At 32.8% G+C, this 71,582-nt stretch overlaps 7 protein-coding genes across 12 annotated transcripts; 1 reads left to right on the top strand and 6 right to left on the bottom strand.

The window, feature by feature from the left end:
- Positions 1 to 7,522: 7,522 nt before the first annotated feature.
- Positions 7,523 to 9,596, bottom strand: LOC115954431 (adenine/guanine permease AZG1). The gene has a single exon (XM_031072284.1). The coding sequence runs from the start codon at positions 9,391 to 9,393 to the stop codon at positions 7,648 to 7,650; it is 1,746 nt and encodes a 581-aa protein (XP_030928144.1). The 5' UTR covers positions 9,394 to 9,596; the 3' UTR covers positions 7,523 to 7,647.
- Positions 9,597 to 24,258: 14,662 nt separating this feature from the next.
- LOC115955986 (uroporphyrinogen decarboxylase) lies at positions 24,259 to 30,865 on the bottom strand. Its single transcript, XM_031074425.1, has 6 exons — positions 30,538 to 30,865; positions 27,628 to 27,749; positions 26,854 to 26,964; positions 26,527 to 26,715; positions 25,818 to 25,943; positions 24,259 to 24,952 (listed from the first exon to the last, which is right to left on the bottom strand). Exons 1-6 carry the CDS (start codon positions 30,653 to 30,655, stop codon positions 24,437 to 24,439), a joined length of 1,182 nt encoding a protein of 393 aa, XP_030930285.1. The 5' UTR covers positions 30,656 to 30,865; the 3' UTR covers positions 24,259 to 24,436.
- Positions 30,866 to 31,953: 1,088 nt separating this feature from the next.
- LOC115954427 (5-amino-6-(5-phospho-D-ribitylamino)uracil phosphatase, chloroplastic) lies at positions 31,954 to 36,403 on the bottom strand. Of its 2 annotated transcripts, XM_031072277.1 has the most exons (11): positions 36,238 to 36,403; positions 36,041 to 36,160; positions 35,462 to 35,530; positions 35,209 to 35,313; positions 34,726 to 34,780; positions 34,137 to 34,210; positions 33,846 to 33,929; positions 33,599 to 33,739; positions 33,374 to 33,439; positions 32,674 to 32,783; positions 31,954 to 32,266 (listed from the first exon to the last, which is right to left on the bottom strand). In XM_031072277.1, the coding sequence occupies exons 1-11, from the start codon at positions 36,340 to 36,342 to the stop codon at positions 32,098 to 32,100; spliced, it is 1,098 nt and encodes a 365-aa protein (XP_030928137.1). In that variant the 5' UTR covers positions 36,343 to 36,403; the 3' UTR covers positions 31,954 to 32,097. The 2 variants fall into 2 exon arrangements, with proteins under 2 accessions (XP_030928137.1, XP_030928138.1); XM_031072278.1 differs by lacking the exon at positions 33,846 to 33,929.
- Positions 36,404 to 46,104: 9,701 nt separating this feature from the next.
- LOC115958401 lies at positions 46,105 to 47,639 on the top strand. The gene is made up of 2 exons (XM_031076822.1): positions 46,105 to 46,501; positions 46,868 to 47,639. Exons 1-2 carry the CDS (start codon positions 46,418 to 46,420, stop codon positions 47,318 to 47,320), a joined length of 537 nt encoding a protein of 178 aa, XP_030932682.1. The 5' UTR covers positions 46,105 to 46,417; the 3' UTR covers positions 47,321 to 47,639.
- Positions 47,640 to 48,043: 404 nt separating this feature from the next.
- Positions 48,044 to 50,737, bottom strand: LOC115958188 (high mobility group B protein 7). 5 transcript variants are annotated; one of them, XM_031076577.1, is made up of 7 exons: positions 50,624 to 50,737; positions 50,307 to 50,486; positions 49,661 to 49,748; positions 49,484 to 49,570; positions 48,685 to 48,758; positions 48,305 to 48,392; positions 48,044 to 48,217 (listed from the first exon to the last, which is right to left on the bottom strand). In XM_031076577.1, exons 1-6 carry the CDS (start codon positions 50,701 to 50,703, stop codon positions 48,317 to 48,319), a joined length of 585 nt encoding a protein of 194 aa, XP_030932437.1. In that variant the 5' UTR covers positions 50,704 to 50,737; the 3' UTR covers positions 48,044 to 48,217; positions 48,305 to 48,316. The 5 variants fall into 5 exon arrangements, with proteins under 5 accessions (XP_030932437.1, XP_030932440.1, XP_030932436.1 ...); XM_031076580.1 differs by having other exon boundaries at positions 48,703 to 48,758; XM_031076576.1 differs by having other exon boundaries at positions 48,685 to 48,747.
- A 3,840-nt stretch (positions 50,738 to 54,577) lies between these two features.
- Positions 54,578 to 58,117, bottom strand: LOC115954515 (WEB family protein At2g40480). Its single transcript, XM_031072382.1, has 2 exons — positions 57,777 to 58,117; positions 54,578 to 56,401 (listed from the first exon to the last, which is right to left on the bottom strand). The coding sequence occupies exons 1-2, from the start codon at positions 58,017 to 58,019 to the stop codon at positions 54,890 to 54,892; spliced, it is 1,755 nt and encodes a 584-aa protein (XP_030928242.1). The 5' UTR covers positions 58,020 to 58,117; the 3' UTR covers positions 54,578 to 54,889.
- A 1,693-nt stretch (positions 58,118 to 59,810) lies between these two features.
- LOC115958487 (protein Iojap, chloroplastic) lies at positions 59,811 to 66,175 on the bottom strand. The gene is made up of 5 exons (XM_031076898.1): positions 65,824 to 66,175; positions 62,439 to 62,565; positions 61,678 to 61,816; positions 61,469 to 61,557; positions 59,811 to 60,311 (listed from the first exon to the last, which is right to left on the bottom strand). The coding sequence occupies exons 1-5, from the start codon at positions 66,064 to 66,066 to the stop codon at positions 60,190 to 60,192; spliced, it is 720 nt and encodes a 239-aa protein (XP_030932758.1). The 5' UTR covers positions 66,067 to 66,175; the 3' UTR covers positions 59,811 to 60,189.
- Positions 66,176 to 71,582: the final 5,407 nt, after the last annotated feature.

The following is a 71,582-nucleotide window of genomic DNA, read 5'->3' as shown; positions in this document are numbered from 1 at the left end:
TTTTTTTTTTTGCAGAAGCTCCTCACTCTTTATATTTGTTTTGATTTTAGATTTGTTGTTTAAATTATATCAGTTTTATGAGAGCAAGAATTTTTTTTTCTTTTATTGTTGTGGTTTGATTAATTTTATTGCGTGAGTGAGCTCCAGGTGAGATGAATTTGCTAAGGCTGTGCGTGATCTGAAGAAGGCACCTTGCCCTTTATTGAAGGGCAATTTTGGTAATTGAAGTCACCCAACGGATATATATCAAACGCCCACACCAGCTTTTACAATTATGGACCGAAACATGTCCATTTTTCAAATGCGCGTTTCTTCACAAATGTAAAACGCAACTTTTTGCTAAAAAATGCGTTTTATACTCACCAAACACCAAACTTGGGCTGGCTTTTTTAAAAAGCCAACTTTTGGGCTCAAAACGCCCAAACAAACGGGCACTTATATTCAGTTGCCCCTTTAAAGCTTTCAAATATGAAATTCCTCAATTTCTTATAGCTGGAAAACATGAACAGAATTTACATTCTTTAATGTGTTATTGTGTCATTGTTTGAATGATCCACTTTCTACAGAAGATTGCATAAAGTTCATCTCCTGCACATGTAAACTCAGACCTTTTAATTCACCTTCTTGCACAAAGTACATTAAGAAACACATAAACTAACATGAGCTCTACTACATTGATGCTTAACTACATCCAAATAACACTCAAAATTGATTAAGAATGAAAACATTAATATCCAAATGTTTTATGGAATCAAAAGCATATCATTAATTAACAACAAAGATTGAACATTGACAAAGAGCAAGTTAAATTTAAAAGAGAAAGAAGACTAAATTAAAATGCACACAAAAGATGAAATTTGTTCTTTGTTGATATCTAGCAATAATATATAGTTAAACCAAAAATTCCCTATAGGGCCTTTGAGCACTGTAGCACCAATAGTTGAAATGAGATTTTAATCAAGGATAGTCATTATTCAGCCCCATATAGTTTCAGTTACGAGAATGGAAGTTGGAAAGTAAGAAAAGGATGTATACTAATAGTTATGATAAGATGCTCTAGATTTTAACAATATGATGATTATTGTCCCCGAAAAATAAAAATGAACCCAGCTGATTACTGAAATTAAAAATAACATCCCAAAGAAAATAACGGGAAAAATAAAATTGACCTCAAAGGGACATTCCAATTATGATGATATGTTTGTGGTATTTGCAAAGGTGTGGAGAGAGAGCAATTGGATACGATTGGATTCCTTGCCATTGCCCTTGTCATAGGATTTCATAAACCACTTCTTTTTATTTGTCTGTAAGAATTCCAACAAAACACCCAACACATCAAAATTGCAAACGCTAATATTGAATTGATAACAACACAATTAAAACCTAACCCTCTGTTGCAAACTCTAATATTAGATTGATAACAACAACAAAAATTAATTTAGTTTATATTAGTTAAAGCACAGTATTTGTGTTTCCTCTTACTTAGCCAAAAACACAATCACTTTTCTAGAATAAAATTTCAAACCCTTACTCACCATGTTTGAACTTTACATATTCTAAAATGCAAAACTGTGATTTTGCCATAGGATTTACTCATTTCAAGCACAATCTGTCCAACAATACATTAAGAATTTGACAATCACTTTTCTAGAAAAAAATTTCAAAAGAAGAAAAAGAATAAAATTTCAAAAGAAGAAAAAGAATAAAATTTCAAACCCCTACTCACCACGTTTGAACTTTACAAATTCCAAAATGCAAAACCGCGATTTTGCCACAGGATTTACTCATTTCAAACACAATCTATCCAACAATACATCAAGAATTTGAGTTATAAAAATGTGATTGCTAGAAGAGAAGTGATTGTAAAAGGAGACTCATGGCTAGAAGTAAGTGTACTAATTAACATATGACTTAGATAATTGAAAGAGGTGGGCAACTGAAGGGTTAGATGTAGAAGAGCTATATAACTTAGATAATTGCAAGAGGCGGGCAACTGAAGGGTTAGACGTAGAAGAGCTGAATTAATGATTTTTTTTTCTTTCTTTATTAAACAATTAATGGTATACTTGAAAGTTTAAAATTTATTTTAGTCAATTGAGACTTGTGAGAAGGAGTGATGAGGAGTAATAAGTAATAGATGAGGTGTGACTTGAACCAAAAAAAAAAATTAGATGGCTATCAAAGACGGCGCCACATGGCAGAACTTCATGCTTTCCCGCATGAGGTTTCTGCTTTTATATATATATTGATTGATGATTTAACAAATTGGACTAGGCTATTGGTGTTTCAATCTCAGTGTATCCTACTATTAAGTTGTCCACTCCCAGATAACAAGGTTGCTAATTCCCAAAAATTATAATACTGAACTTAAAAACATAAAAGTTGCTCAACAAACATTTCATTGTGTTCCAGGTAAACTTGTTATAGAAAAGATTCAAACAATTCAGAGTCACAGATATGCGATTTAGGTGCAATAATAGCCGGTCAGATGGCGAAATGTCACTAAATTGGAAAGCTTCCGCAACTGCTTAACCCCTAACGCCATCCTGGCAGAGCTCAGTTTTATTTGCTGCTTAGATATTTAAGTTGTACATACACAATTGAAGCTAAATTCTAGACTTCTAGTCCTTCCACAGAGAGAATGGTAAAGTATACTTGTAAAGCTCTAGCTTTGAGTACAACTATGAAATTTGCCCCTATACCTGCACTATGGTTTGTACTCTTGCTATTTATCGTTGTTAAGATGTTAAGAATTTCTATTGGCATGGAAACCAGCAAGCATAAACATTGTAATAAAAAATATCAATATGGTTGGAAACTTAAGCCAAGCGAATGACTAATTCAATTGAGTTAAGTAGAAAAACATTTCATCATCCACACAAAGAATACCATAGAGACGACACTGCATTCAGTGCATTGTGTATATATATATATATATATATAAGTTCTGAGGTACATGAGATTTATATTTCTATGATAAGATGTGATGTGATTAAATAAGTAGTTGTGAAATGAGTTGCTGAGAATTCTTTTGTACCACTAAAATGTTGTGATACTTTTATTAAACAAGCTTTAGACTGGTGAAGCAGAAGTTTTAGGCCTACAGAAAGAACCACTACAAGACTATTGGCCATTCGAGAAGCTTTGTCCGGTGCCAAAGCAACTGGTTTTGACAAGATCATTGTCCTGGTACCAGATAAAGCTGTGCACAGCATGCTCAAGAAGTTCTTAGTTTCCTCATTCTGGTTTTGACAAGAACAAACTCCCAACAGAATGAGGAAACTAAGAGCTAATTTGATAGAAGTCCAAAAAAAAGAAGCCAAAAAATTTAAAGCCAAAGAAGGATTTTGTAGAGCTTCACTGATGGATTTAGAATTGCCTTCAATTTGTAATCATATATATTTCTTGTTTGGTAGAAATCGGAGATTTTGCATGACTGACATCATATAATTTCTTTTTCATATTATAATATTTTAACGGCCCTCCTTTATATGTTAATTAGACTATTTATCCTAATTGTAGTCTTAATTATTTGGTATTTATCATCAATTTATTTAATAGTTAGCTTGTTTAATTGTCGAACTTAATTATAGTCATGAATTTGGCTCATTTACTATAAACAGTTGGCTTACAGTGGCACTTGCTGTTCAATATTCCAAGTTTCCAACCAATAACAAAAAATCATTGCTTTTTTTTTTTATCATCAATATTAATCATTGCTATTAATGTTACCCTGAAGTATATTTCATATTTTCAGTCATATAGTCTAGCACCGTGCAGTGCTTCTCTTGGCTTTTGATATTTTAGGGAGCAGTGCTTCTCATCCCTGCTGCCCATATAAAAGCGTGATTGGGCTAGTAAAGAAGTTGGGAATCTCAAATGCAGATTTTCATTCATCTTTTGTGAATAATGATGATGTATCTCAAACTTCATATCTAACAAGGTTGAAACCTTTTTTTTTTTTTTTTTTTTTGAGAAACAGGTTGAAACTTGAAATCACAATAAAAGTCAGAGTGCCAAGCTTGTTAAGGTTAAGTGTGCGTTTAGCTTTAGTTTAAAAAGTCAGTTTATTTTACTATTCAGTTTATTTTTGTTATTATTCATGGGTTCCATTGCATTTTTTGATACTATTCATAGGTCTTACTGTTCTATTTCAGCTAACTTTTACTTTTATCTATAATACTTTTAGTAAAAAGTTTTCAGTTTCAGCAAAATAAGTGGATCCCAAACAGACCATAAGGTTAAGGTTTTACACTTTGGGTGTGGTTTATCTCTTGTATTTTTTTAACTGGACATGTTCTTTTATTTTAAATATACAATGATGTGTGGTAGTGGGTTTTAATCTTCACATTTTGTTTAGTTAGTGGGTAATATAACAGTCTTTAATTAAAACAAATTAAGATTTTTTTTAAAAAAATACTAGAAGTAATCCGAGCCTTTACACTTTTACTTGTTCATTTTGACACGTGTACTTTTTTTTTTCTTTTTTCTTTTTTTTTTTTTGGGGTGAGGGTTAACTTGGGCCAACCCTCGTAATTGATAAGCACAGAACATTGAGTTTGAGCCCAATCTTGTATTTTCTTCTTCTTTAGGTTGAACCCATTTAAAAACCCATGATGCAAATCAACTATTGCCAAAAAAAGGTTCCTCTCCCTCTCACTTGCCAAAATTATGTCAACATCTAATCAAAGTTTATAAAATGTCAAACCACATTTACTTCTTCCTTTTTCTATTTCCCAGATGCTCTTCACACATTTTCTCCTTTTTACCAGTGCTCCTCCCTGTATTTGACTGACGCTAGAGACATCAAATAACACAGCTTTTATTGCAACTAGCTGACGTGAGTGGGCATTGGGAAATGTTATTCATTTCCTTTTTTTTTTTTTTGGTTGAGAAAACTTATTAATTTCCTTCCGAAACCTATTTTAGTTTGCTTAATGTAACAAAATATTTTGGCATTAATTGAAAATTTTTAAAAATATTATAATATATATAATTTTATATAATTATATATATACATATAATCTTATATCAAATAAATTTATCTCATTATAATCATAAGAATAGTTCTAAAATCACATATTATTTTATAATTTTTTTTGCCACAACTTTGAGGTATGAGTAATTAATTATTATTTACATATGAATCTGTTATTTTTTTCTTTATCAATCTCACTCTGTCATGTCATAATTATAGCAAAAAATTGTGAAATTGTGTGTTTCTAAACTTTTTCTAGTGAGATGAGAAATTTGTGTTAGGCAAATTTTTGTATGCACTTCTGCTGAAAAGAAAAAGGAATACTGGATTAGCAAAAAAAAAAAAAAAGGAATACTGGTAGAGTATCTTTGCGGATTAGCACAACTTTTGGACAGCAGGTCCCATACCCATAGTCCATCAAATTAGGACCTGAATGCGTGTTCTATTATCATTAACAGCTTAAATTCTATTCATCCAACAGTTTATAAATAATAATTAAAGAACAAAAAAAAGAGAGTTTCTTTTGTGTATGAAAAAGCTCCAAAATATGGGCTTTTAAGGTGACACATGTACTTTCTTGTGGCCCAAAGAAAAAAAAAATGACAAATGCTCCATGTTTTATGTCATATCATATCAACACTCAGGCAAGAATTTGTTCTATTTTTCACCTTAATTATGCTATCATCTAGCAAACAGAATAATAATCCATTATGTTTGCAAGCTGTTGCAAATATGAGCTTTTGGAATTCAATCTTCTTGCAAAGCTTCATTGCTACTAGAATCATTATGTGTACCTACGTTGGTACGTGATAAAATATTTCAATTTGTAGGCCAAAATTAAGGATTCTTTTTTTTTTTTCTTTTTTTTTTAAAGCGAGAATGACTCCTTGATTGACTTAGTTAATCCCATTTTCCCCCACTAATTAATGCCACGGATAAGTATTTTGATCTGTTTTGGCTAATCTTGAATTCTTAATTCCCCACTTAAACACTGCCCACTTTGATAATTGATATGATCTTTGAGCACAAATGAGTAGTGGCTGCCTCTAATGGGGGGCCAAATCAAGTTAAGGTCTTCTCAATCCACACTCATATTTTTCAGCCTTGAAAATCACTTCTCGTACCGAATCTTTAACTTGGTTCTGTCCCAGTTGTCTCAACAAAGTGGCAAGTATTGTTACCTAGTCAATTCAGTATAGTTTATAGCATATGATCTTATCTCATGGGAAAAGAAAGTATAGTTTATAGGTTTGTATTTTTAATTCTTATTACTAACATGCTTCTATTATAAAATAAGAGAAAGTACTTAAGGAGTAGATTAAACAACTTGTTAAATCCAAATCTGGGCAGACAAACACAAGTTGGACCAAAATTTACTCCCCAAGAAATAAAATAAATTAATTATATAGACCCAGACAGACCTTTTTTTTCTTTTCTTTTTTTGAGATATTCAATCTTCAATGTTCAAATGAATCATAACTCATAACTCACAGGCTGGACCATATTTCTCATGGACAGAGTCACAGAGTACCTAAAAAAGCAGGAAGCAATAAAATGCAATATTTGATTGATTCACTGCCTGCCGTACACTGCTTGCCATTATTTCGAGACCCCCATTTTTTTTGAGAGAGAAAGCGACTAGAGCACTGATAAAGATTCTAAGAAATTAATACTATCTTCCCGTTTTCATATACAAAGAAATTTTTTTTTTTTTTTTTTTGAAAAGATATACAAAGAATTTTATACTACCATGTCCAATGATGTAAAATACAGGACGTAATCATAGAACAAGTTTTCATACTTAAACATTATTGTATTACTTGAAAAATGAAAATCCACCACCGTCCATTTGACTCAATTTCATTGTCAAAAACTATAACGCGTTCACAAATTCCTTTTTTTTATAGACATGCCAACCAGAACCATTCTATTGATTATTGCTAATCAGATTTTAAACATGTTCGCTCTAAAAATAATAATTAAAACATGTTAATTGGATTGAAAACAATGCGGGAAGATAACCTTTTGGTGGTTGCAAAAGATGAGAAATAAGGCCAATGAACTTAGGTGAATTGGTATCTTCTAATCTTTCCAATTAAAAAGGTATCATTTTTTTAATAAAAAGTGATATGGGTGCAAAAGCCACAAAAAACATAGCTAGTTTATTCCTAGAAAATAAAAAAGAAAACATATTCACATTTGCTTCTGAAAAATAAGCTTGAATTCACCTTGGAAGTCTAATTAAATGTTCCATAAAATTTGATAGACAATAAAATATATTCTACCAAAATATATCCTAACTGATTCTTAACCATAATAGGACTCTAATTTGATTGTAAAAGCATTAAATGTATTTAAAAATGAAGAAATAATAACCCTAAACTTAAAATTATGAAAATTACATTAAAAAAAAAAAAAAACAAAATGAATCAATTATAGAAATCAAATTGCAAATTCTATCTAACGTCAAAGAGGAAAGAGGTCTAAGAATTCGACCTTAATGTCTTACCAACTTAATGTGGAAAAAATAAAGAAAAAGAGGAGATTTGAAAGCAATTTATATATATTTTTTTACAATCCCACTATGGAAACCATTTTTTCCACAAATTCCTAATCCCACACCAATTAAAAAAAAAAAAAGGGCACAATTCTATTACTGCAATAAAATCTTAAACATCAAGTGCCTTAACATCACTAGGGTCTTCTTCTCTACCATGATCACGTGTCCCATTGACTTCAGCCTTTACAACACGACCTTTCACTATTCCAAGCTTCACCAAAAGCTGCTCACCCCAATCCCATAGGTGCAACACAATGTAGGTACCAATCCCACCAATAAGCCCGTACGCTATTGAATAAGTCAGAGGCATCAAAATCATAGTCACAAACGCTGGGATCGCCTGCCTCATATCGTTCCAATCAATCTCCACCACTGATTTCATCATCAAAACGCCCACCAATATCAACGGCGGACCCACCGCCCAGGCTGGAATTGACGCCAGTAACGGCGTGAAGAAAAACGCCAAGAAGAAATACCCCGCCACCGTCAGCGCCGTTAATCCCGTCCGCCCACCTTCCCTTATCCCGGTTGACGATTCAATAAACGCCGTCACTGGTGACGTCCCCAATAACGAACCCACAACTATTGACGTGGCATCCGACATGAAAGCGAAATATTGTCCCTCGAAATCTCCGTTTCGGTCCACAAATCCGGCAAATCGGGCCATCGAATACAACGTACCGGTCGTGTCGAGGATGTCCACGTATAAAAACGTAATCAGGGCTTGCCAAAAATACCCTTTTCCTATACTCGAAAAACTCAGAGCTCCAGCTGTGTTTTTTATCGCATGCACGTCAACTACCTTTTTGAAATACTCGTACGCCGAGTCACCGGCGTCCGTATCGGGAAACTCGGTCACCTGTGTGTTTCGGAACCACGAAACCGCCGTTACGAAAACTATACCGTAAATCATCGCACCCTTAACGTCTTTCACCAAACAATAAGCTATGATGACGAAGCCAAGGATTCCGAGCCAAAATGTCGGGCTTTCCATTGTGTTTCGGAGACAGTATATACCGCCCGATACGGTACCGCCCGGTAACAAACTAACGGTTCCGTTAGCGGCAGTTATGACAGGTGCTAGTGAAGCGCGAGAGGAAGCTGGACAAGCTCCGAGAGTGATTAGGGTTGAAGAACTGTACCCGATAAGTCCGATTCCTTCGTTGTTTTGCAACCCGATAAATGCTAAGAAGAGTCCGATACCGGCGGAGGAGCTGATTCGTACTGGTTTCGGGACGAGTTTAGCGAGTTTTGTACGTAACCCAACTGCCGAAATGGCTAAAAAGATTAACCCTTCGATGAACACAGCGGCTAGAGCACTTTTATAGGATACACTACCCGACCCGTGAAACCCGACAACTGTGTAAGCGAAATAAGCGTTGGTACCCATACCCGGAGCCAAAGCTAAAGGAAGGTTCGCAAAGGCACCCATTATCACACACCCAATTAGAGAAGAAGCCACGGTGGCAACGATCAGGTCCTTGCGTATGCGTTCGAGGCAAGCCGAGTAACCGGGATTAACAGGGTCGAATTTGCATGACACGTCGGGTTGGATGACCCGGAGGTTCGACCCGGTACAGCTGGACACGGGTATGGATTGGTCAGAGCAGAGTGGGATACAGTCGGAGACCGAACAAGTGCCACCGGAATCGGTGAGTATGGAGGCGTTGACTGCGAGGATGTAAGCCATGGTGAGAAACGTGGCTGTTCCGGCTCGGAGCTCCGTGGTGAAAGTGGTGTTTCTTTCTGCTATCTTGAACCGCTTGCCCACCCAGCTTTTTTCCACATAGGTGTTTAGGCGTGTCAGGGGTTTCTGGTTCTGAGTAAGCTGAGTCTGAGTTTGAGACTCATCCATGTTGATGATATTATGGGTCCCAAATGAAAGGAATGGAAAAAAAACAACTCTGAACTTTGATAGGGTGGGTGTGTTTTGTTTTTGGGCTGTTATATTACATAGAGTTTAAAGAGAAGCAAGGCCAAGATTAACGGAGAAATATGATTTATAAGGTCATAAGAGAGAGAGAGAGAGAATCTTTTATTTTTGGAGATACAGGAGAGAAATACATAGAATCTTTAGGATTCTAAATAGGTTATGATTCTATTTATGAAGGGTTTTTTTTTTTTTTTTTTTTTTTTCTTAAATTATATTTGTGAGTGTGAACAATTAATGAGTAAATGAGTTGTAGATTACTGTTCCAATTAAGGTCTTTTTTTAATTTTTTTTTAATTTTTTTGATAAGACTAATTGATCAAAAGAACAGACGTGTGTGAACAAAAGGCTTATGAAAAAACGGTGAGGGAGAGAGACCCATGTGAATGTTAGGCATGACAACTGTTGCTGATTGTTGAAAAACCTTATAATAATATATCATCAAAGTGGTTTTAAATAAACCAAGCTAATCATGAACAACTTGGATTTGGCTCGATAAAAAACTTGTTTATGTTTGTTTGTTTATAAATAAGCCAAGCTTGAGCCTTAGTTTTAGGCTCGTTTAATAAACAAGCCAGGCTCAAGCAAAAAAATTTGTTCACAAACAAACTTGTGAGCTATTAGGCTTGATACACAACAATTCAAGCATAGATTCATTTACAAGTTTATATGTGTTAGCTAAATATACTCATTATACATATTTTAATAATGGCATGACCAACATGAGACCACTACCTATATTACCTTAATTTTTTCCTTCTCTTTAAACTGATCAAGAACCACACTTTAGACTATAGTTACATTTAAAAATAAATAAATAATTAAGTAGGTCACATATGATCCTTCCCTATCAATCATCTAAAGTAAAGTTATGAAATATGTTTGTATTTTCTCATTCATAATAGTTACAAACAGGTATTTTTCTAGTCCTTTATCATCTAACGTAAATGTAAAAATTGTATTTTGAATAATTGCTAAAACTGTAGACAAGGAATGATGAATAAATGAATTTAATTATGTAAATTATTAATTTGAATAATAGCTAATTATAAGTAAGATTAAATGCATGATAAAATGAGTATACTATTTTCTTTTTCTTTTTTCTTAATTTTAGAGATTTAAGCATTTAATAATGTAATTTTTTTAGATCTCAAGCTCAAAAACTTAATCTGAGCTCAAGCTTGAGTTTGATATTAAGCTTGAGTTTGGCTTGACTAATTAATCAAGCCAAGCCAAGCTCAAATTTTCTAGTTTGCCCATGGGCTCAATGTCAAATACTATTTTTAGGTTTGTCACAAGCTCAATCCAAGCTCAAGTTTTTTATTTTTCTTGACGAACCAAGCTTGAACATGCATTACTTGACAAAATTCAGCTCGTTTATAGCCCTAAAAGTGGCAAAGTCTCAAAGTCCAAACTCATCAATTACACGTGCCTTGTTTTATGAATTTTCTTTTGGAAATATGGAGATGATTTTCAAGCATATGTTTGGTTAAATCTCTTTATTTTTCTTCTTCTTTTTAAGGTTATGTGCATTATTTTGATAGGTATAACCGTATAACAAAGAATTAGTAAGTTAAAAAAAAAAAAAATTTAAATTCACAATGATATTCAATTTGCATTTACACATGCATGTGTGAGTTGATAGTTGCGTAAATTGAGTATTACGAAATTTGTTGTAACCCTAACACCACTTTTAACCTTATATATCCAACACAAGCTTTAACTTAGGGATGTAGTTTGATATTGGAATAATTATCATAGAACAAAGTTTAAACATTGTTTATATCTGCAAAATGATAACAATATCATAGATAAAAAATTTTTACTTTCGATAAAAAAAATAAAAAAAATAAAAAAAAAAAAGTCAAAAGGTGTAGGGGTAATGTCCCCAAATTAAACAATAGGTCTTGGGCCCCATATAGAGTTCAACCACGTCCGAGGAGAAAGTGTGGGCGCCAAAAGGGCTCCCAGTCCAATTCTTATGGACCCAAACTTATTTAAAAGGCGGTCCGAGGAGGAATGTCTCCTCGGACGTGCCAAGTATGGCTCAAATATGCATCCTACCAGTAATAAAGAATCACTCCAATGAGTATTAGTAGCAGGGATGAGTCCCACAAGTTCGAGAGAGGGAAGAGAGTATAGGATGTCAACGGAGAGACTACAGCTGCCACATTAAATGCAGGGCAGCTACTTTTCTGGCCGCATTAATGTGGAGAGGACAGGCGAACAGTGTTACCTTGGCCACTACAACTCACAGAAAGATAGGGGAGATGTCCGATGGGACGAACACTCAAATGAAGGTCCAGATGATCAACAAGTGTAAGGTTCTGATGACTTCAAGGGGGCTATATAAGAGAAAGGAATCCCCATGAAGAAGGGGACCAGGAAAAAAGGAGGAACGAAGAGCAGAAGAAAGAGAGAAAGACCATAGCCTTCGATCAGGAACAGAGGTGTACTTATACGTCTTCTCGGACCGAATATCCAGTGGACATGAAGGAGATATTCTTATGTTCAATTGTTGTATGGCCCAAAGTTAACTAACACTTACTTCGTTAGGGCCTAACTCTGTAACCCGCTCTCTACAAATTCATTGTCTAGGGCTCTTTGGGCCAAAACCACCTACCTGTTGGGCCTGGACCCCAAAACAAGGCCCTACAAAAGGTATTAGACACAATGGTGAAACCAAAAATTTATCCTTGCAAGCTAAAGAAAAAATAAATAAATATATTTTTTCTATGTATATACTATTTACTATATCCATACTAAAGTAGAATAAGTCTTAATAAACATAATTAAATGTGTAACACAAGTTTAGTACTAATATTTTATAATTCAATAGTTTTTAACTTGCTCATAGACCTAGATTTTGAAATTAAAGTCACTACATTTTTTAGAAGATAAATACAACCTATTAATTAAGTAAAATTGTTAAGATCTTTGTAGCTCAATTGGTTGACATTTTCAGGTACCTCTATTGAAAACAACTAGTGTTCAACTCCTCCTTTCCCTATTGTAACTATCCAATTATCAAAAAAAAACTAAGTATAATAATTAAGATTTAAAAAATTATCCAATTATCAAAAACTTATTAAGTATAATAATTAAGATTAAAAAATTATTAGTAGGTTAAATATTGTAGAAATTCAGACAAACTATCATTGAATGCATAAAAAATATAATCAAATAACCAATCAAACATAACATTATTTTAATTATATGATATATTATATATAATTATCAAATTAAGAATAATTTATTATATTTATATGTCATATTAATTCCCAAAAAAATGTCATATAGAATAAATAAATAAATATATATATATATATATATATATAAATTTAATGTAAAATAAGAAATCGAAGAAGAAGAGTCAAATAAATGGGAAGTATTTTTTTTTTTTTTTGAAAAAAAAAATAAATGGGAAGTAAAGAGAAAAGGTAATGGCTAATATTAATTAACTTGGCAAAGCGTATGGTTTTTTAACCATACAAGTGTTTACCTTTTTGAAATTGAGGTAAGGAGTACAAGGGTTTAGGACTTAGCAAAAAAAACTTAAGAAACAGCACAAAGTAAAGAGGAGAAGTAAAAAAGCAAATCGAAAGAAAAACTGGAAGAAGAAAAATAAATAAATAAAACATGGATTGGAAAAATAGAAAGAAAAAGAGCAAGAGAAAATATAGAGAAATACTAAGAAAAGAGTCGCACTCACCAATAGGCATTAGGGGGTAATTGTTTTTTTTTTTTTAAGTCAAATTTATAAACTTTTTATTTGAGATGCTTGTTTTCTTTTTAGTTGAATTTTTGAGATAATAATTGAAATAACTATGTGTTTATCTGAATATCTCATTAATTTATCACTAATATGGCTGTAATCCATCTAAAAATGTAACTTCAATTATTTATTTCTTTTTAGATAAGTTAGTATTTCTACTTGAATTTACCGGAGGGAGATTAGGAGGGGGGGAGGGGGGGCCAAAAGATATCTACTTAAATTTTTTTACAAAATTTTGGGATAAGTATGCATATTACAAGATTTTTATTTTTTTTATAAAAAAAATGGGGGCCTTGATTAGACATAGGAATAACTTAGGTATCATTTTTCATTCCTCAAAAAAAAAAAAAACTTAGGAATCATTTTAGGATTCTCAACAATCTTGAGTAGAAGATGAATTTTGTGGTCTACATAGTTTTATTTCAATTTTGTTTATAGTGCTAAGAAGATAATAAAAGATAAATTATAAGTTCATTTGATATATGGTTTCTTCATATAATGAACATACTAATTATGATTGCTAAGATTAAATCTTGGAAATAATCTATTATTTCTAAATACAATACCACTGCACACCCTTAGTTTGATGGTCACTTCATAAGTACAAGTTTTTGTAGGGGAGGCAAGGATCATGGTTCAAGTCTCTAGGAGAATGCTTCACACACATATAAAAGCACAATAAATATATTAATTATTGTTGTTAAGTGAACTTTAATTATGATTCATTGCTTAGAATATTTTTATCAATTAGTTTATGTCTTTACTTCTTACAATTCTTCTATTTAACAATTCAATTCAACTTTGACAACTATTGATCTTTATAATTCTATTAAGAAAATTTTTGTTGTGTTAACATTTATTTTTATCTTCACTCAATCACTCCCTTGTTCCACCCCCTTGTCTATTTTTTTTTTTTTTTTTTTTTTTTTTTTTTTAAGAATAACTCATTGTCTAACTGTCTAATTGTCTTTTAGTGTTAACATTTACTAATTACTAATTAACTGCCTGGCTCATGCCACAAATCTCACTTAACAAATAACAAATTAAAAACATATTCAAATTCAATGAGTCCAAATCTTCTATCCCACTCTTCCTACTCCACCATATACTACACAAATAAAAACATGCCACATATCCATCTATTTTATTTTTCCCTAAATTTATGCCTTCTATTATTTCAATTACCAATTACCTAAATATGATGGGTTATTTATTTATTTATTTTAGGTAATTGGTAATTGAAATAATAGAAGGCATAAATTTAGGGAAAAATAAAATAGCTGGACATGCAGTATGTTTTTATTTGTGGAGTATATAGCAGAGTAAAAAGAGCGAGACGGAAGATTTGGGCTCAAATTCAACCATTCCACTAACAGATTTGATCAAAAGTATAAATTAGTTATAACTTTATTTAATAATTCAACTCAATTTAACAACTATTGGTCTTCTTAATTTTATTAAGAAAATTATTGTAATCTTAACATTTGTTTTTGTCTTCACTCAATTACTTCCCTGCTCCATGCCCATTGTCTAATTTTTTTTTAGAATCATCCCTCGTTGTTTTAATATTTACCAATCATTGATTAACTGACTAGCGCATGCCCCAATTCCCACTTAACAAATAAAAAATTAAAAACACATTCAAATTCAGCCACTTCACTCGCAGGTTCGATCAAAATTTTTAATTAATTATAACTTTATTTGCAAGAATAAATTGTTAAGGGGATCATATTCAAATTTATTTTAGTTAAACATAGATTTAAAAAAGATTTAGAGTTAAGTATTCAAGATATTCAAATTTTTATTTTAAGGGATCAAAACAAAAATTATAACATTATATATATTGCTAACGAGTAACGCCGCCCCTGATTCTCGATAATTTCAAAAGATGCAATTTGATTCCAAAAAAACTACCTTTTGTTTACGTAAGTACTTGATTCCAAAAACTAGCAAGTGAAGGTGAGGACATGTAGAGCAAAGCATGATGGCTTGCGGGTTCCAATTTCAACTCTCAAGTCTCAACTAAAAACTAGTACAACTTGGAATACGACGGGCATATATAAAGTCAAATAAGAAACAGCATTGCCATTGCCATTGCCATTGCCATTGCCCGTCTGGATATACAGAGTTGACTTTCCTTTTTAAATGCTCTATTTATTTTTTTACTATATTTCATATTGGAAACATTTCCCATGAGTCTCTTTTTTGTTTTTCAATTTATTTTTGTAAATATTTTCTTAATATATATACAAGGAAAAACGGCCAGTTTCAGTGTGAGTTGTTTCATTTCATGCCGAATTCATTCATTCACACATCAGACATGGCTTGAATCCAACTGCCCCTTATAAATTAATATCCTCACAAACTACAAGTTGGCTTAGGTAATATTATGGTATTTATATAAAACTATTTTTTAATTATATATATATATATATATATTATTGTCTTAATTTCGGATGCATTGTATTTCTTTAGTATTGTCTGTCTACCTCTTTTTTTTTTTTTGTTTTCTTTTTTCACGGTATTTCCTCCAAACTTTCAACCAGAGACTAATTACTATTCACAACGGGTGAGCGCATAACGGGATAAATCGCTGGCCCAATGAGGTTTTTCAAAGTGCTGGTGGTCGAACTTGAATTAGGGACCTCCCAATCAAACCCGAGACAGCCACTTTGCGACCGAGTGCCCAACTACTCGACCAACTCCACTGAGTTATTTAGTATTGATTGTCAAACCCTTACGAACTATATATATATGGGGGAACAGTATCTTCCCAAGATACCATATGCTTAAGAATCTTATCCTACTTACATTCATGCCTAATGGTGAATCTTATAAGTATGTTAATTATTATTTAAATCCATATTTAAGAAAAAGAGAACTTTATAGATTTATGAGTCCTTTTACAATAACAATAAAATTTCATAACATGTTTACAACAAGTTAATTTTTTTTTTTTTTTTTTTTTGAGATATAGTTTCAATCTATGGCGATCTACTTCTAATGATGATTTTCTTTATTATCAGACTAAAACACCAATCGATTTTTTGTGTAGGTGGAAATTGAATCTCAAATCTTTTATTCAACCATAAGAGACTTTATAAATTAAGATGTAAGTTGTTTCTAAGAAAAAAAAGTTAAGAGGTAAGTCCAACATAAATCTTAATAAAATAAAATTATATTTGAATCTTTCATAGGCTCATAGTTCAAAATAAAATTATCGTGAAAATGTTGCAAAGTTTTAATTGTGCCAAAACTTTTTCCTAATTTAGTGAAATAAGTTAAGGGTCAAAGTGTATCTCCTATTCAACCTTGATGGGATCTGACATTATTTTCTGCTTTTTTTCTTTGTAAACTCATTTCTGATTGTTAAATCAGTAACCCAAGCTGTCATTACTCATTACTCTTTATTTATCTAACACATTCTTTTCTAAAAGAAAAACTTGGGAAAGGACTGAGGAAATAGTAATAGTGATACTTCGGTTTTCTTTTAAGTTGTCTATAAATAATTAATCTTTTTTTTTTTTTTGAGAGTTTCAAAATAGTGATAGTGGTACTGCAGTTTTCTTTTAAACAGTCTATAAATAATTTTTTTTTTTTTTTTAAGAGAGTTCAACCTAACCTTTTTTTTTTTTTTAATAGAGTTTCAACTTATGTCGTTTATTCCTGATGATAGCTCTTTATCATCAGATCAAGACACCAATCATTAGAGATTTTACTAGTTGAAGTAAGTGGAACCCACCTATAAATAATAAACTTATAACTATATATAAACTATACAGCGTGACACCATCTAATTCCTAACCCTTCAGAGAGATTATAATTCCCTCCTCTTTTTTTCTTTTTTCTTTTTTTTTTTTCAATTTATCATTGCCTCTTGGAATAAAGAGGTTCATAGATATTTACTTTGATATATTGTTGTTAATCATATTAGTAAGTTATGATTAAAGTTAAGGAAAAAGGAAATTTATCATTGCTTCTTTAAATAAAGAGATTCATTGATATTTACTTTGATATATTGTTGTTAATTATAGTACAAAATCTAGTTATAAAATTAGTTATAATCTAAGGTTATAACCTTATTCAATATCTTTTTATTGAAGATGAATTTTGACAAATCCACAATTGGATTACACCTTCTATTTATATCCTCTGTGCTTACAAAATTTCTAGAAAATTAAAGATCAATAGTTATGTCATCGATAAATTATTTAAATTGCAAGTTTTTGTAGTTTAAAATTATGTATAAAATATAAGCTTATAGAGCATATAGTAAATAATATCCGATTGACACAAAATTTTACATGTGTATTATGAGCGTAAAGAACATACAATTCAATGGTTAAATTTTAAAATATGTAGTAATATTTATTTTATTGAGTAAGGTTGTAGCCTTAGGTTGCAACTAATTTTGTAGCTAAATTTTGTCCTTAATCATAATAGCTTATCGTTAAAGTTAAGGAAAAAGGAAATTTATCATTGCCTCTTGGAATAAAGAGATTCATTGATATTTATTTATTTATTTATTTTGAGAAACCATTGATATTTACTTTGATATAAAGTTAAGGAAAAAGGAAATTTATCATTGCCTCTTGGAATAAAGAGATTCATTGATATTTATTTATTTATTTTGAGAAACCATTGATATTTACTTTGATATATTGTTGTTAATCATATTGGTAAGTTAGAGTTAAGGTTAAGGAAAAAGGAAGGATTTTCCGTGAATCATTAGGTTCAAATCCTTATTTAATTAATTTGTTTTTATACTAATTGACCTAAATAATACCCAAAATTTAGAGCACGTTTGGTAGACTATAACAATAATTACAAAGGAATAGGAATGGATATTACAAAGAATACAAAATACTGTAATGTAATGCTTATTACTATTCATTTGTTATAGGGCAACACAACAATAGAACCCTGAAAACAATGGAATGAAAGCATTTTAAATCAAATTTAAGATATATTTTAGGAAATATCTTAATCATTTAATTATATTTCCTAAAAAAATTATTTTTTAAATTTGAAAGAGAGTTTAGTTATTTTTTATGATTTTTTATTTTCATAATTGTTATGTACATATAGAAAGTTTGTTTATTTAGAAATATATTAATTGTAAAAATGAATACATCTACTAAGGAATAGCTATTACATTCCTTCTAGATGAATAGTTATTTTTCATTTTAAAGAATAGCTATTCATATGGAATGACTATTTTCTGTGATAAAAATATAACCAAACTACTGAATAGTTAAACCATGTAAATAACTATTACATTACAGTGTCTATTACAGTCTACCAAACATGTTTTTTTTTTTTTTTTTTTTTTTTTTTTTTTTTTTTTTTTTTTTTTATGCATGGCTTCACCAATGTAGCATTTTAACTTAGCCTTTTATGATTGCTACAAGTTTTTTTTTTTGGCTACAAGTTAAATTAAGACACTTGTATGTAATTGATGATCCTCTTTAATATTAGTCTGTCTTCTTAAAAAATCAAATTAAATCAAAATGCATCTTCTATTAAAAATGCAACAATCATGTGACTTCCAACTTTTAATTAGCAAATCATGCAACATGTAGCCAACTTTATGAGTTAACCTATAACATTCAAAATACCTCAGCCTTTTATGATGGGCTACAAGTCAAATGAAGACAATTGTGGGTGCTTGTTGATTCTCTTTAATATTAGTCTGTTTTCTTTATATAAAAAAATCAAAATAAAAATGCATCTTCTATTGCAAATGCAACAATCATGTGGTTTATAACTTTCAATTACCCAATCATACTACATGTTGCAAATAAATAACAAAAGTAACGTTGGTTCCAATTAGCTCATCTAGTAAACTCTCTGATAATTGAATAAGAAATCTGAGGTTCAATCTTCAGTTATATCAAAAACCGATTAGTGTCTTGATATAAATAAAAAAATCAATCACCAAGAGCGTATGGCATAAATTGAAACTCTATAAAAAATAAAAAAAAAAGTTTCAGGCAGCACTTGCTTCTTCAGCTGGACTCCATCATTTGTCCACTCCATGTGGGATTATAGAATGAATGATATAATATTGTCCTTTCTTTGATCATGACCGGCACAAAGGAATGAATCTTGGTAGATTCGGCATAAAGCAGTAATTATTTTTTTGTAGCTAAACAGGTTGGCAATCACACTAGCTAATATATAAATAACAATTCAAACTTTTCAATTAAATATCTCTAAAAAAAATCTTTTCAATTAAATTTATATTTGTGACTAGTTAATTTTTCTTCTAAATGGCTTTCACAATTTTTTCTTTTAAGTGGCTTTTGCAATCTAGAAGGAAAGTGATAGGGATGGAGATATGAAGAAGTTGGGAATCATAAATAATGACATAAAATCAATTGGACCCACATCTTTGCCCACTTGTACATACAATAATTTCATCTAGTACTGACACTTAGGATGTTCATTTGCACGATAAAATTATAAAAACTTGATTATCAAAATGACACCTTTAAATGACCACTTTAATGCATTATTAAGTGGGTCCTTAAATTTGGAGACATATTTTTTTATTCTTTTAATCCTATGGGTTTCACTGAATCCCAACCAACTTTAGACAAAGGAAAAGAAGCGCATTTTCAAATGATTATGCAGTTAGAAGGCGCGGTAATGTTAATACGTGCTTTTAAGGTAATTATTAATAAATTATTATGAAAAAAATTTTATATTATTTTTATAGAAAATTTTCAAAAATTGTCTAAATATTATTTGTTTTTTCTCATTTTTCATAAAAAAAAATTTCAAAAATAGTTCACTAATATGTACAATTACCCTTAGAGCATTCATTAACATTTCCTTTGAAGAAATAGTAATAATAAAAACTGAAAATCTAGGACCGACGAACAATTGCATTGCATATAAATGAGATTTGAATGGTTCACAAGTAGTGAGGGATCTTTTTGCTAGTATGAATTATCCATGTAATGTTTGATAGCACATAGGAGGACAAAACTCTATCTTTTAGTTAGTGGAGCGTGATTTGAGGTGAAAGTACAAGTTCCTTCAAACTGTCTCTCATTTTCCCAATTTCTCTATCTCATTTGTTGTCTAGCTGCTCTAGCATCAAATAGATTCTCTCTTGAAAAAGCATCAAATGTATGAGATGTTATCTTGTGAGACGGGCACATGTGAGTCCCACACGTGCATACACCCATCTCATCTAAGATTTTTTTCAAATATATATATACACACACACAAAAGAGAGAAATTAAATAGCTATAGATACAAAAAAAAAAAAAAAAATTTACAACACTTATCAAGAAAAAAAATACATAACATTTTTCATTTCAGTTGAGTTGATAAATTTTAACTGTTTCTTATTTGAATTTGTCAATGACATCATTTTTTTATTTTTTATTTTTTTTACTTTGCACTAACAATCAATCGTATTAAGTGAAGTATGGAATTTTTTATCAAATTTTTTGGTATCTATAGAATTTCCAATTATAGATAGGGAAAATTTAACGAATGCTTAAGAGTATTTGATAATGAACCATTTTAGAAAATGATTTATGAGAAAAAAAAAAAATTAATGTTTTGACAACTTTTTTTAATTTCTCATAAAAGTGATATAGAAATTTTCCTAAAATAATTTATTAACAATTATCTAAGGGCACATGTTAACATTATTTTTTTTTTTAATATATATATAAGATAGAATTTCTACTCAAGCATAATCTAAATGTATATGTGTGTGAAACTTCCTCCTAGAGACTTGAACCTCGACTTTTTTCCTCCATACCCCACAAGTATTTATACTTGTGGAGTGATCACCGCACCAAGATTGCGGAGTGGTTAACATGATTCTTAAATATATTAGGAAACCTTCTCCACTTTTCACAAATGCTTGACAGGCATCATGTGACGTTTACTTCACTTTTTAGTCCTCTTCCTTATCTTTGCTAAAGGTACCTTGGAGTGCTTCTAAACCTAATATGCATTTGTGTTAGTGACTGACAAGGGTTCTGTAAGTCACAAAGAAAATTGGCATTGGTGGTAGAGAAAGAGGTTTAGAGGGGGTCAAAGGTTCTTCAAATGGAGGATTTGTAGAAGTTTATTAAAATTATGGTTAAATAATTAAATTTATTATTTTTAATAGATTAAACTTTCAAGTTTTTCAGAGTTACATGTTTTGAACCAATAATCTACTTCACTTTTCCTTTAGTCACTTAATTAGAGACATATTGTCTTTTGCTAGCTCTTTATAGAGTTTTTCTTTCTCTCATACATTTAGGTAAGGTAATGCTTTAACTGATACCTTGGTCAAGAGAGCAAGGTCTTTTTCTCCTTTGATGATTTGGGTGGAGCCTGTTTCTTCAGCTATTTATAACTGTTATTTGTTTGATTTTCAAGTTAATGAATAATAGGCCTTGATGGCCTTCTTCTTAATTTTTTTTTTTTTAAAAAAAATTACAGTTAGCAAAAGGATATATGTTTAGTTGAGCTTATTTTCACCCTAAAAGAAAGCATGCATGTTCAACTTTTTAAAGCATTATTTTTTTTCAAGATACATAACTATACTTTTATCTAATAAACTAATAAAAATAAGTTCATCTAAATGCACGCTAAAAAATATATCACATTGAATGCCGAAAAAGAAATTTTAGTTTAATAAAATGCTATTTAAAAAAAAAAAAAAACTTTATCAACAATGTGCAGATAAAAAAATAATTGAGTAATGCTATGAACACAACTTGTTTCACAACTCTATTAAAAAAATAAGCTCATCTAAATGCACACTAAAAAATATATCACTCTGAATGCTGAAAAAGAAATTTTAGCTTAATAAAATGCTATAAAAAAAAAAATTAAGTAATGTTATGAGCACAACTTATTTCACAACTCTATTAAAATTTTTGAAATTTAAACCGCTTACAAGTTACAAATATGCATATTATTTAGGTTATTTTTAATTATTATACAACAATCTTAATTCTTAACAGGTCATTTCAATAAATAATTTTTTTTTTAAAGGATAAAAAATTTATTTTGTCACAGTACTTGTTGATAAGAATTTGGTACCAATTGTTTCTGAATTAAGAATTTAATTAAGAGAGCTGTAAAGGGATCAAATGGATAATACAGCATTTAGGTATTAGATAGCTAGGCCTAGCTATCCAAATCCGAAGTAGTTCTAATGTGTTGCTCTTAACAAATCACAAAGAAGAAGCAGGCCCCACTCCAGATGGGGCACCATAAAGCAAGGTCCAGTTCAACTTCCTCCATGCCAAGTGGCAATCCTTGATGGGCTGCCCATTAAATCTGTGTGTGCCGCCAAATTGTATTGGAATAGTAAGCAGTGAACACAAATTGAAAATGATGAGGTACACTAGATATGATGTCATGTCATGTCCCAATTTGCAAATTGGGGGCCTCAACGCAACTCAATTGATGCTTTATTAGCAAGTGTGAACCCCTCTTCCGGCTTAGAGACGTTTCAACATGATTATCTTCTTCTACTTTTGTTTCTCAAAAAAAAAAATCTTCTTCTACTTTTTTTTTCTCTTTGTCCTCTTTGTCTTGAATAAGACAAATGAAGAACAATTTTTTGATATTCTCTGGGTATTTTAAACATTTATAGACATGTGGGCTCATCATTGACTACAGCTTCTTGAATTAGTCCTTGAAACATAGTCAAGGAAAAAAAAAAACAAAAGAAGATATTCCCAAAAACTAAAGAAACCTTGAAGGGAAAGATAATTCCTAGACTGACTTTACAAGACGTGTAGTATAATGCTAAGTGAGTTATTAAGGAGTCGATGTGTATTTTGTTTGCTTGTATAACATTGTTCATTATTTTCTTGCTTGTTTTATGTGTTGACTGTCTCCCTCAAAAAAAAAAAAAAAAAAAAAAAAGAGAGAAATGTATGCGATAGCTAAGGTTGACTTTGCTGCGTGCAATATGTGTTGTGTGAGTAATTGCCTTTCTTTTGTTGGCTAGTTGGTATTTTTCTGACCCCAAGAGCAAAGGTTCAAAGATTGTTGCGTGGAAATGAAAACAAAGGAAAAGAAATTGCTACCGGAATGATGTTAGAAACAGTGGCCTTAGAAATTAAATTATACTTAGTTCACATTACTGGAATGTAAACGAGTTGTGGGCCAGTTTAGGTTAGTCAGTCTGAACCTCTTTAGTCAAAATAACAAGTTTTCATCCAAACTATTGGGTTAGGGTGTGAGTGAGAACATTGGTTCGGGTTTCAACAATTTGGAAAAAAAAAAAGTGTAAATTCAAAACCCAACACAGTCTAATCTCAACCAATCTATTAGCAATTTTAGGTTGATTGATTGAATAATCATTCCAATAACAACGGTTCTTATTAATTAAATGGTAATGTTAACCGACACTATAAAGTGCTCATGACTGAGTTTTTGTGGGATCTAATTAATAAAATTGGTATGAATTGATGAGATAACTAAAAAATATCATTGAAGTGATAAATAAAACTTAAAAAATTAGTTCTATTGAATAAAAATCTGACATAAAGCAAAACATCAACTAGCAGACTGTAGAGCATTATGCCAATGTGAGGGAATTCGAAAATTACAAACGCAACAGTAAAAGAACAGTAAGGTTGACACAAAGTACTTCTTAACTTAGCACTAGATCAACCTTGTAAACCATAATTCCTACAACCTGTAAATTTTCCTGGTGTCTAAGCACTAAGCCTATCAATGTCGGCCATTAAAACTGTCACGATGATAGTCTTCTACCAGCATTAACATTGATGACACAATGCATTGGGCATTACATTGTCAACTACAATTTTTTTTTTTTGTCCCTACAATCCTTGAAACAAAGATTTAGACCAATTATGCATGTGAGTGGAACATGATGAACGGTCGAGAATTTTTATTACTGCAAGTATTAGTGTGTAGTATAACTTTTTAAGTGTTGCACTTAAGTTCTTCAACCAAATTCAACAGTGCACCTTAGGCTCACCAATTTAATTCAACCATCCAGTTTTATCTCAAGATTATCCAAGCCCTAACTTGGCAATAAGGAATTATAACTGCTAAAATAATCACTTTCAAATATTTTTCTCCACTATTTGGGCACTAATATTCAAATGAAATGATCAGGAGCTGGAAAGGAAACTAATGTTACAAAAACTCCAATATGCAGAAAACTATTAATCTACCCCAGATATGATTTTAGTATCTGAGTCCTTTAGCAACCTCAAAGAAATGAGCAACATTCTCTTCAGGTGTACCTACAACAATACCATGACCAAGGTTCAAAATATGTTTCCCTCTCCCTGCTTTCCTTACAGTATCGTTGATACGGTTGGTGATAAAATCCTTTGAACCAAAAAGAACACCAGGATCCACATTACCCTGAACCGCTATATTTGGTCCCAATCGCCTCCTGCCTTCAGCCATATCAACAGTCCAATCCAAGCTAACTACATCAACACCAGTTAAAGCTAGCCTCTCAAGCAAGCCCCCGGATCCACTTGCATACAGGATTAGGGGGAGCTCAGGATGGGTTTGTTTTACAGTGTCCACAATCTGCTTCAAGTAAGGCAAACTGAACTCTTCAAAATCTACTGGGCTAAGCTCTGTGGCCCATGAGTCAAAAATCTGAACAGCTTGAGCTCCACTGTCAGCTTGGAACTGAATGTATCTTGCCATTGATGTTGCAAATTTCTGAAGTAATGCATGAAGGACCTGTAGAAATAATCAGAGGTCAAATAAAAGCTTAACATCAGTGGGAAAAGATCAAAAAGTTGAACTGGCTCCTCAATACAGAAATAATGGATTCTTAACATATAGATAATTGTATATATTTTCCTTTATCAAATATATTGTTTCCTACGTGATCCACATATACTGGACGGATTTTTTCACATAGGTTTAACCTGCCTCTCCCAAAATGGAACTGCACCCGTAGTTGCCTCACACATGAGAGGTGGCCGCAATTAATTAGTTAAAATCGCAGTCACAATAACAAGCCTATCATCAAGAACGACAAAATAGTGCAAAAGGTTTGGATAATGAATAATACATGGTTTGATATTTTGAAATGGGTATTTGGAAGTCTACCTGAAAAGCCTAAATTTCAAGTGAGAAAATGGCTTGTATCTACATAATTAAATAGTCCTTAAAATTTGATGGGTGCCTTTTCTTCCCGCACCCCCCCCCCCCCCCCCCTCTCTTTTTGTTAAGTAAATTAGCTCTAGATCATAAGTGTCAAATCTTAGTACATCCATTGAAAGAGATCTGATAAATTCTAGAAGACACATATTAGTCACAGACCAATTCTATATACCTGTCTATACTAAAAAAGGGAATAACTAGTACCCAAGACTCAGGCCTAGCTATGATGTCTTTCGAGCACCTAAACTAAGAATATGACTAATACAATCATTATGGCTGCATGACTTACTAGAAACTAAACCCCACTTGACAATCAATCCCAAACCAAAATAGCATCCCACTGAAAAATATCACATGTATCATCCCAGCTAGTATACCATCATTGTGGAGCTTTCCAGGTCCCAGAAAGCTGGAAAAAAAAAAGGTACAAAATTACCTTGGGTTGTGAGAAAGCTAATCTCTTTATTTTTGTGAAGTGCTTTGATGAACCGCCCTCAACCACATATGATGCCAGGGTAAATGGAGCCCCAACAAAACCTAGAACTGCTGCTTTATTATCTACCTGGGAACACAAAGATATGGATGAATATCACACAAAAAAATTTCATATTGGCTATGAAACAACATAAATAAAAGGCATAAGAACATTAATCTATACAGTGAGAAATGGGATAACAAAAAGTTTTTAAGTTCATAGAACAGATATTTAGAACCAGTAATACTTTAGCATTTAAGTTCATAGAACAGATGTTTAGAACCAGTCATACTTTAGCATGTAAATTGAAATGGTGTGACTGTTTATCATATCCGTTTATGGAGTCCAACTCAAAATAGACAATACAACAACAGACAATGCTTATTAAATATTGGTACACGCAAGAGCTATTTTGTAATTCCATTTCCCCAGGTACCACATGAGAGGTCTTTAATTATTTTCTCCAGAAAATATCAAACCCACACCTGTTAGATTAACCGGTAATGATCCATTTATGGAATAAACTCAGAAGAAAGAATGCCCTTTCTTTTGAATGAAGAATATCTCACCTTATGGTACTGGTACATTACTGAACTTGGGGGCACTAATTGTAAAATACTAGAATGAATTAATAAAATACATGTGAAAAATAAATGGAAACAAGCTGTACCTCTTTCCGCAAGATTGTCAATGCTTCCCCAACATATGGAACTGAATCTTCAGGAACGAATTCTCTCACTTGTTCAACATCAGCAGCTGTGCCTAGAGGATTAAATATGACAGGGCCCTTACCTTTCACAATGTCAAAAGGTATATTCATCCCAGATAGAGGGGTAAGAATGTCCGAGAATAAAATGACCTATCACAATCAGTGTGAAAGAAATCTAATAAAAGATAACAACCAACTAAATCAAAGGAGAAAAAGAAGTCTAACATGAAGTTGCCTAGATAAAAAAAAAAAAAAAATGTTGGAATGATTTCCAGAAAGGTATCTTACCCCATCAGGCTTAAAAACTTTCCATGGTTGTAGTGAAATCTCCACAACTAGATCAACATTTTCTGATCTTTCACGAAATGAAGGATGCTTCTCACAGATAATTTGGTAACTCTATCACAAGAAATTGCAAATAAATGAGGTCCAAGTTATGCAGGGGGAACTAAAGTCATATATGCATTGCAGTGCTATAGGGAATGCAAGATTAACCTTCTCAGCAGTGAAAGATATAAAAGAAACAGATACTACAAAGAAATTATGGAAATTTCAAAATATAGCTGATCTGGCAAAGCAGAACATTGTGAATTTTAGTGATCTACAGATCAGACATAGCAGTCAACTTTCTCCGGGTAACTTTACTTAAAAGATTATTAAAACCCAAATTTATGTAGAAATATAGCTTACAACACAAGGAATAGATCCTACCAGAATGAACAAATAACAAATGAATGGGATGTAAAGTAAACAAAACAATTCTAAGGCAATATAGGATGGTGACTAATGAAGTAGTTGGACCACTTAAAAACTAATAAGTATCCTTTATTTTAGAAATAAAATGAGGGTCCAACAAGTAAAAAACACAAAGTATAAGAAACTCAGACATTCTGAATTTGCAGGTTTGGTGCTATACAAATCCAAGAAAAGGCATGATTTTTTTTTTTTTTTTTTTTGGGGATAGGTAATAGAAGTTTTATAGAAAAGACATCTAAATAAATTCTCTAAAAAATGGGCCATGAACATAAGAATTGATATCCAAAGATCTCTGTTTAAACCTGCCTTCATGTACCTCCCTGCTTGCCTCATGAGCCAAACCGGGGGTCTTTCAACATCTTCCCCGCGAACAGCATTAAGCAACAATGGTTCAGCAGCAGTGGTAATTTTTGGTTCTGCCACAGTCCCTGCATAGGATTTTCTTCAATTAGAAATACTCATGGACTAGAAGCATATCCCAATGAATTGTAACTCAAATCAAATGACACTTCCTCTTCTCGTGGGAGTGGATAAAGGAAGAGGTCATGAGTTCAAAACCTACTGGGTCCATGTCTAAACTACCAATAAAATTATAAAGTTACTGTTTTTACGAATTAAACCAATAAATATAAATCAAAGACTGTTGGGTCATATCAAAATTACAAGTATATATACCAAAAAAAAAGAAAGAAAAGGAGGTGGTTGTTAAGGGACAAAAACTCTTAGAACATAAGACAATATATTTCCCTAAAGGCAAAACTTAGATACAAGTCCTTAGTTATTGTACCTTAGGGGCAGGGCTGTAAACGAGCCAAGCTTTGCCGAGTAGTGTGTGTTTAAGCTTGGTTCGTCAATAAAAATCAAATGCTCAAGCTTGGCTTGAGCTTGACACAAGCCTAAAAACAATGTTTGAACTTGAGTTTGTGAGAATGCCAAAAAGCTTGAGCTCGGCTTGGATTGGCTTGACTTGATTAATTAATCAAGCCAAGCTCGAGCTTAATATCAAGCTCAAACTCGAGCTCAAGTCAAGTTTTTTAGCTTGGGATCCAAAAAAAGTTACATCATCAAATCCTTATATCACCAAAAATCAAGTAAACAAATATACATACATATACATATATATATATATATATAATATACTCATTTTATGATGCTTCTAATACCCGTGATTAGAAATTTAGGGCTGTAAATGAACCAAGCCGATTGTGAACAACTCGAGCTCAACTCGATAAAAAGCCTATTCATGTTTGTCTGTTTATAAATAAGCCAAGCTTGAGCCTTAATTTTAGGCTCATCTAATAAACAAGTTGAACCCAAGCAAAAAAAAAAAAATTGTTCACGAATTAGCTCGTGAGCTATTAGGCTTGTTACAAAACAATTTAAGCATAGACTCATTCATAAGTTTATATGTGTTAGTTAAATATAATTTTTACACATATCTTAATAATGCCATGACCAACATGGGACCACTACCCATTGCCTTAATTTTTTCCTTCCCTTTAAACTGACTAAAAAACCACTTTAGACTATAGTTGCATTTAAAAATAAATTAGTTAGTTAAGTAGACCACATATGATCCTTCCCCATCAATCATCTAAAGTAAAGTTATAAAACATGTTAGTATTTTCTTATTCATAATAGTTACAAACAAGTATTTTTCTAGTTCTTCACCATCTAACATGAATGTAAAAATTGTATTTTAAATATTTGCTAAAACTGTAGTAAACAAGGAATGATGAATTAATTAATTTAATTATGTAAAATTTTAATTTGAATAATGGTTAATCATAAGTAGGACTAGATGCATGATAAAATGAGTATACTATTTTTTTTCTTCTTAATTTTAGAGATTTAAGCATTTGATAATGTAATTTTTTTAGATCTCAAGCTCAAAAGCTTGACCTAAGCTCGAGTTTGAACTTGATATGAAGCTTGAGCTTGGCTTGACTAATTAATCAAGCCAAGCCAAACTCAAGCTTTTTAACTTTCCCACAAGCTCAATCTCAAACACTATTTTTAGGCTTGTCACGAGCTCAAGCCAAGCTTGAGCTTTTAACTTTTCCTGACGAGCCAAACTTGAACATGCACTGCTCGACAAAGCTCGGCTCGTTTACAACCCTTAGAATTTGTTCAAATTACAACTTTACATAATTAAATCCATCCATCATCATTTATTGTCTATAGCTTGAGTAATCGTTCAAAATACAATTTTTACATCCACATTTGTCATTTGTACAACTATAATCTTCACAAATCTAAATAAATTAACATTCCAAAACATTTGTCATTCGTACAACTATAATCTTCACAATCTTGTTCACAATCATTTTTTTTTTACTTAAGCTCGGCTTGTTTGTCAAACAAGCCTAAAACTAAGGCTCAAGCTTGGCTTATTTGTAAATAAATGAACATGAATGAGCTTTTTATCGAGTTGAGCCCGAGTTGTTCATGAACGGCTTGGTTCGTTTACAGTCCTTAGTTTCCTCAATTAAATTCAAACACCTAGTTGTATTGACCAATGCAAGACAAAAAATGCTCTCTTTCCCTAATGACAATTAAACTCAACCATGTAGTTCATTGGCCAATGCAATCTCATGGTTGAATACAATTGGGATACTGAGGAACAGCACATAAGTAACAATACCTAGTTTTGTCGTTTCCTTAACAAAGTACACAGATTGACCATTATATGAGACCCACAAGCATGAATAGTCCAAATTCATTCCCATGAGCAACCACATAGAGAGCATAACTGTCAAATTATTCGAAAAATATTACTTACACCTTGCAAATGTTCCAACATTAATGAAAAACCCAAGCTTTTTTGTGCTAACTTGTCTCTAACATTCACAACATCACGAATTTTTAGCATATATCACATTGAGCGTGGTACTCTTTTTATGGTTACCAGTTGAAAATAGTACTCTAATTTCCTCAAAGAATTGCAAAACTAGTAATCTGATTGAGCATAGTCAACATAAAACCAAGTCAACTCAAGCATTCCCCACCGTTTGCTTCCCCAGAAACCGTGAGGAAATCAAAGAAACCTCAACACCCCACTAACCCAAATAGCAGAATAACCACCCAGTCACAAAACCCAGGTACCAAAACAACGAAAATCTCACAAAGGTCAAAACTTTACCCACAATTCAACACTAAAAACTAACCCAAAACGAAATATAACAAAATTTTCAAAAAAAAAAGAATATAAATTACCTCCAAGGGCACAATGGATTCGGGGCCTTGAATTTGACGAGGAGAGAGCAAATCTGGAGCTTCTGGATGAAACAAAAGGAGCAAAGAAAGAAGGTGTGGAGCTACAGCTGCAAGACATTGTGTTGGCAATGTTGAATTCAAAAGCTCAACATATCTGAGAAAGCTTTAGAGACTGTTTTTGCTTGTTTTGGACGCGGTAAGTAATAAGAAATAGAGGTGAGCGGTTTGGAATATGGTAGAAAAATAGTAATACAGAAGGAGATGCAAGACAGGTATTAGGATAAGGGCGGGTACATTACAGTATCTCTCTATCTCTATTCTCATCCTTGTAGTCAAGAAAAGTTCTAGGATTTTTCATTTTTGTGGGCATTGATATTCAGATGATGGGACCCACCTCGCTTTAAAAAAAAAAAAAAAAATTTTCCCCTCTCTCTCCGAATAGGTCTAGATAAGAATATGACTTGTGTTACTACTCTACATCATAACGTGTTCAGTGCACTAAATACAAACTTAACTCACTAAATACAAACTTAACTCAATTGGTAAATGATAACTACTTTGGGGGCAAGTTGTTATTTTTGTTTAGAAGATGCAATTGTAATTGGTCTACCATAAAAATGATATAGGTCTAATTGATAAATGGCAATTACCTTGTGGGTTAGTTGTTATTTCTTTTAGAAGATGCAGTCTACCATAAAAATGATATAAGAGATAATTTTACACTAAATCGTCAATTTTTTTTTTCTCCCAATAGAGTGATTGTTATTTATTTTATTTTTTCTTATAATAGGGGAATAGAACTTTCTAATGTTCACTTTTCAATTGGTTTTAGAATAATTTTATAATAAGACAAAATTAGAGTGGCAGAGATAAATTGCAAACTTTATTATAAAATTCAAGTTGAAATACACCATTTTTTTGTAAGTTAATCTGTAAAATCTCTTACCGTAAAATAAGAAAACCTAAATTCAAATCTCGTTTATCAACCCCCCTTCCCCCAAAAAAAGAATTTTTTCTATCATAAAAAAGGGCATGTTTGGAAGGTAAAATTATGTATAGTCTCCCTTTCATACATAGGCCCAGGCCATAAATCTCCTAGGGTCCCCACCTAATCCACTGCAAGATTTCCATCCTGCAACAGATAAAACACCTTTCAACTCTTACCTCTTATGTTGAACCACATGAAGCAAACCTCACTATAAATTTCACATCTCACTGTAACAAACATTTAAATGACTAGAATAGCTTAAGATTCTAACATCACAGAACATTAGACAATTCATACATTTGCTGTCACCACAATAATAAGGCATAAAGTTTCAATATTATAATAAGTAAAGACACTTGAAATTGTGCCAAAACTAAAATTATAGGGGTCAAAATCTGAATGGGGAACCACAACGGCAAAATTTGATCTAAATCAAATAAGAATTGAATAAAAACTAATTTATTTAGACTTGTATCAAAAAATTTCACAGGAGACCAAAAAAACAAAAGGAGGATAATGATCAGCTGCTTAATTACAAGGAGAAATTTAGAGAAGGAAGTGTGGAGAGTGAATCAAAAAATGGTATCTATTGTGAGCTTCCTTTTTGGTGGAGATTTCTCTACAATCTGTTTTTGCATGTCCATGAACGTAGAACCGTTATTAGCAAATAATCTTCGCAGGTTGATCACAGAAAACTCATTAAAGCCAGCAACTGCAAGATCAGCCTGCCCCAGATCATACCTGCATTTTCCAATGTCAATCAATCTCTGAACACATGGTTTTGATATATTTTTCAAGCTATACTCTATGCCTCAAAGTAATGGAAAGTGATTTTTGTTTCTTGCAACATTTGTGGGAACACATTTAAGACCAAGGATTCATTGCACATGCGTACACAGAAAAATCTTATTAAATTATAATTATAACTGATTAGAGGAAGAACTATATAACAATTCATTTCATGGATATAGACTCCTTCAAAATGCTATAAATGATTGCAATTAGATCAAACTTCTAGGAATTTTTGTATTCATTGAAAAAATCATGTACATGTTTGTTTGTACATCCAATCCAATGGATAACCAACAGAATTTTTCCAAATTTATGAGACATCTGAATACTCCCAACATAGAATTGTGAATACATACGCTGGGTGGGCACCAATTCGTGCTATAGCCATCATTGTACAGTTGTGAGCAGCAGTTATGCCTCTAGGGTCATCCTCAAACACCACACACTTGGATGGTTTCCGATCCAGCTGCAAGGAATAAGTGCAAGTAAGTCAAAAACAAAAATCTGTTCATATGCTATGCAACCAACCTTTATTACTAGCAATAACTTCCAGCTATGACAAAAATATGAGAGTTTTTCAAATTTTGAATTTAAGAAAATCAAAGTTCCATTATATTATTATTATTATTATCTTCTACAATATAAAAGTAGGTAATAAAATGGATGGAAATCCTCTAGAGTTCCTAGGTTAACTCTATCATAGATTCTAAAAAATTTGACCATTCTTTGAAAATTGTGTTTTAGATTTCACCATATCATCAATAGCTCAAATAGATCCCAAAACAATGAAAATATATGTTTTTCAAATGTTAATAGCATGGTAAAATCTAAATCATTCATTGATCAATGAATGATCAAGATTTTAAGGACTTTACAGTGGAGTTACCTAATGAACTCTAAAGGATCCTCATCCTAGTAAAATGACTCCAGACTAGATATTTCAAAATTAAATGAAAATGTACAAACAAAAACAGATACTATTAAGACAAAAATATATACTTTGATCTCAAAAGGGTTCACAATACAGTGATCCTAAACATTTCTTAGAGACTATACCTTCACAGCTGCAGAGAGAAACCTATGAGCAATTGATTCCATACCATCTTCTTCAGTTACAATTGCCTGCAACTCCAAAAAGATGACATTTAGCTGAGGGTACATGATGGTCAACCATTCACTCCAGCAATTCTAAAGGGAGTCACCATTACGTGTAATCTAAAATATTTTCCTTTTTTCTCCGCAGGAAAAAAGAAAGAAAGAATCTTTAAAAAGATCACCAACCTGGAAATACTTCTTGAGCCCCATTCGCTCAAGGGCCTCTACCATGTTTCTACGATCAAGACTTGAAACAATAGCACAAGGAATGCGAGCTGTAGATACTGCATCCAGCCATTCTTTGAGCCCCTCCATGGGTTGTTCGAGCTTAAAATAAACAAATAAATAAATAGAATGACAGAGAGGCAATATAAATTGTTGTACCAGAGACACGAACATAAAACAGATAGAATAAATTAAAGCAAGTGCTCACTGTGAGAAGATTCTCATAATATAACTGTGAAAACCTAATCTTCAGTCTCTCCAGTTCACTTTCTGCTTCATCCCAGAGTAAAAACTGAAAGGTTTTGGAAACTTTTCAGAGACATTACATATAACAAATAAGGAACCGACAGCTAAGAAGAAACTACAGCCTTCATCTTTGAAAAAACTAATTTTTTTCTAATATAATTGAAGGTGCATTCTTGAGACAACACTCTATGTCATAATTGTATAGATATGCATAATTAGTTCAAAATCCTAAAATGACTATAGATTCCCAAACCTTATGCAGTACATGATCAGCGCCTGCATGAAGCATCAGTCTTTGCATATCACCATCTACAGGAATATCCTTTCCTGCAAGAGAAATCAAAATAACCAAATATATGATCATAGTGCCAGAAAATCTTGGTTTCAATCTAATTGAGTTAAAAAAGAAGAAGCAAAAGTCTGCAAATGATCTGTTCTTATGTGTCTACTAATACCCATTCATTTCTGATTCAAATCAATAAGATATTCAACTTAACTAATAACTGTTATTTCTCTTCACACTGAGCCTTCATTTAGATACCACTTAAAAATGAAAATTATTTCATTATTCAGCTTATTTTTGCTATTATTTATGGGTCCCATTATACTTTTTAGTACTATTCATGACCCCATTGTACTATTTCAACTAACTTTTACCTTTATCTACAGTATTTTCAGCAATAAGTTTTCAGTTTCAGCAAAATAAGCAGTATTCATACAGAGCCTGATTATGCAGATCAGCTGAATTATAAGCAATAGAAGATATTCACTATCCCTAAACCCCCCACCACCAAAAAAAAAAAGGAAAAGAAAAAATCTATCAAAAAGAGATTATCACATACCCTCTTCATAGGCAAGCTGCTTCCAAGCATTCAACTTTAAAGCTCGAGTATCTGCCTGAAACACATTATACATCTACTAAGTTTTGGAAATATGTGTGCTTCTATGCATTAAGAGTAACAACAAAAGAGGGGGGGCGGGGGGTGGTCAGCATTTTATGGCTCAAGGCTCCTTAAAGACTGTTGCAAATATCATGTTTATTTGTGAAGCTCACTTAGAAACCTATTTTCTACTTGTTTGGTTGATCATATATTCTTGCATGAGTGTTATTTGTGAGTTGTGACGGTACTCTCATCATTCTAGGACAAAAATAATGACGTTGGACCTTCTTAAAAACAGTCAAGCACTGGCATATATTCATTAACTAGTTTTACACCATCTGAATGTCACCATAATTTCCATACTACCATATATATCCACTAACAAATCCATCAAGCATCATCAAATGAGTCCATGAAACACACTGCCAAGGTTTGGAAATTTACCACCACATTATCCCAGGAGAAAATAAGACCATATTGTTCATCCGGCTTCATCGCATAGCGTATTCGTTTAAGAAAACCTTCTTGCAATCTGTCGTTCAAAAAATCCTATTTGCAATAAGATTTAACAACCGTGAGATGTACATAATGCTCTATCCGCTCCATGCTCAAACAAGCATAACAAGGCAAAAGAATTCGACAGATATATGAGAAAAAATCTCAGAAGCACACATATAAGATAAGCAAAATTCCTTACCACATCAACCTTTAGAGGCCCATCTGGTCTAAAAGTCTCAAAACCTTCTCCATATTCTGCTCCAATTGCCTGAAACACAACCAAATGTCAAGACAAATATCTAATTTATCAAAATTACAACCCCAAACATGAAAATTGGCAAATAAAGCCACAACCCAGAAGCTCTACTCTCATAAACATAACTTTGTTCACCAACATATCTTCCATGAAAATTGTAAATTAAGGAAACCCCAGAAATTAAAATTTTAAAATTTCTTAAAGCTCTGACAAAAACAATAAAGAAAGAAAGAAAAACAAGCAGATAAGACAATAATTAGAACCGCCAATGAAGAAAGATATTTACAGGGGAATGAAAAGCTTGTAAATATCCAATTCTTCAAATTTTCTACCCCAAATATGAAAACTAGCAAATAAAAGCCACAACCCAGAAAGCTCTACTCTCTTAAACATAACTGGGTTCACCAACATATCTTCGATTAAAATTGCAGATTAAGGCAACCCCAGAAATAAAAATTTGAACTTTTTTAAATCTCTGACAAAACAAGCAGATAAACAAGAAAAATAACCACCAATACATACCTCTTGCATGAAAAGCTTGTTGGGTGTGATTGGAAACCAATTAAGGGGGCCATTTTCATTGAACCCACAAGCGTTATTGACCACCAGATTATCCTTATCCAGGTTCATACGATTTAATTTCTGTGAAACATAAGCAATCGGTAATGGAATTAAATGGTACTAAAAACAAAAAGGAAAGGAAACAAATAGAGACAAACCGGTAATCTGAGCTTTGAAGGGTAGAGAGAGTGTGAAATCTGAGAAGAGGGTCTCCATGGAAGTAGAGAAGAGCTTCTGAAATTGCTGCAAGTGGCACTGCCCATTTAGGAGAGTAACGAGGCTGGTAGAAGAAGCTGTTTCTGGGGATTCATTCGTAGTTCAAAATCCAATTTTTGCATTTTATATTTCATTGGTTGGTTCCACGTGTATGACTCATGTGGATGGCACGTGATCTCTCTTCTTCTTCGAAGTTCCAAGTTCGAATCTCTCTTTGGTATAATCCCATGATTCATGAGACATCATGTGTCATCAGTCATCACATCCCTAAATATGTCACGTGAGAGAAATTTCTTGCTCAAAAAATGACTAGTGACTAGTCAATAAATTTTAAGCACCAGAGAGCATTCACAGTAGAGCTCAAAAGCTATACTTTGGTATCTCAAAAATATTATATTTAAAAAAAAAAAATAACATTCAGTTAAGAGTTCACTATAAATTTTTTTTTTTTTAATAATGATTTTTATTAATATGTTCGGTTATTTATATTATTTAATAGGTTGTATGTAAAAATAGAAGATTTGATGTAAGGTGTATTGTAAAGTGTGATGTTAAAATAGTTAGAGTGATACTAGTGACTTTTTGGATTAGCGTTTCACGCGTTTCACATCTGCGTTTTTTCTCTTATTTTTTTACCAGCGCCTCTTACACTGTTCATGGAACATGAACAGTGTATTAAGGCAAATGAACAGTGTTCCATCAGAAATTATTTTATTATTGTTTTCAGTTTTCAGCAAAATAAGCGGCATACGCACCCTAAAACTTAAACTTTTTAGCACTTTTGATGTGAATGCTCTAAGTTGTTCTAGCATATACATTCTATTTTGGGGCCTAATGTTGTGGTTGTTTCCCTGACGGACAAAGGAAGACAATTTCTAAACGTAGTCGTGACAAATATATTTTGATTGTTTAATCAATACATCAATAGTAACATGAATTGACCAAGTAAGAACTAGGATTTAAAGTTTGACTAATTCATTCTGAGAAATTGGCACCTAGTCACAACATTTATTGGTAACATGAATTTGTTTGTAATATTGATTTATTCTCATTAAACAATAGCATGGATGGCAGCAGAGCTTCGTAGAGGAAGCAATGGGAAGAATCAATCGTTGGAAAAAGATCTAAACTCGAGTATTAATGTTAATCTATTCATGAGTATCAATTAATACCCATGAATTTAGATCTTAGATCTTATATTTTATTGGCCTAATTGAAAAACTGTTTTCTTTTTTTGGTCTTTTATTGTGATTTAGTTGATAAACATGATCCAAAATACATACAATGAAAACAGTGAAAGATTTTAAAATCATATATGAATCAAGCTACAATGTGTATCCAGTAAAATACAGCACCTTATAACATTTCTCTTCCCTATTACAGCTTATTGTAAATTTAACATAACATTAGAGATTCTAATTCTAGACAAATGCTTAAATCTAACTCCTCAATTTTAGTGGCTTAGAATGTGAGAACTGTTTTTGATGATGCAATAAAGGTTGCTTTGAAGCCTCCAAAACCAAATAAGAAGCAGCACTTGCAAAGAATACATGTTTTCCTCTGGCATGATTATGAACAATTGAACATAGAACAGTTACATATGCACACCTGCAGTAGAATGTACTCAAGAGTTTATTGATGTGCATTGCTATTAACCCTACTAGCTAAGTTCCTGCACAACATGCAGTGCAACTTATTATTAGTTGTTAGGGTACATTTTTTTTTTACACCTATTTTTATTTAAATATCACCTATTTATTTTCAAACACCACTAAGAAGTTATTGGGCTTTCACAAAAAAAATTTGCCCTATTATTATGTTAACCACAAATATTTCATATCTTATTATTTAAATTGGGTCATGATATAAACTATCACAAAAAATCCAAAAAACTCATATCTTATCAAATTTTACTATTATTATTTAGTTAAGCGCAAAACCGACTCTATGAGCCCAATGCACACATCCCATCCTTTTTTTTTAAAACCCAAGGCTACTAATACTTGGCAATATTTCAAAAGCTCAATCCTCATTGGCAATATCAAAAACTCAATTCTCATTGGTAATATTAAAAACCCAAGCTAACTACTTGGCACTATTTTGTAAAAAAACCCAAAGTTATCAATACTTGGCAAAATGTTGTATCATAAGTATTTCACTTAAAGTCCAATGATTAATAACGTTTTAAGTTCTTAAACCTGTTACTACAATATTACAAACCTATGAAATCTATCTTATAAAACCCATGGCAACCATTTATGTTACGTGACGGTATTCATTTTTCCAAAACCCATGGCAAACATACATCAAGCCCATGGAGAATTATAAATTTGTGTTACTAATATAAAAACCCATAGAAAGTTATGATTTATTTTAAACCCATAATATTTATTTATTTCATACCATATTATAAACCCATGGTAACTATTTATATTACGTAACACTATTCATTTTTCCAAAACCCATGGCAAACATATATCAAGCTCATGGAGAATTATGAATTTATGTTACTAATATAAAAGCCCATGGAAAGTTATGATTATTTATTTTAGACCTATGACATTTATTTATTTCAACCATAATATAAACCCATGGAATTTATATAAGAACTCATGGTCACTATTTATCTTACATCACAATATTCATAATATCTATTTCCAAAACGCATGATAATTATTCACCTTACAAGCATATTATAATTATCTATAGAAAAATCCATGAGCATATCACATTATTCCACTATAGTGGTTGTTACCATATTTTATTTGAAACCCATGTAAATTGTCTTTATTTAAAACCCATGGTAAATATTATTCTCAAAAAATATTGGAGGTCAATATTTAAAAACCCCAAAGAAAATATCATTTACAAAAATAATTCATGGCAAAAAATATGAGAAACTATACAAGTTGTTATTTAAATCCCAAGGAAATTAATACCCAAAACCTATCATAAATATTTATTAAAGCTCATGAATTCATTTCATTTCTACTAACAACTAAAGCCCATGTGAAATAAAAATCCATGGCAATATATGATAACTTTGTCCATTTTGTAGGGCTCACAATGAGAAAGCAAAGGATAGGCCCAAGTAGAGAGAACCACCGAGTTAGAGGCCCACCAAAATACTCAGCCTTCATGGTCAAGCCTAACATGAAATCTCAGCCAAAACAGCCCATGTGTGCAAACTGACTCCGCTGGAGAACTCCATTTAGTTCTACCTTCCGCTGGAGGTCACCTCAAGAAGCAATCAAGTTCCCAAACCAGATTAGGAGCTAGCCACCTGTCCCACTGCCAACTTTGATGTGAACAGTACTAGATACTGACACTAAAGGCTAATGGGCAATAAATATCCTTTTTCCCCAAATTTTGGTCACAACTCAAGGAAGTCATAACCAAGACCTCCAAGCTCATGAAATCCTAAACCAAATAGTTTACTTTATTACTAAAAATGTATGTAATTGGTTCATGAATCCTAATTGGAAAATTTGGGAACATGTAATTTGGAGGGCATAAAGGGATTTTCAACGGAACCTTCTAAAGTGGACTTAAACTTTGACACCTAACTTAGGGTGTTGAATCCTATTTCCTAGGGTCCAAATTTCAATTGCAGCACTAAGATTTCTCCTTAATACCTGCCTTAATCCCATTGGCTGAACACAATCTCAGAATTCTTAGTATTTAATGCAAGATTATGTTGATTTTTACCCATATGTGGCATTGCCCAAAGAAGCAAAACTGCCCCAAAAGCAAATTTCCCATTGAATGCTTGAAAATGTGTGAAAACACAAGAGCTATTTAGACCCTCAAATTAAAGTTACGGCTCAATTGATTCTACTCTAACTTAATACTAAGTGCGGAATAGAGTAAATGTGAGCGGATAAACAAACAAGCTACTCTAACCCATAATCATTATAACATAGTAGTAAAATGAAAGGTAAAAGAGTAGAGAAGAAGAATGCAAATACAAGATAACACGCCGATGTGTTATCGAAAAGAAAACCAAAGTACTCGGCGTAAAACCTCTCTACCACCCTCCAAGTGGTAATTGATCCACTAGACAATCAGTTGGGATACATGGGTTAGCAAGAGACCCTCCAAGCCTAATCTGTTCGATGCACCTAAGTCCTCCAAGCTCCTACTCCAACAAGGTTTCTCGGAACTGTGTATTGTCTAGCTTTCCGAATCCCGCAATACGCCCAATTGCATTTGCCAAGCCTCACCGGCTTCTTTTGGCAATTCCCCAAAACTTCCCAAGCTCCAAAACACTCTCTACACTTTGAAAATGTGTGGTTGTATTTGGGTATAAATCTCATCTCAAGGTATAACAATGGGAGAGGGAAAAAGAAGGTTCTACAATGATTTCTCACTAAGGATGAGTAATTCTCTCTCTAAAAGATGGGTGTGTGTGTTGTAGAAAATCTATCTAGGGTTTTTCTCTCTGAAATGGTCTTCTCTACATTTGTGGGTAATGAGGGTATATATAGTATGGGTGAAGAGTAGGGAAGTCACACTTAAAAATCCTTCAGGCAGAATGTTTCGCAACTACCTCGCGAGAAGGCTTTACCCGCGAGACACTTACCAAAACGACAGTCTAGCACGACTCTTTAACTTCCAGTCATGTGCTCCTCATGTGGCTCTTTCGTGGGTTAGCTTCTTGCAAGCTTCTCGCGAAATCCACTGAATCTTCATTTAAACTTAATTTTTCACCAACTTTATACTAAACCCAATACAATAAAATCCTACAAAATACAAGGAATAAAATTAAAGCAATTACAACACTTTTTGTCATGAAATAAAGCCAATATAAAATATAGTTGTAAATCACAACTTTACAATCTCCCCATTTGGCTATTCCGTGACAAAACACCCTATAACAGACTCTAGACTTAAACGTGAGTTTGGAAACAATGGCAAAACTCATTCACACCTAAATCTAGAAGCTGTGATGAACTTGGAACATATATACTTGTAACCTGAAACACTTGCACAAAACATATTAGATCTTCAAGGTAAAGTAAGTAATAAAAAGACAAGTATAATGTAACAAGTAAATTGCGATCAAGTAAACATGTTGTGAAACATATGAATAACTTGATCATACACCAAAACAGTCATATGAGAATGACTACAATGATCACATAGCAAAGCAAATGAACATCCGAACATGCAATCAATAAAGCACAATGGCATAAAGATATACGCATGTCCAACACATAAGTGTGATGCGATGAGAGCAGCAAAACATAAATACTAAACATAACTCAAAGCACCATAAAACAATGAGAAAACAAGCAAAAAGAAAAACAAAACAAAGCAAGGTTTTCTCAAAAAGATGTCTTCTCCCCCTTGGTATATACATCTCCCCTATGGTTTTCTCCCCCTACGAATGTGTACGAGATAGAATTTCTCCCCCTAAGAATGTGCACATGAGTCATATATAAATGACAAAACACACCGGTATGCTCTTTGGTATACCCATTTTAGGCCAAATTCTAGGATAATTAAGTCTGTTGTCCTGCCCCTGATCAGTCCTACGTTTTTGAACTTTTGCTAATCCCTTAAGCTTCACTATAAAAGGGAACTACCATTAACTCATGGAGGACAACAAATCTTATCATAAAATTCTTCATCCATCATGCTATTTTCAGCCCATAAGTCAGTCCCTTAGTTCAGAAACTAGCCTTTAGTCCATAAATGCTCATATACACTTACCCATAAACATCACATTCCATCTTATCAGAAAATCCCAACACCTTAAAATAGACACCAACTCTCTCTGAAATTTATGATATTCTTGCCACTTTTGCTTGTGATTTAGCTCTCCCTAAGCTCATAAATCATTCCCCTTAGCCCACACTCACTTAGCTTAAGACATTCTCTTTCTTTTTCTGCATATTCACAGCCCATAAATGCTTCCTAATTAGTCACAAACAACTCTTTACCCATTAAACCTTTAGCCTCAACATTAACTCTATCATACCATCATAAGCTTACATACCCACTCACTCAAAACACCCTATACTACCTCAATCATGCCACACATATATATTCCCCAAGAATCTTAGTTCAACATTTGCTACACTGAGCTGGAATATCTCTCTCCCTTCATTCCATCCTATTTTTTCCTCTTTTACTTATAATTATGAAGCCTTTAATTCTTATTTATTGTTATTATGAAGAAAGTCATAATGTTTTAAATGCTATGGAAGTTTTCCCTTATGTTGAATTAATAATAGGCGTAAATGCACTTTTAGTCTCTACATTTTGGCTTTTTTTCATTTTAGTCCCTACATTTTAATTTTACCACTTTTAGTCCCTAAATCAATTAACGCGTTCTATTTTGGTCCTTTTCGTTAGCCCACTAACAGAAATTGCTTAGGTGGCAAACTGATGCTGACGTGGCCAATTAAAAAATAATAAAAAATTTTAATTAGCATTAAAAAAAATGCCATGTCAGCTTCTAAATATAAAGAAATTTATTAATCAATTTTAACAAAATTAAAAAAGAAAAATAAATAAAAACAATAAAATACATCAATTCAAATCTAATTCATTTTGAACAAGAACACAAAGAACATGTTACTTTGTTCTTTCGAAAATAATGAAAAGAAAAAAAAATTAATTATTCTCTTTAATTGGTTTATGTTTGTTATTGTGTTCTTTGTGTTTGTGATCTTGTGTTAATGTTTAAATTTGAGTTTGTGTTTTTTGTGTTTGGTTCTGGGTTTGTGGTTTATGTTCTTGTGTTGATGTTTAAATCTGTGATTGTGTTCTTGTGTGTTCTTGTTCAAAATGAATTAAATTTAAATTGATGTATTTTATTGTTTTTAATTTTGTTTTTTCTTTTTTAATTTCGTTAAAATCGATTAATAATTTTTTTATTATTTAGAAGCTGACATGGCATTTTTTTAAATGCTAATTAAAATTTTTTATTATTTTTTAATTGGCCACGCCAGTATCAGTTTGCCACCTAAGCAATTTCAGTTGGTGGGCTAACGGAAGGACCAAAATAGAACATGTTAATTGATTTAGGGACTAAAAGTGGTAAAATTAAAATGTAGGGACTAAAATGGAAAAAAACCAAAATGTATGGACTAAAAGTGCATTTACACCTTAATAATAATAAGGAAAATATATGATTTTTACCATGTAAACACACTTATTAACCTATCAGGCATCTACCGCTGGAGGTCTGTCATATTCATTGATGGACCATTTTTTCTCTTGTTTATTTGTTATAATGGGCTAACTTCTATATAAACCAACTATTGAGTACATTCATAAATTTTTACTATGCAAATACATTTATTAATTTGCCAAACATCTACCGTTGGACGTTTCTCTTACTTATCGCTAGACTATTATTTAAGTACTTGTTGTGGTGGGCCATCCTTTATGCTAGCTTATCTTTGCAGGAAGTATTTTTTGGGCCTTATTATAATCTTTGTTGGATGCAATCTAGACTTTGAGCAAAATGGGCCTTTCACACTTCACTGATAGCATTTGGGTCATGTTCTAAGCCTAAAGTCGAGTCTCGGTTTTAACTCCCCTAACATCATGTGGGCAACGAACGAAAAACGCCCCGAACATTAGTTTTCTCTAATATTTCAATAAGTTTTTGTAAGAATCTTGTAGCTTAGTTGGTTGGCAACTCATTATGTTTTCAATAGAGACATCCAGGCTTTAAATCCCCTATCTCAACTATCGATGTATAAAAAAAGTATTTCAATAAATTTTCTTATAAGAAATTATAATATTTAGTTATTTTATAGACAAAATAGAAAGACACTATGAATAGTATATAGTGATTTGATCATACTATATATATGTGTGTTTACAAATTAACATTTGCATGATACAGTGACTAATATAAATAGGCATGTTTCATGCCTATTAAAAAATGCAAATATCTTTACATTTTTTTTTTTTTTACATTTTTGATTGTGTGTTACTAATTTATTTATTTATTTTCCTTTTTGTTAGACATTGTTGCAAAAATAACTAAATTTGAGCAACAATACCATGTTTCAAATCAATTTTTTCTCACATAACAAAAAATTCAATTGTTTCTCATATAAATCTTAGAAAAATGATATAAAAATTTCATTATGATTAAAATAACGAATATAACAAAATAAACATATTTAATCTTTCTAATTACATAGAATAATTACAACAATATAAGTTCCACACACATATATGAATTCACAAAGTTAATAAAAAAAACATCATTTGAAAACCAAAACAATATCGCCTGAGATGTCCATGTTTTTGACACCACCGATAATGATAAGAAGCTGACAAGGGTTGCATCCATGAACATTGGAAAAGCGACCCCTTTGGGGTTTGTGGTGGGATGAAAAGATTTACGTTCTTGAAAGCACTTACTCAATCACATGTGATGGAAGCTTAAAATAAAGTAAAATAAAGCCCATGAATTGATTGAGGTGTATGAACTTGTAGTTGATAAGTGGACTGCATTGCCATGTCCAAGTGCATTCATTGGGTTGGAAACACCAAAATGGATGCTGAGTTGGTAATACTGAAATATGGTATACTTTTTCTAAATATTAATGAGTCCAATCAATTATACAAAATTCCCACCCGTAACTTATAAAATGTAGTCGCGTCTTCAAAGTTCAAATCGAATCAAAACCCTAGGTTGTTCTTCATCTTCAAAACCAACCATTGTGTCATGACGATGGCTTCAGCAACAACAAAACTGTACGTATATTGAGATCACATGCACAACTATGGAAAATTCCAATATTCATTGTTTGAGATTTTTGTACCAAATCATCTCCCTCCTCCCCCAACTAAACCCACCCAACTCGAAGCAATAAAGAATCCAACCCTCTTCCAAATGGTACCTCAAATCCAATCCTCAAACTTAAAAAGGGAGAGTACCCTTCTGCCATGTGTTGCATTCAATTAGGTTCCAAATTTTACTTCTTCAATGGCAAATCCATTTTTTGGAAGCATTGGCTCAATCTTAAGCTTTGGAAGCACAAAACACAGAAGAGCCTATGAATTGTTTGAGATGTATGATTAATGAGTGGACTGCATTGCCATGTCCCAGTGCTCCCTCCAATATTAGGAACTTACATAAGGAGACTATATGGGAGGGGCATGCTATTATGGGAAGGAAGGTTCTCCTTGTAGCCTGCAGTCAAGACAAAGAAAAACGCGGTCTCTACTATTTTGATTTCGATACTGTTGTATATATAGGTATATACATGAATAGGTTGTAATAATAAAATAAGGTTGGAGAGTATTCATTTGTTAAATGAATAAAATGAAAATTCAAGTTCTGGAATTTTCTAAGTGAAAATTTGAAATTCAATATATTTGATCGATCGAAATTTTTGCTCGATTGATCGAAGTGGTGAAGGAAATTATCCTGGAGTCTCTGCCTATTTCGATTGGTACTCGATTCCTGTTCGATCGATTGAAAAGAACTTTCGATCGATGCCCGATTCCTCTCAATCAATCGAGACTCATGAAAACTGAATTTCTGCAGAATTTTTTCGATAATTGTTCTAAACGTTTGAAAAGGTTTCAAGCCTTGTGAATGGTTTTATGAAATATTTTAACTCTCTATATGTACCTTTTGAATGGTTATAACCCTATGGATATAAATAGAGGTTTATGTTCACTTGAAATATAGACCATCTCTCCAAAATAGTAAGTTTAAAAGAAATACAAGAAATCCTATGGGTATTCTCCAAAATTGCTATTTGTAGAACCCAATAAATTTGATTGTATCTTGGAGACAAGTATGTAGAAACCCTTTAGCAACTTGCATATGGGGACAAATATTGTTTAAGGATAACATTCAATTGTGCCTCTAAGTCAATCACTAATTTCTATTTACTTGATGTGTTCATTTTGTTTTATCATTATTACTCCTTGATTTGGTGATATCCTCCAACAGATACACATCAATGGATTAAATACTTTCCATCCCTTCCCTTTTCCTCATCCTCCTTTCTCTGGCAGGATTGACCATGTAGACGGTTTTCTTTATGGATGTTCTGAACCCACGTGTGTGCATTAAAATTCCCATTAGCTGAGAATCAGGGAGGAGAAGACAAAGAAAAAGAAAAGAGAGAGAAAAGAATGGAAAGGGAGAGCAAGATGGCTGCAAATTACCCAAACGAGATGAGTATGGATATGGATGCTACTTGCAATTTTCCTCCACAGGTGATGTCCCCGTCAAGCTTGCTTCACTTAGGGAATGTATTCTTTTGTTTTGTATTGTCTGGCATGTCTCCACATCCAGAGGAATCTAATTATCAATATGTTGTCGAAGACAAAGGAAATCGTGTCATTAGCATCGTAGACTCGTAGTTTTTAAGACCCTTGGGGAGACCTACAAAAAGTGTGATGAGGAATTGGATTTAACATACCATGCCAATACTTTGTCTTGTGTCTTGAGATTTAACAATACTTCAACTAATTCAGTGGATGCCTTATTAGATTATGGCTCTACAAATTATGCTTTGGAGTGTTCCTTTCCTGATACTTGGTTTATATTTACTTGTGATTGAACTTTTTACCCTCGTATAGGTTTTTGGCTTTGGAGATGGGAGTCACCCTGTGTGTGGGGAAGTACCTATACCTATTTCAGACTTCTCATCCAATCCGCTTCTTGTTCCCCAACCTGTGCAGCCTTGGTTGAATGTGGTGGTGGCTGAGGGGGACAAGGATGATGATGATGACTTCATTTCAACCCCAAGGTCCAGGTTGCTAGGTAAGAGAAAGCAGGAAATCATCAGGCCGCGTGACCTGCTCACTCAAGGGTGCACACCTCAACAGATAGAGGAGAGACTGCTAGATCAATTACAACCATTGATGATGGAGAATAGCAGGCTGACCAATCTATTGGAACATTATGAGTCGAAGATTAACAGACTGACCAATCAATTGGAACATTACGAGTCGAAGATTAACAGGCTGACCAATCTATTGGAACATTATGAGTTGGAGATTATCAGGCTCACCAATCGATTGGAACATTAGGAGTCAAAGATTAACAGGCTGACCAATCGATTGGAACATTAAAAGTCAACGATGTTGCAAGTTTATCGGATCTTTCAAGGTTATGCTGATGATCCTTATGAGCCTTGACTGATCACATCTTTTGTTCCATTATCTTCTCAACCTGTTGAGCCACCTGCCTGACCGGACCTGATGACACCAATGACCAATAAACTAGGGAGTTGGGATTTTTTTTGGTTTTGTGAATCGATGGTATTTGATGTACAGAAATTTCCATGATTGTATCTCAAACTCTTAAAGTATCTCTTAAAATGCAAAAGAAGAGAAAGTTTTTGCAAAATGTTGCATGTTCAGTTCATTCTAGCACAACCCTTTATTGTCCAATATCTTACTACTCCATACTCCACAAGCTGTGCATGGCATAGCCAGATCCAAGAAGCCATGCCTTCCATAATCTAATCGTGTGGGACAAGCACTTCAATTAAAAGGAAATATGAGTTCAAAACAGAATAGCTTCAATGCATCACCTTGCATTTAAGGGAACATTTCAAAACAAAAACATGGACAAAATGCTTTCTATGAGGTATCAAGCTCCATCACTATCTCAAGTAATATAATTAGAGCAAAAATACCCCTATATGAAACCTTCCAAACTCTATTAAGGAAAATATCTATATACTGGTTAGAATCCAAAACCCCTTGTGCACTATACAATAGCCAAATGACTTGCCTTGAGAACATAGGTAATGGTAAAAATTCTGTTAGCATCTATATTTTCACCATTGCCAATTGATTGGCCCCCTTAACCCAAAGTTTTGACAAGGGGACCTTCACGTACAAACTTGAACTTAAGTCAGATTTCTCAATGACCCATGATTCCACCATTTGCTTCATGAAGTTCAGGAAATTAGTAGGGCACTGCAGAAGAAAGAAGGTAGCAATATTAGTAGATAGAGGTAAAGACCATACAAAAGTGCATGCAGAAAAAGAGAGAAAGAGAAGTACCACCGTAGGTGTCTAAGATCTCAGTTTCCCAAGATGGAAAACTATCAGAGCTGTAACAGTTCTCATAGTCTTCATAGCCTTCATAGAACTGTTGACATAGAACAAAATCAGCAAGAACAGAACAATAAAATAAACCTTGGATTCAGCACCTAGGCTGGCCAGAGTCAACACAATGCATTGGAAATATTCTAAATGAAATTTTATTCGTTGTAAATTTGTCTCTGTAAGAGTACAAGGGCGTTTATATAGACTACTAATTGAAATAAATTTGTCTTTATGCTCCTGCATCAATTGTGATAGCCTCAAATAATAAATATGCACAATTGTGCAAACTAATATAAAGCAATTACAAAGAGAAAGAAAACGATCTAACTCTTAACATTTTGAAGTAGACGAACCCAATCAAACTTCCCAACCATTGCTGAATCTGCCTCATCATTGACCTGCAATCAATCTGTCATCAGTCAGACCCTGGAAGCCTCAGTATTGGAAGGAAGAAAGAAGCCAATATTTTCTTATTGAAGATACTAGGGGATACAAAAATTACTAGATTAGGACATAGGAAATAGGAGGAATTAGGCTCAATATAGAAAAATAGGCTATTACTTAACTACTGATTTGTAATTGTTGAAACTAGAGAATTATGTATTGAAATGGTGTTCAAGATGTTATGAATAACACAATATTGTGAGAATGAAGCTTGACAGGTCAGGGTTTTCCGAAGCACATCTCTTAGCTATTCATAAACAGTATCATCATACATAACTGGGTATCACCTTCTAGTTCTGGCCATCAAGAAAATTTTGAGTAAAATAGAACAAATGTATCATAATCTCCTGCTTAAACACACTTAAGTTATAAACTAAACACAGTCCATATGAAAAACAATGCACGAGAGAACATTGCTTATTACAAATCACACGTGACATCCCAACAACAATTGGAATTAAGAAAGAGGGAAAAATGCCTAGAAAGAATGATAACAGCAATACCATGCCCAATATACATTTGTAGCTCCATGCTCAAGTTTTATACTAGGACCCAAGTCACATAAAACTTGAACTGGACTTATAAGCCTTGAATCTGAACTGGTTGTACGATTCCAATAAACTATTTCCATCCAACAAGCATGGAGTTTATCAATTCCCAACATTTTAAGGCCCAGTATTACTGAATTACCTCTTGCATATTGTTAACTTCTACAAGCAAAGCTTTCATGTAAGAAGAGTTGACCCTTTTAGCTTCAATGATGTATGGTTCCCTCTCCTGAAGCACACAAATGATTAAATTATTCATCCAAAAAAATGAAAATATAGCAATTAGATTAGTCTACATCAGAAACTTAAAGAACTTCACCTCCTTGGACATGTTCTTCCAAATGTCAAACCCAGCTTGATCAATGCTAATCAAATTCCTACTCTTGCAGGTCTTCAGAAAGTTTTCCCTGTCAAACCCACCAGGAAAAAAAATTCATCATCTACTCCCAAAACTAATACGCTCTAATCTTTCACAGAAATTCCAAACAATTCACAATGCAATCATTCGATTTTGATAAGCTGCAATCAGCATTTCCAACTTGTAAAATAAATGCCATTTAAAGCATCAAACTCCAAATATTTTTCTCTCTTTTATCCCAATTACCCAGCAACCAAAATGTATTCTTCAACATTCAAACACATTCCACAGTGCATAAACACAACTCTACCTAAAATATCAACCTATAATTGGCACTTCAAAATACTTACATATATTTATATAGATATATAAAGGAACTTCCACAATGTCGTTTAATTTTACTTTTTAAACTCAGGATTTAATTTCTTACTTTTTAAAGCCTCGTGATTTGATTTACTACTATTGAAACTATAGCATTTAATTTAGTACCGTTTAAATCCTCAAGGTATTTCCTTTTGAATCTATAAAATTAATTCGTTACACCTCTATAACAATAAAATCTACCCTGGAAACTACATTAGGAAGCAAATCAAAGAAGAGAATTTACATGAAAAACCGAAAAGGCGACCTGGGTTGGTCCCCAATGGTGTGTGACTGTGACTGCGACTCTGTCACAACGCTTTGCCTCCCACATACACCTCTAAACCTCTTCACTGCCAACTCCTTCTTAGTTTCACACTCGTGCATGTCAGCCAAAGCGATTGCTATCGAAACTCCACAACTTTCACTGCCACAAATTCATCTAAAAACATAGTAACAAAAACTAAAGGAAACCCAATAACACAAAAGAAACATTATATATGTGTATGCACGTTTGTGCGTGTGTGTGTGTGTGCGCGCATGTGCATGGTGTAATCAGATTACCATTTCTGAAAGGCGCTTCCATCAGGGGCACGGAGAACTGCGTGAACCCTTTTCCGAGTTCTAGCTGTTGGATACACCATTAGAGTTTAAACCTCTGCTTTAAGCCACTACAGCTTCTACCATTTTTTCTTTTCTTTTCTTTTTCAATGGGGCTCCCATTTAACATCTCTCTTCTTTTTTTCCAAATCTTTTTTTTTTTTTTTAATACGGTCTTGCTAACTTGCGCCCAATTTTAAGCCCGCCATAAATATTTTACCACTAGTCAACTAGTATCTTGCATGCTTCTTAAAAAAGAAAAAAATATTAAAAGAAAAAGTTTTGCTAAATACTTTTTTTTTTTTTTAGAAACAAACCCACACAACGAAAAAAAAAAAAATTCTAATACAAAAACACATCACAATTTCATTAAAAAATCATGGCTTGTATGCAGTAATTGCTGCATAATAGGTTATGTGATAACAAAAAATAAATGACAAATGTCTAAGTATCTACCTAATCATGTGCATTACACATGACCCTTAGATACATATTATTTTCTTTTTTTTTGCCACATAACCCATTAAGCAACAATTGTTGTACACAAGTCTTGTATGCAGCAAAACCATTTCCAATATAAAATTGGTAATTACAATTTTCTTTACTTTTTGTAGGTTGAAATTTAATTATTCTATCTTGAAGTTCATAATTATACATAAGGAAGTGCATTAATCAATTAGTCACATAAGAGTATCTAAGTTTTGTGCATATAAATTTTGGGCTCGGATCTCATTTATGTTAATTGTTTTAAGGAAGGATGTTTTCAAAAATGATAGGCAAAATACTAGGTGTGGCCTTGTTGGGATGATAAGATGAGCTAAATCTAACTTGCTTAATGGGAATAACTTAGAACTCCCAACTAGAAAGCATAACAGAAATAAACTATAAATTTTATGAGCCTGTAATAATTATTTAAAAAAAATGCTTTTTTTTTTATGGGTAAAAATACATGATTTTATCATTGTTTATTTTTACATTTTAATGATTTCTTATCTAAAGGTATAAGTAAATTTCACAACAACTCAATAAATAACATATTTAAATAATGAATGATGTGTTCACATTTTAACGGTCCAGTGCTCTGCAAGACGGTCAAGACACAAGCCATACCCCTTGCAAAATTACAAAACTAAGGTGGGGATACTCCGGCGCATGTTATCACAAGGCTAAGCAGTTTATTGCGCGGGAAATGTTTTATTTATTTTTCCGCGGTAAATCCCAAAATTAGGCAATAGCTAATGGCGCACATTGATCCAGATTTAATAAAAGTCAATTCTGAACCAACCAAGCGTTGACACGCAAAAGAAAATTTTGAAAATGCGGGACACGTATCGAAAAATGTCTGGCTTAAAAGTGCACTAGCAAACACGTCAACAGTAGAAGAAAGTCATTCCTACCTTGATCAGTGTGTACCACTGTACTGTGTATATGAAATGTCTCAAACACCCTTGATTATTTGCACTCTCTTTGTAATTAAGGGTGTTTTCAGGATTCAAAGTAGTTATTCGGATTGATACTAACATTTTTTTTTTTTTTTTTGGGAAATCGAGAAGAGGAGTGAGGCGACCATATGTGACTTACCCTCAAGACGTGACCTAATAAATATACCCTCTATTAGAGAATGTTGGATTGAGTCATAACTACTGTGATCGGGACGCCACAAATATCACCCTAGCACCCCAAGAGAACCAAAGTATGGGGCGCAAAGCATGCCATGAAAATCCCCCCACATGGTACCCGTCACAACTCGAACATGGGACCATGAGCATGCACGCGGGATCCCACATCGTTGGGCCACCCCTCTTGGGGAGGATTGATGCTAACTTGGGTGGGTTTGTGCCAAATAGAGAAATATTGTAAGGAGATTGAGGTACAGATTAGATTCCACATAACATAGGGGACTAAAAAATTCTATATGATATACACTTCTATAACCCTTATTTTAAGCTATAATCATAGAGGTTAAAGGTGGTTTTTGAAGACTGTAGTAGGAACTCAGAAGGATATTAATAACTCAAATTCACAAACATGGGATCATGAGTGTTTACTAAAATTTTCAAGGAAAATTAATATTTTTGTACATCAATTTTTTGCTAAATATGAAGGGGATTGGGGATTGGTTGTGTTAGTTAGATGAATCTTCTAAAGATATAAGTTCAAGCAGACTCTAGAAAGAGTATTCTAACTTCTAAGTTCTAACCCCTCAAGTAGCAAAAGATTATCTTAAGAGACTGTTTACAAGAGCATTCCCACTTATAAATAAGTTGGGTCCATGGTGTGTAGATCCACCAAATGAGAGAAGAGCACTCCATGCAATGGTATCATAAGATACTTTCTCTAAGGTAGCTGAGAGTCTTACCCTAAAGATAAAAGGTAATTGATCTTTAGGTAATCATCATGAAGTTAATACAGATTCAATTTTATCTATAAAAAATAAATAAATAAATAATTGTCTTAAATCCAATTTCCTAACCATAAATTAACTCATATATTAATTAATCCTATTGAAGTGGTAAGTGGATATAGCATTGTAGTGCACTTTACCATGGCTTCGATTCTACTAGTATTTAAAAGTGTAGATATTAACACTAATATATAACTTTAATAACTGTGATATGGAGGATGATGATAAATAGTGAATAGAATGATGTTAATTAGGTGAAATCTAGTCATTCTCTTGTTCTTATACGTAAAGCTCGAAGCATCCCACATTGGTGTCGACTGTCTAATGATCAATATTCATAATTTTCTTTCCCTTTCTGGTTTGGATTAATCATTGCTGGCATGCTAATTGTTTGTGAGGGCACTCTAGTGCTAATAAAGACCCAAGAATCTTTGTGCAGAAATCTGCTCCAAAGCTCGGACTCTATCTGCATAAAAGTAAAGACTTACAACAAATTGGTTAGTTGAGAAAGTATATTGAACAAGCCTAGGAACATCCTTTTATATATATAGCCTAGGAACATCTTTTTTTTTTTTTTAATATATATATATATATATAAATAAAAATAAAAAGCAATTGTTTCACAACTCGCTAAGGTGATAAGTTGTGAATAGTGCAAAATCATTTTCACATGAAAATCACTTTTATCATGCACCAATGCATTTTATCTTGTGGAAAATTTGTCTCACTAGACTCCAAAATGGCCATATACCACTATTTGGCAAAATATTTACCAATATACTACTATTTATAAAATATTTAATAATCTACCACCTTTTTGAAATTTGAGTTTGCCGTGGAACTCAAGTTCTTTTAAAAAAAATAACCTTCAAAGTTACCGTGCTATTTTTTATGGAACTCAAGTTTCAACAAAAAATTTCCAGAGCTCAAGTTTGTGAAACTCGAGTTACACGGCAAACTCGAGTTTCACAAACTCGAGTTTTAAAAAAGTGGTATAACCCTAATTATTTCACAAACAGTGGAAAATCCATACATATTTCGCCAAACAGTGGTACTTTGCCATTTTTGCCCTAGACTTACTCTATTCTAAGTGTTACAACTTACAACAGTTGACGGTTCATCATTTAGCTGCCAATGAAACTTAAAAAGAATAACATTCTGTCAATTAAAGGCTCTTGTCAAAAGGATGGAAAAGGCAGAGGATCCTTTAACCATCTCTTTTCTTCCTCTCTGGGTTTTCAATCTAGAAGAAGGAGAAGGTTCAGAATCATCCTGCCCTCTTGATTTGTATCTTTGTTTTGTTTATAAAGTTAATCCTATTCAGCACAAATTAAAAAGGCTCCTCTCTAGAATAAATTGCGTATAAATAAAGTGGAATGTGGATAGAGATATTTCAAAAGTGACTAGGAACCACATAGAAAAAATCATAGTATACTTTTATCATGAAGACATGCTTTTACAGATTCACGAAAGGTACAACAGAATCGAAGCAATAATGGGAGCATAAAGAATCGAAGCAAGTTTACATACATATCGCCAGTTTTGCTAAGAAACGCTGTTTCACCAACCATCACAATATCACGCATCAAAAGAGTAAAATCTTCATCATCATCATCTCAATACACTTTCTCCAGCTCTAGTCCACACTCAAATACAGATCATTAAATTACCAAGCACCTTTACAAAAAATGGAATATATAAAAACAAACAAGCACAATTTTTTTTCTTTTTCCTAGGCTAAACAAACACCACACATGACCAATCTGGAGCATCAATCAAGGAACTGTTAGTAAATGAGAATGTTCATAATTTATCAATCTACTTTGTCACATAGTGTTCAAAGCTTGAGTTTTTTTCTTACTTGGCCTCGTCAAAGGGAATGATATATGGATGAGCCCAAATTTCTTCCTCTGCGATATGAACTGTTTGTGATCATTTCCATCTTTCTCCGGTTTTGGAGGAAATGATAGGTCCTCCCTCAGTGCATGAAGCATTTGACTCAAAGCTACCTTTTGTCTTTCAGTGTGGCCCTCTATTTGATTTCCTGCTACATAGTCTTCAGGCAGAACTTGCTTCCTGCTTAGCATATCTCGCATTGAAACCGTTGTCCTTAAAACAGGCTTTGGCTCATCATTCACAAGGTTTGACTCGTTCACATCATTTAGTGGAGAAACTTGACAGTGATCTGATGGATGAAAAATATTGTGCTTGATAGAGTTATACACTGCTGGTCCCTTCTGTTCATGCTCTGGTATCCATCTCTGGATAGCCTCTCCAACAGCAATTTGCTTTTTATTTGCAGCTTGTACTCTGCTCAAAGCCTCCTCCAAGGCTTGCTTACTATGTTTAACTTCTTCTGTTGCTTCCTTCAACTTCTTCAATACAGACATTTTAGAGATATTACCATCATCAGTTTGGAGCTTGGCATCTGCTACATTCTTCTTAGACAGCCCATCAACATTTTGAGCTTTGGAGATTAAAGGAGATCTCTCTTCGAAAGAAAAAGTGATTTTCTCCGGCTCAGGCAGTATGAACTCTGGCAATCTCTCACTGCTTGAAAGAGCCTTGATTTCAGCAAGGGCAACAGCTTCTGCCGCCTTAGCTGCTTCCTCCATCTTTTTAGCTGCAACCCACCTCATCTCAGCAGTCTTCATGCTAGCCTTGGTCTGCTCATTCACAGACATTGGGTGTGAAACATCAAATCTTGCAGCTTCATTCATTCTCTTACATTGCCCAGCCATAAATTTAAAGTCCCTTGAGATATTTGGAGGGTTCTCAAAAGCACTATAAATTTCTTTTTCATCTGCTATTTGTGGCTTTACTCTTATTTGTCTTAGATCCTCCTCCAGAGATGACACCCCTGCAAACTTTGATGTTAGCCTTTCATGAGTCTTCTCGAGTAAAATTTTCTCTTTCACCATTTTCTTATTTAGACATTCAACAGAATTTTGAATCACCCCAAGATCACTTATAGTTTTGCCAAGGTTAAGTTTTGCTTGCTTCAACTCCATTAAGATCAAATCAGGAGTTGATGTAGGGCACGGACTTGAACATCCCACCATTTGCTCGTAGTTGATGTTGAAAATATTTCTATAATTTTCTTTGTTCATTTCCTTAATAACAGGAGTTGACATTGGTTCATCTGAGTGAAAGTCTTGGCCCGTCAAGCATTTCAATGCTTCTTTCTGTAGCTGCCGCTTTAAATCTTCTACAATCCTTTTCGTTGTCCCCAGTTCTTCAAGGACATCAAGTGTTTCCAGTTCCTTCACAATCAGATCCTTCTCCAACTCTGCTGCCTGTTCTTCCACTTTCTTTATGTCAAATTCCTCAATGCCATTCTGCTTATGAAAATCCTATTTCAAATTAATCACATGTGAACTAACAAGAGAATGGGGAGGGGGGGAGCTTTGTACGGGAAAACCAATTGACTTGCTTCCCCCCGCCCCCTTCAAAGGGAGGGAGGAAGATTCAAATTCAAGTTCTCCACATGGAGAGAACTAAGCAATGTTGGCTCTTGACCTATTGCCTCACCTTTTGATTTTACATCTTCAATATTTAGTTTCGCAAAAAATCTAGGAAACAATACAGAAAAGCAATTGATACCAATGAAAGTATGAATACCAACCAACAAGTGACATCAAAAGCCTCCAAAGCATGTAAAAGAATCCAAATTTAAACTTGAAAATATTTTCAGTGAGAATGTTTTTGCCATTTAAATAGTTTAGGAAATAATCATGACCCAGTGGTAAAGTCAAAAGAAGTAATTGTTGAACAAGAAAAAAATTATATAAAAAAAATTCCAAAGGTCCCTTTGGCAATCAAAATGTACAGACAAAATGGAAACTTTAAAGTCTTATAAAAACCAACAGTTGTAAGAATTACCTCCTTAACTTCATTTCACTCAATTCACTGTCATTTGGATCTACAAGTTTTTGGCAGAAAACATCCTAGCTAATGTACGTCTTTCTCTATGGCACAATATGAATCATATGATAATGCAACTTTCAGTTTTTAAATTGTCAGGGCAGAGGATATTATGGTAAGTCCATAGAAAAGAACACATGTACAAAAATGTAGTAGTATAACTTTGCAGTGACATTTCCCACTTTGTCTTCTCAGCATGACTAACACATTATCTACACTCAAAACTAAGTGAACTAAAAAACAAACAACAAAAATCAAATCCAATAGTGCTTGACAACAAAGTAAAAATTAAATGGTTGTACACTTTTTGTCCCCAAAATTTTGTTCAAGTTTTTTTTTTTTCCCCTCTGTTTTAAAATGCTTTTTTTCCCCCTCTGTTTTAAAATGCTACGGAAAAAAAAAAAAAAAAAAAAAAAAATCAATTCCGCCATTCCCAATTGCAAATGTAGCAATCAAAATGCCAATACCATATATTAAAAGTTTATGTAATCTATAATAAATTTAACAAAAAACATATTATTGATGTTAGAAATTATATTAATTTTATTACATAAGTCTTGTACACTCGTCAACTTTTAAATACAAAACTCCAATATTTTTTTTCACTGTTGAATGAAAATCCAACCTTACTTGACAGCAAAGCCTTTTTTTTTTTTCAGGATTTAACGTGACCTACGAGCAAAAAGAAGTATATAACACAGTTCATGCATGAATGTACTAAAAAAAATCAGTTATTTCTAACAGAAAAACTAACAAAGCAACTACTTAGTACAGTAGAGTAGTACTTACATAGTTTTCTCCGAGCTTGCAAAGTGGCATCCAGGGCCCGCTCCCACCAAACCGGGTCACAGCCTCCTTGACAGACCCGAAAGGAGGCGTGGTATCGATTTCAGCTCTCAAACCAAACCTCCGAATCCCCGAACTCGGAGCTCCGCCATCGTGACCCGCCACGTCAGACCTTATCTCCTTTATCCCCGGAGTCCCAGGAACAGCCTCGGTGGCGGAGTCCAACGTTGTTTCTTCTTCAGCCATTTTCCCGACCAAAACAAAACACAAAACAATAAGAACAGAGAGTGTTGAGTGTTGAGTGTTGCGTTTAGTTTACTAATACTAACAATAATACAAAAAAGTGTTCCAAAAACGACGCGTTTTATAAAGGCATTTGACAGGGTTTGGAGTAAGACTTTTTCACTTTCGGGACCCCAACCGAAACGAAACCACCATCAATTCGGAAAAAAAGGAAAAGGCGTTTATTGAGAGAGTTTGTGTGTTATGATTATGTTGGTAGTAAAGGGTGCGCCTTTTTTTTTTTTTCTCGTGTCTTTTGGATTTTTTTGGGATGGGATCTCCTGTAGTTTTGCAGAATGGTGAGCGTGATTACGTGGATGGATTTGGATGGCGAGAGAAACGTGTAGCCAATCAGGGATCGGCAACGTGGGAGTGTAGGTCAGATTGAGCTGTGTTTGGTTGTTGAGGAGTGAGTGATTTTGTGCGTAAATCGCGGTACCTGAAAAGCGCGCGGTAGTTACGAGATATGATTGAGTGTTTTTCTTGGGGGAGATTACTGTTATTGTGCCAACTTTTTTTTATTATACATTATTACGTCGACTATTCGATGTTACAGTTGGTAAAGTTGTTGATTGCTCTAAGAGGACGAAGAAATAGTGCTCTCTCTTCTCTTATATTCTTGATAGACCTACCATGAATTTAATTATTAAATCCCATCATAAATAATATAGGAGATAAAACTATTTTTTATACTCTAAAAATATCTAAAAATTACTTATTTCTTCTTATATCTTTAATGATCCGTTTCTTCTTACATGTTTAATAGGGTTAACAGAAAATTAGTTTAATTTTTGTTCAAGTCTACTTTACTTTACTTTACTTTTCTTTGCTCCACCTCTCTCTCCCCTCTCACTCTAAGTAGACCCTGATTCTTTTAAAATTAAATATTTATTTGTTTAAATATAGATATAGTAGAGAAAATAATAATAAATAATAATAAAGTCAAATCAAGTGAAAAAAAATATATATAATTGATGTACAACATTAAATAAATTTAAAATCAAAGTGTGAATACAAATCGAATTTTTTCCCCAAATGGCTGTAAGCCTGTAGGCTAGGAAATTGAAACAAACGTGTCAAAGTAGGGAAGATATGTTTTTACTTTTTACTATGTTTAAAGATAGCTAGCAATGCCCCCTCAAAAAAAAAAAAAAAAAAAAAAAGAAGGAGGAAGAAGATAGCTAGCAAAGAAAGCTAAAAAGTAAATGGGGTTACATGCTTTACACACAATAGAACTTTTATTGAAAGAGCTGCATTTGGACCAAAATTAAAGTGAGTATGATTACGATGTGTGCATGCCTTTATAACAACTAGCCATGATTACGTTAATTCTTGCTTTCCTCTATTGGACCAAAAAAAAAGTCTTACTCATGAAATGTTAAGGGACTGTTGACTAGTTGAAGTCTTCTGAAAAATGTTCTTAAAAACTCTTCAGGAATTGATTTTAAGAATGAAACTTAAATTTTATTTTTGTTGTTATCAAGATAAAAATGCTTTTGGAAAGAAGTAACTTAAAACTAGTTTTTGGAAAATAAAAAATTGAAAACTTACTTGGTAATAAAACAAAAACAAAAATTGTTTTTTTAAATTTTAATCTAAGGCCTCACTTTTGACCAACCCCTTTTGATTGGAGAGAGGCCATGGGCAAAGGCTTTAATGGGAGGATGCCAAGCCTGGAAAACTTCCCACACTCCTCACCCAAAATGCATACTGAAAATGTCTCTCTCAAAGCATAGGATTTGAACTCTTCAAAAATAGAAGAAAATTCACAAGAAATTCCAAATAAAGAGGCAAAATACACAACAATCATTCAAATGAGTGGCATTTCTACAAACAATGCTAACTTTTACTCTTAAGAATACCAAGAGGGAATCATTACAAGGGCTGTAGCCAGGAAGATAAATTTACAACAAAGCTGAAACCAATCCTGCTATTACTGATTAATTATTGACCATCATGCTAGCAACCTGAGCACGGTAATTCACAGTCAACAATGTTCAGTGTTGTCATAAGCTTTGTGGTGAATGTATATATCAAGCAAACTGAATTGCAGCAAGGAAATTGCTCCTTGATAAGCTTGTCAACAACTGTAGCCATTGGCATAAGTCTTCGACTGAACAAATCAAGAAACTTTTCATCCGTGAAATGGTGGTTGGTTTTCAAAAGGCAGCTCAATGGGTGTTGCATTAGCATAAAATTCTTCCAAGTTGTAGAAAGCTCTCTGTTGAGGAAGAAATATATGGACAACTACATCACCTGACATGAAGACAAGACAACAGTTACCTGGTTAAACAACTCCAGACCAAAAAAGGGTCCCTCTTGTGGGGCCATCATTTTATTTATATATGCAGGACACACAATAGCAATTGAACGAATAGATGGTCCACTCCAAGAAACAAATGACAGTCTTCAGACATTTATAAAGAAGCCATTTCCATGGTAGGTCTATTTTCCAATTCTCTTTTGATCGTTCTTATAAGTAATTAAAAGTATATTAGAAAAGCAAAAAGGTGTGCTACATATACACGGGGGAGATCTATTTTTACAATTCTTGCAATGACCCATCAGTATCCCCTATAAATTATTAATAGGTGTGTACCTTGTCAATTGAAACATTTGCATTTAATAGTTTGAAATCTGGCTATAAATATACAGTTCACTGGTGAACAAAGTAAATATTGCATAAATCATGTTCATTAATAACGCATGAACACATACATGTGCATATGTTCATGATCCAATTAATGCCATTCTACTTATAACCCTGCTAGATCTTAAACACAAAAACTGACAGCAAGAGAAATACAGTAATAGAACATGATAGATGTACTCATTCCCAAATAAAACATGTATCATTTTTTCTTTTGAAAGGAAAGAGAAAAGGATATCAAAAGTTGGTTTATGTGCACTATAACAACCAACAGATCACATCCTGAATCCAGCTCATTAATGAAATGAATGGGATTTCTTATCTTCACAAGGAAGATTCAAAAAGAACCAAAAAAATTTATAATTAATAATTTTGAAACAGTTTTGAGTGGAAAAGTGGCATTCGTGGAGCATGAAAAATAGGCACCAGAAGAAATGGCTGTGCTCACCAGTGGAAAGGTAGCAAACCTCAAGAAAGTAATAGTTCCACATAAACAAAATATTTATAATTAGTATTATTATGGTTGGAAACAAAAATGAAATGGCTGCGTTCACCAGTGAAAAATGTCACCAGAGGAAGAAAAATAAAACCTCAAGGTAGTAAAGGTCAAATGAAATGAGACTGCACATGACATCCTCCTCTCAAACCAAAAAGTTGCTAGGGCTGATGGTCACCAACCAATGGTAACAGGAAAATTTTCTGTCGTTTTAACTTAACAATGGAATAGACAAGGACTGCTGGATTATAATGCAAGATCACTTACCAAAGTCCAACAACGTCCAAGAGTTGGGTTTTGTGTCCCCAGATGGAACTCTCCCATACTTCTTCTCAGCTAGATCTCTTATCTTTGACCTGCATTGTAGTGTGAGACAAAATGATCAGTTTAAGGATTGCTACAGACTGATCATTATGGCTATAATTACACTCTCCCAACCAAAAATATGAAGACCATCATCAAAGTTGGAGCTATACCCAATAGCATCAATCTGAGGGCGAGAGAATGCAGTGGTAATGATAAAAAATCGAGTCCAATACACAAGAGGCTTCACAAATAGCACTTTTATATCAGCTGCCTTCACCTGACTTGCAACATTCGCCAATTCCACAGCAACTACAGAGAGTCAGGAAGCAGGTTTAAATTGGCACCATTTGAGGTATATTTCTGCTTTCAGTAAGGAAGAGAAGAGGGTAACAGAATCGAAATACTATCTGAAATTTTACCTCACCAGAGACATGACAAGGAGAGACAATTTGAAAAAATAAATATTTATATGTGTGTGTGTGTGTGTGTATATATATATCCCAGTTTCCAGGTTAGAACTTACGATCAAACTTTCAGTAAACAATCTGGGCACAAGGTACAACTACTACTACTATTGCAGAAAGGTGATATGCTAAAACCATGCATAATCAAAATTCAGCTTGCTCAGTCAAGTAAATAGCATCTTAAGTATTTTAACATTTCTCTTTGCCATATCATTCCAAAAGAGACTTCTTGTATTTCAAATAACTTTTGACATAAAGCGATATCAAGAGTTTTGAGGAACAAATTCATTCCTGTTTCCAATAGCTGATCACAAATTGTTTTCAGAGAATACTACATTCTAGTAAAATCCTTGTGATTAAGTTTTATACAATCAAAAGTCACTACATAATTTTCTAAAACGCACTGATAAGAAAGGGTGAGTTGATTCAAGTTATCTTGCTTTCAAATGGTTGAAAAACGAGCTTACATGATAAGCTTTCAGCATCATCATCAACCTCTGCACTCTGAGGCTTTTGGTCCTTTCTTCTGAATACCACCTTTCCATATTTATTAAACAATTCATCATACATATCATCTGTATCTTCGCTTACGTTCTGCAAAATAATTATTTCACATCAATTCTGCAGCCTCAAGGCAAATGAATGTGTTGATAGATGTACAGGTACAGAAAATAGATATTTTTCCAGGGGATAAGAGAAGCACAAACACAGATGCATGTATAAATAAGATTCAATATGACACAAAAACATTTTATTCAAACATAATTCTCCTGTATCCCCCCTCCCAAAAAATAAAAAATAAAAATAAAAGGGAAATGTGAGGAATTTCAAGTTTTAGGGACAAATCCAGGAAAAAAAAATACAAAGGGAATTATCCACTTCAGCAATAAGTTTTCAGTACAATAATTGTTCATACAGTGTTTAAATCAATTAGCTTCCTACTTACTGAATGTTCTTAAATAGGTTTTGTTCATGTAGTATGTAATTGCATAGCTTACAGCTAAAAGGCCATGAATTGAATCAAGGGAGTACTTAAATATATCATACAAATTGAACCTCATCATTGTCTTCAATAAAATTTTCCTGGCACCTCCATTGTGTTAACCCCACCATACAAGAATATAGTAGAAGAAAACCAAATGATCTGATCCATATCAGATCATAGCCTAAATAACAAAGATCAATATCTCAAGGTTTCTACATGATCATTAACTAGGGAGCCATGCCTTGCATAACAGACAATTAAGGATTATAGTTAATGTATTGACAAAAAATAAAAATAAAAAGATGGTAGTTAAGGCATCTTAGCCAAGGCAGAAGCCATCAGTATCTCTGCAAGGTGTATATGCTCAGCCCCATCTCATAAACAAGTCAATACTCAACACCTAGGGATAGCACATTTAGCTTGGTAACACAGCAAATTAAGCAAACATCATTGGATCAAATCTACCCTCTGACTTCATTTAACCTACAGAATCCAACCTAGTGTATTAGATATCACGTACTTAACCACATGTAGGGGCTAATGAGCTTTCGCTCAAATGGCAGTTCCTCTTCTAACAAGAGTGGATAAAGAGTGAGGTTGCGGGTTCAAAACTCACTTGGTTTGGGTGTAACTTACTAATAACAATAATAATAACAGCACAAGGTCAAATTTGTAAGGCTTAAATACTACATTACTCTTTAAATATCATCTCTTGCGAAATGAATTTATGGTTATATCAATAATTCCACAAAAATTAGATTGGTTCTTTCTCCCCTTTGCTCTGTTTCGAAGTTGAAGGAAGGAGCCATGGCCAAAATTGATAACAATATTCTACCATACTAGAGGAAGATAAATTTTTTTTTAATAAGTAATAAACTTCATTGAAAATCGGAAAAAAAAAAAAAAAAAAAAAAAAAAAAAAAAAAAAAAAAGGCACATAGGCAGCATGCTAAAAGGCAATAAAGAAAAAGAAACTAAACAGAAATGAAAGTACAAAAATCAAGCATATCAAGAAGAGAAATGAAAGTAACAACACCCAAAGATAAATATCAATGTTGGCATGTTCATCAAGTTGGTTTCCACCAAAATTAAACTTACTACTTTTGCTCAAGCCAAAATTCTTGTTAGATGCAATTCCAAACTCATGGTGGTTCCTATTTCAGTTGGAAAGAGCTATTCCAGATGAAAAAATGCTGAAGTAGGCCAATATTGAGACCAAGAAAATATACAAGGGGTTTACAAATTACATACCATTTTCCTGATTGGTATGAGACAGTTTAGCCATTTTGACCGAAGACAATATACATAACTATGGCCCATACTACTATCTTGGGGTTTAGGAGCAAGGACTAAACAGTTCATTGAGAATTGGCAAATTGGCATTGTCAAGTGAGACCTTACAGTAGAACAGACCATTAGCACATGCATCCCTTAACCATTAAATATTGGGAATTAATTGAGGGCAAAGAATGAGGGGCTTCGCTTAAGAACTTATTCCATAATGATGTTTCTCCAGGTGGTCTACCTTTCTCGTCAGGATGTGTGACAATTGACACAATCTCTGAAACTCTGACTTGAACCCTATACAACAGTCACAAAACATAATTAGCTAAAGGACAAATGTTCACCTCTATAAATACCTAGGCATAGTATTCAATGCTAATCAATCAAATTATAGCAATAATCAATCATTGCTTGATTATCCTCATTTTCACGGCTCTACGAATTCCATCATCTCCCTAAACCTAAATAGTAGACCATGACCACCACTCAAATAATAAACCCATTTTGTGCTTACCCTCTTAGAAAATAGGTCCACATAGACCCAACTAAGGCATCTTTGTGGAGACCTTAGATTATAACCACCGGCCTGAACACTCATGGGAACAGCCTCACTTTCCCATCTCTCCACCTTCCTCAAGGTGTATATGCTACTGATGATGCACTCACTAATCCCTTAGTCCCAACCAAGTATTATTGAGCTAAAATGTTACCCCCCAAGACACATAGGCTATAATAGAAGGCTTGCCTTTTCAAGGTTCTTTATTATCATAGAATGTAGATAACTGAGAGGAGAGTATCTGAAGCTTCTGATGCATCGATCCCTCATAGGATACATCTATAATTTGCCTTAACTGAACAGAGGCTTAATAGAAGAAAGATACACTGGCTACAGTGACATAGCCGCTGAGAGCCTGACCAGGATAAGGTGAAAGTGTTGCTATCTATTTGTAAACGTATGCGGTAGCTAAACTAAAATATGACCAACAAAAAAAAAATAAATAAAAACTTCAAATTTATTGGTTGACTCTATCATTGGTCTCAAATCAGCTGATAAAGACAATCAACTGAGGGAAATGTTTCCAGGTGCTGAACCACAATTAGAAAATCTTTTGATGAATACATGAACCCTTGACTTACATATTAGGAAAAAAATAGAGTATAATATAAGAATCTAACAAAGAAAATGAATAACCGGTGTGAAAAGGAACACATCTTTGAAGAAAACATTAGCTTTAAACCGTTCAAACTCAATGGTAAAGTTGTATTTCTATTCACTACCACACAAGACTCTAAACCGTTCAAACTCCATGGTAAAGTTGTCTTTCTATTCACTACCACACAAGAGAATCTTAAACTTTCCTATGAAATTAAACTAGCTAACATAATGGAAACAGAACTACTACTAATTAAGCTTAACTGAGTTGTCCTTCCATATACTTAAATTTAAAACAATACAAAACGTTATCAGCTACAACCAACTCATTTTCCTTCATATTCCACAGTCTGAATCAAACTAAGCAAAACCAAAACGAACTAAAAGAAAGAAGAACCAAAAGAATTATAATAATAAAGCTATCTTTTACCTCTTTGCCAATAGCCAGAACTAAAGACGAGTCCTTTGACTTGGAATTGAGGTTTCTGTTACTGGGTATTCTCCAAATGCACTTGTGGTGTGGAAAATGATGCCCATTCATGCATGAGGAACCATAAGGCTTTCTGGGTCTTTCGTAGAACTTCAATTCAAAGAGACCCAGTGGCCGGAACTCGCCGGTAAACGGGTTTCCGGCTCCGGTGCCGGTAATAGATAGCATAGTGGACACTGCCATTGTTGAGAACGAGGGACAGTTATTACTCTGTGTGTATAGCTATGAAGATGAGATGAGAGGAGAGTTTGAGCTCAGAAACTTGAAAGTGATACACCATAGCGGGCAAAGTTACCCAAATTAGTGTTTGGGTTTGTGACTTTAGAAGCTGCCGAATCCAACCCAGCCCATTAACCCAGAGCCCAACCTCGTTGCCTTTTTTAAATAATAATAATAATAATAATAACTGGTCGCTAAACCATGCACGGGATAATTTTTCAAAAATTATATATATTTACTTTAAGCATGCTACAAAAGTATAATTACATTTGAGATATAATCAAACATTAAAGGAAAATTAAACAATTGTATACAATTACTGCAAAATATGTAGTTGAAAAAAAAAAGTAATAAATGAATGCTTCCTCTATACAAATCATGATAGGCAAATATATCATTTTTTATTTAATAAATATATTTATTATACTCTATAATCTAGAATATTAGATGATACTCATATTCTACATGAGCACAAAGAAGTTTAAAATATAAGAGACATGTGGATGAACATTATGATTGTTTGTACTGGGTTCATACATAATTTAACATGAAAACCATACTATAAAAGGTCAATCATAAAAGTTTTAAATATACAATGACAATTACCATATTTAAACTCTACAAATATGCAAATAATAAACTATAACAGGCCAACATTACTGGTTAGCAAATAATTTTAGATCTAAAACTGTTTATTTTGTATATGAATTAAACCATTTTAAGCAGCCATTAAAACAAAAGAATTTATCAAACTTCTATATACAAAGATTCATTTTAACCATAGAAAATTAATCATCATTCTAAAAATCTTTCTATGTAAAATTTTCTCACTTTAAATATAGATTTGCAACACATGCAAAATTCTAAAATTGAAAATCCATCATCAAATTGAATTTTAAATTGCCCATGAATCATGTAATTCGTACCTTGAATGTTTAATCATGAACATGACTCTCCACCTCCTTGTATTTTGTCTTATTGACGAAGATGATTCACTCCTCCAAGTCTTGCTTTATCAACCGGCCTGAACAAAAATAAAATAAAAATTCATATATGTATATATATATATGACCATCAAAAAATTAAAAAAAATTACATACTTATAGTTTTAAACACAGCAACCTTGAAGATTCAAGACAAAGTGACATCAACAAAGCCTTACCAGTTGGAGCGAATGCTTCAAATACTAAAAAAGAATATTACTCTTGGTTCCTGAAATATATATGTGTATTAACCATCAACATCTCATGTAGAGAAGGCAACGTAATTGGCTCTTTGTTCCTAACCTCGATCTTCTCCTCCTTCTAAAGTTTACAGAGTAATGCTTGAAACATTATAGGAGACAAGTATTGGTTAGGAATCACATAGAGTTTACGCTTTTCACCCACATGCATGGCCGTGAGGTTTTTCTTGCTCTTCATTCGTAGATTTGCAAAGAGTCATTGAACTTTTTCTACAACTTTCGTCTTCTTCAAACCCTAGTACCACACTCAGTGCAAAGAAAATTTAGAAAATATAGGAATTCTTAAAAAGTATGAAGTTGATGAACTACGTTGGGATCTTGGGGACTATATATATGTGTGTGTGAGAATAGGATTAGGTTTTGTGTTATACTTAAACCACTACTAGAGCCTATATGTCGGTTTATATCTTTTTTATTAATAATTAAGATTAATTTGTTTATTCAAATTTGACCATATATGCAGTAGTATAGTATAAGTGTATAATTTAAAGATAGATTCAAAGGCTGTCACAGAGTTCTCTATGTTGGAATTGGATGACTAATATAATTTTGTTTATTTAAAGATAGATTCAAAGGCTGTCACAGAGTTATCTACATTGGAATTGGATGACTAATATAATTTTGTTTAAAACCAGTTTTATAGTAAAATCAAAATTTTTGTTTTATTTATTTATTTAAGTAATACTGATGTGGAAAATTGTGGAGAGGTCAGAGGCTTCGGTTTTATATATATAGAAAAATAATTCCATAGTCGAAACTCGGGAGGAAGGATTTGAATTTTGAATTCTTTACCTCTTTGGAAACCCTATAAGTGTTAGTTGAGTTATAAGACTTAATTTTATTTCTAAAAATATTATTTATTAAAATAAAAATTAATAAAACAAAAATTATAAACTATCCCATAACGAAAGTGCCCTTAAATAATTGTTCCAATGGAACATTTTTCCTACATCTAATGGAAGAAAAAGTCATTCAATACTCTTTTTTCGTACATGAAATGTTAGTCTTAACATGAATTTATATCTATTTCAATGTAGCATTTTAGTCCATTCAATCTACTTCGGTTCATTTTGCCAATTCGACCTAGTTTGATCCAATTTGGTTAAGTGCAATGTATATTTATTTTGTGTCTTATATTCACCTACATAAGCTTTGTACAAATTAAAGAATTGATTATAATGGATAAGGTTTTTACAAGGTCTAAAAGTTTTTGATTTGATTATAATGGAGAAAGTTAATATATGACGATTGTGAAGTTATATGTTTTGGGGAGAAAAAAATTGTGTAATAGTTGATTATCATATATGAGTTTAGTGATTATCAAAATATAAATTGTTATAGCTATGTTTAATAGTGGTATTTTGTGATAAAATGGAAACAAAGTTTTTATAATTGCTCATTAACTTCTTAAAAAATGCAAAATAATGTTAGTTTTCATATGAAATAATTAAGATTCATTTTCATGTTCTAATCAAAATTATACTCTCTAATTTTTTATTGTGTTGCGTTTTGATGCATATCTCACTATATTATAATGTATTGCAAAATATCTGTCATATATTATAATTGAAAGTAAAATACAGTTGGTTTTCTTGCCCAAAAAGAAAAGAAAAAAGAACACCTTACAAAAAAACAAGATATAGACTTCGTTCTCTTTGCTTACATAATATATACTAGCCTTATCACTTTTTCTAGTTTGAGTTTAATATAATTTTTTTTATTTTATATTTTTTAATTTGAAATTATTTATTTTTAGCATGGAATATATTTAAATAGAGAGTGTTCTAATTTTTAACGAAAAAAATTATCTAGTAGGTTTTTTTTTTTTTTTTTTTGAATTTCAATTTTAACCCCATTTGTTATCTAATTAAATTAAGAGTATTTTTGACATTTTTTGAAACCATAACTACTTTATAAATCCTCTTAATATATAGATATTACAATATAATCACATTTTTTAGAGTTAGGTTTGAGACTATTTTACTTATAAGTGTTATCAAAACCAAAATAGAGATTGACCTCACAGAAAGACTGGTTCTTTAGTTCATTAATCAACTAGCAATTCAATAGTTTGAATCGTAAGTTTATTAAATAACAAATTAATATATTTTATATTTCTTAAAATATCAAAAGTAAAATAAAATTTGGTCAATTATCTAATTTGTATCATATGACATTAGAAAACATCAATAACTAAACACATTATTTATCTAAATTATCTTTAATAGTCCAAAAGCACATTTTCATTTTTCACTTAAAAAAAAAAAAATGATGTCACACGTTGTGGTACACGGTAATTTTTGTATGCCCAAACCCCAAGGGTTTTTGGGCGTGACGCCGCAAGCAAATCTAATTTATCCTTCCTCTGAAGCCATTCTTTTTTTCTAAGGTGATCTCTCTCTGACCCACTTCTTATTTTTGCTATAACTACTGTCTGAGCTTAACTACTTGTTATTTTTGCGTTATGGGGAATTCGAAGTTACTTTTATATCAGATTATATGTTAATATTATGAACTACGTTAATATTTTGTGTTATTGTCTTATTGCATTGTTTCTCAGTTTTCTTTAAGCTAAAAAATTCGAGTCCATAGTAGACAGTTCAGTCAGATGGAGATACCCAAAAAACAAAAAATGTCAGCCACACAACGAGTGAGTTCAGGGTCTGAATTTGATTCATTCATAGATGAGAGAGAGAAAAAAAAAGTATTATGCTAGCAAACATAGAATCTGCAAAATAAGAATGAGAAATTGGCCAATGAAAAGAGAGGATATGAAAGACAAAAATTTAAAGTTAATGAAGTTGGAGAAATACCAGTCTGTCATGGAGAAGGAGATGGATGCTTTGAGGGTTGAAAAGCAGAGCTTGGAGCAGTATTTGAACATCTTGCACTTGTTTATGGAAAATCTTGGGATTTTGGACAAGATGAATGCTTCAGCATTAGTTTGCTCTAGTTTTAGTCTAAGGAATAGAATTGATTGACATTAGTTGGTGTATTTATATGGATAGAGCCTATTGCAGGGGTGGCTCTAGACATTTTAGAGTCTAAGGCGAGAACTAAAAATGTATGTGTATATGTGTTTATGTATGTGTATGTGTATGAGTATGAGTGTGTATGTGTATGTGTATGTGTATGTGTATGTTTATGTGCATGTGCATGTTTATGTGCATGTGCATGTGTTTTTATGTTTATGTATGTGTGTATGTTTATATATGTGTATGTGTATGAGTGTGTATGTGTATGTGTATGTGTATGTTTATGTGTGTGTATGTGTATATTTATGTGTATGTGCATATGTGTTTATATTTATGTTCATTTATGTTTATGTATGTGTGTATGTTTATGTATATTTATATTTATAAACAGAAATATAAACATAAACACACATACACATAAATATACATGAACACAAACACAAACACAAACAAACAAATATAAACACACATACACATAAGCACGCATAAACAAAAACAAACAAATATAAACACACATAAATATAAACACACATAAATATAAACACACACACATAAACATAAACATAAACACACATACAGACTGAGAAAAATTAAACCCTTATATAGACTGTAAAAAATTGCAAACTAACACCAATTCTCAAACAATTTCGTTAGTTACTTTGGTGTACTAAATCGAGCATTTATGTGTGTTTGTGTTTATATTTAAGTTTATGTGTGTGTATATTTACGTTTATGTGAGTTTATACGTGTTTATGTGTATGTGTGTTTATATTTATGTATATGTATATTTATGTGTATGTTTATGTATGTTTATGTGTATGTGTATGTGTATGTTTATATGTGTGTATGTGTGCTTATGTATGTGTATGTGTATGTGTGCTTATGTATGTGTATGTGTTATGTGTACCTATATTTATGTATGTTTATGTGTATGTGTATATGTTTATGCGTACTTATGTATGTGTGCTTATGTGTATGTGTATGTATATGTGTATGTGTATATGTATGTCTCTTTGTCTTTTTCAGATTCAGGTGCAATACCCTGATGCAATTGTAATTAATGGCTGAAATTAAAAGTTGAAAAAACAACTTTCAATCTTAACCATTAAATAAAATATATTAAAGAAGAGTTAAAAAAAAAAAATGTAAAAAAAATACTTACGACAGTGCACCTGATCTCAGTCCATCTTTCTTCTCTCACCATTTTTCTTTTCTTCTTTTTTACCAAGTTGATTCAGGTAAGTTTCAAAGAATTTTGAGTT

Source organism: Quercus lobata, chromosome 8 (genome assembly GCF_001633185.2).
Source record: "Quercus lobata isolate SW786 chromosome 8, ValleyOak3.0 Primary Assembly, whole genome shotgun sequence".
NCBI lineage: Eukaryota > Viridiplantae > Streptophyta > Magnoliopsida > Fagales > Fagaceae > Quercus > Quercus lobata.
Note: the sequence above shows the minus strand (reverse complement) of the source record. Positions and strands in the feature narration are given on the sequence as shown.

Bases quoted from the DNA above. Each gene is read 5' to 3' on its own strand.
- LOC115954515 (XM_031072382.1), bottom strand. From the start codon at position 58,019: ATGGCTGAAGAAGAAACAACGTTGGACTCCGCCACCGAGGCTGTTCCT. The intron at 56,402-57,776 runs GTAAGTACTACT...TTTCATAAGCAG, and splicing joins GCAAGCTCGGAGAAAACTAT to AATGGCATTGAGGAATTTGA.
- LOC115955986 (XM_031074425.1), bottom strand. From the start codon at position 30,655: ATGTCTTGCAGCTGTAGCTCCACACCTTCTTTCTTTGCTCCTTTTGTT. The intron at 25,944-26,526 runs GTACAGCTTGTT...TTGTGTTCCCAG, and splicing joins TGACAATCTTGCGGAAAGAG to GTAGATAATAAAGCAGCAGT. The intron at 24,953-25,817 runs GTAATTTTGTAC...TTATTTCTACAG, and splicing joins TAGCTTTCTCACAACCCAAG to GTCCTTCATGCATTACTTCA.
- LOC115958188 (XM_031076576.1), bottom strand. From the start codon at position 50,703: ATGGTGTATCCAACAGCTAGAACTCGGAAAAGGGTTCACGCAGTTCTC. The intron at 49,571-49,660 runs GTGAAGTTCTTT...TGTGTGCTTCAG, and splicing joins GGAAGAACATGTCCAAGGAG to GAGAGGGAACCATACATCAT. The intron at 48,748-49,483 runs GTAATTCAGTAA...GATTGATTGCAG, and splicing joins AAGTTAACAATATGCAAGAG to GTCAATGATGAGGCAGATTC.
- LOC115954427 (XM_031072277.1), bottom strand. From the start codon at position 36,342: ATGGGCAGTGCCACTTGCAGCAATTTCAGAAGCTCTTCTCTACTTCCA. The intron at 35,314-35,461 runs GTAAGGAATTTT...TATTGCAAATAG, and splicing joins GGCCTCTAAAGGTTGATGTG to GATTTTTTGAACGACAGATT. The intron at 34,211-34,725 runs GTATGTGATAAT...TTTCTCTTGCAG, and splicing joins GCAGCTTGCCTATGAAGAGG to GAAAGGATATTCCTGTAGAT.
- LOC115958487 (XM_031076898.1), bottom strand. From the start codon at position 66,066: ATGGCAGTGTCCACTATGCTATCTATTACCGGCACCGGAGCCGGAAAC. The intron at 62,566-65,823 runs GTAAAAGATAGC...ATTATTTTGCAG, and splicing joins TTCTGGCTATTGGCAAAGAG to AACGTAAGCGAAGATACAGA. The intron at 61,817-62,438 runs GTAAGCTCGTTT...GACTCTCTGTAG, and splicing joins TGATGCTGAAAGCTTATCAT to TTGCTGTGGAATTGGCGAAT.
- LOC115954431 (XM_031072284.1), bottom strand. From the start codon at position 9,393: ATGGATGAGTCTCAAACTCAGACTCAGCTTACTCAGAACCAGAAACCC.
- LOC115958401 (XM_031076822.1), top strand. From the start codon at position 46,418: ATGGAAAGGGAGAGCAAGATGGCTGCAAATTACCCAAACGAGATGAGT. The intron at 46,502-46,867 runs GTGATGTCCCCG...ACCCTCGTATAG, and splicing joins CTTGCAATTTTCCTCCACAG to GTTTTTGGCTTTGGAGATGG.